Source organism: Falco cherrug, chromosome 13 (assembly GCF_023634085.1).
Source record: "Falco cherrug isolate bFalChe1 chromosome 13, bFalChe1.pri, whole genome shotgun sequence".
Taxonomy (NCBI): Eukaryota; Metazoa; Chordata; class Aves; order Falconiformes; family Falconidae; genus Falco; species Falco cherrug.
The window spans coordinates 31,464,695-31,527,533 of NC_073709.1; the positions used below are offsets into that span (position 1 = coordinate 31,464,695).

At 41.4% G+C, this 62,839-nt stretch overlaps 4 protein-coding genes and 4 non-coding genes across 8 annotated transcripts; 2 read left to right on the forward strand and 6 right to left on the reverse strand.

The window, feature by feature from the left end:
- Positions 1–1,062: 1,062 nt before the first annotated feature.
- On the reverse strand, positions 1,063–25,509 carry WDR43 (WD repeat domain 43). Its single transcript, XM_055725801.1, has 18 exons — positions 25,259–25,509; positions 20,619–20,753; positions 18,839–18,960; positions 13,613–13,733; positions 12,263–12,402; positions 11,649–11,751; positions 10,522–10,586; positions 9,980–10,151; positions 9,417–9,503; positions 7,494–7,625; positions 6,902–7,039; positions 5,996–6,082; positions 4,640–4,671; positions 3,771–3,834; positions 2,754–2,867; positions 2,235–2,304; positions 1,593–1,648; positions 1,063–1,500 (listed from the first exon to the last, which is right to left on the reverse strand). The coding sequence occupies exons 1-18, from the start codon at positions 25,463–25,465 to the stop codon at positions 1,381–1,383; spliced, it is 1,965 nt and encodes a 654-aa protein (XP_055581776.1). The 5' UTR covers positions 25,466–25,509; the 3' UTR covers positions 1,063–1,380.
- LOC114016148 (small nucleolar RNA SNORD53/SNORD92) lies at positions 8,557–8,635 on the reverse strand. Its single transcript, XR_003560458.1, has one exon. It is a non-coding gene; the product is annotated as a small nucleolar RNA SNORD53/SNORD92 (small nucleolar RNA).
- On the reverse strand, positions 12,060–12,143 carry LOC114016151 (small nucleolar RNA SNORD53/SNORD92). The gene has a single exon (XR_003560461.1). It is a non-coding gene; the product is annotated as a small nucleolar RNA SNORD53/SNORD92 (small nucleolar RNA).
- LOC114016150 (small nucleolar RNA SNORD53/SNORD92) lies at positions 13,390–13,473 on the reverse strand. The gene has a single exon (XR_003560460.1). It is a non-coding gene; the product is annotated as a small nucleolar RNA SNORD53/SNORD92 (small nucleolar RNA).
- LOC114016149 (small nucleolar RNA SNORD53/SNORD92) lies at positions 18,335–18,411 on the reverse strand. Its single transcript, XR_003560459.1, has one exon. It is a non-coding gene; the product is annotated as a small nucleolar RNA SNORD53/SNORD92 (small nucleolar RNA).
- Positions 25,510–25,578: 69 nt separating the features above from the next.
- Positions 25,579–32,263, forward strand: TRMT61B (tRNA methyltransferase 61B). The gene is made up of 7 exons (XM_014280781.3): positions 25,579–26,140; positions 26,235–26,337; positions 29,272–29,462; positions 30,501–30,592; positions 31,007–31,242; positions 31,881–31,961; positions 32,147–32,263. Exons 1-7 carry the CDS (start codon positions 25,628–25,630, stop codon positions 32,188–32,190), a joined length of 1,260 nt encoding a protein of 419 aa, XP_014136256.2. The 5' UTR covers positions 25,579–25,627; the 3' UTR covers positions 32,191–32,263.
- On the reverse strand, positions 31,970–39,427 carry SPDYA (speedy/RINGO cell cycle regulator family member A). Its single transcript, XM_005440277.4, has 6 exons — positions 38,565–39,427; positions 37,473–37,531; positions 37,133–37,218; positions 35,445–35,616; positions 34,042–34,339; positions 31,970–32,534 (listed from the first exon to the last, which is right to left on the reverse strand). The coding sequence occupies exons 1-6, from the start codon at positions 38,791–38,793 to the stop codon at positions 32,446–32,448; spliced, it is 933 nt and encodes a 310-aa protein (XP_005440334.1). The 5' UTR covers positions 38,794–39,427; the 3' UTR covers positions 31,970–32,445.
- A 10,864-nt stretch (positions 39,428–50,291) lies between these two features.
- On the forward strand, positions 50,292–56,461 carry EPCAM (epithelial cell adhesion molecule). The gene is made up of 9 exons (XM_055725648.1): positions 50,292–50,893; positions 51,319–51,423; positions 52,063–52,303; positions 52,602–52,667; positions 53,888–53,948; positions 54,331–54,432; positions 54,601–54,795; positions 55,202–55,243; positions 55,948–56,461. The coding sequence occupies exons 1-9, from the start codon at positions 50,827–50,829 to the stop codon at positions 55,987–55,989; spliced, it is 921 nt and encodes a 306-aa protein (XP_055581623.1). The 5' UTR covers positions 50,292–50,826; the 3' UTR covers positions 55,990–56,461.
- The last annotated feature ends 6,378 nt before the right edge of the window (positions 56,462–62,839 follow it).

Genomic DNA, 62,839 nt, shown 5'->3' on the forward strand with positions numbered 1-62,839 from the left:
ACTGATTTACTATCAGTTAAAAACCCTCCAACTAGAAGCCTCCAAGTGCTGCCCTTCTACCTCCAGCTCTCCAAAGACAGACCATGTCTACTCCAGCTTTGTCAATGATGCAGTTCAGTCCCCAGCATCTCCAGACAATACTGCAACCCCAACACAATGGATAGGACCAAAATGCAGGGAGCCAAGAAATGAGTAACAATAGGTGCTTTGCAGAGTATCTTAACCTTTTAGGTTGGCTTTTTCATCCACCAGAAATCTGCTTTCTACAAACAGCATTTCATCCTTAACCACCACCTGTAGCTACCTAAGGTCTCTCTCAACAAACACCACAGGACAGGTATTTGGTAAAGGAGATGTATATTTATTCACTTTACAAAGAGGGTGGTATTTAGTTGCAACAGGTCCATTTATAGACAAATAGATTATTGTACATTATAGTGGTGAATGGCTCAAATCTTTACCTTGTTTTGCTCTTAAAAATGTGTTTGCACCACTTCAGCTTCCATTAGCTGAGCAAATAGCTGTCCTTGTTCTGCCACTGAGAGATTAAAAAACCATAATAAAGGTATAGCTGTGCGCTACGTATTCACAAGCATTCACCTTCTCATTTCCCTGTGTTACTCCCCTCTCCCCAACCCAACACAGTCTATCCTCTGGGTTAGCATTAAACTTATATACAGCCTCCATTAAAACAGAATTAGGAGCCAGTGACAGTTCTAACGTCCTTTTGAAGCACAAGAAAAGTCATTGATTTTGTACATATAAAAGTCTTGAGTTCAAATTTGTTAAAAAAAAGAAAAAGCCATTTTTAAGTCAGGTTGGCATTTAGACATTGCCAAGGCATGGCGAAACCAATGGAGGAGGGGGGGGGAAGAACAGAATTTCAGTAGAGAATTTAAATATTACAAAAATATCTTTTTTTTTTTTCCTGTTTTCTGTTTCCTTTTTTTAAAATGCAGCAGGATGCCCACTTGCTATTGCTAACTGAAGCATGGAAAGAAGGTAGAGACCAGTTGTCTTTGATCCTTGGATATTTGAAACAAATTCAGTGTAAAGCTGAACCAAGTTTACCACACGAACAGCGGTGGCAGATTTATTTCACTTGAGATACAAATGCATGTCCACATGACAAGCATAATCTGACCATGAGGTGGAAGAAATGTTTGTATAAGTAAGCGCAGGGAAATAGGGAGAGAGAAGGCTGGCATGGTTAAACATTCTGGATTCAGAAATGCAGTGCCCCACATGTGCCTCTGCACACAGGCCGTGCATGAGTCTGCACTCCCCATATGCAAATATGGCACCTTTCAGCAAGATGATCCAGAATTAAGAGTTTGGTGGCCCACTTGTTTAAACTGTTAAGATTACTCTTTCGTGCTGTTATTCTTCTTCACTTTCATTTCCCAGTTCCAAATCAGAATCACCATTCATTTCCTTTTCAACAGTCATGTCTTGTTCATCAGATTGCTCCTCTTTTTCCTCATCTTCATCCCAGTTTTCCTGGGGAAAAAATAAACAGGAATGTTTCAACCTTTGACAGTCACACAATTTGTGTTACAAGCAAACAGAAGAACTGATCCATCTCCACTTACATCAGAGTCTTTATCTGCAATCATCTCATCATCTGAGCCTTCCTCCTCCGAGGACTCTGCAAAGAGAAAACCCCTCAGTTTGGAGAACTGACTTTAAAACATCACTGTACAAACAAAGCCCAACCCCACATGCTGCTAAGTCTCCAAATTGTGCTATTTCAATTCCAAAACTAATTATACCTGAAGATTAGGCTGATCAACATGAATTAGGAACAAATCACTTCCGTTATGATTATACAGTATGAAGCTGCAGTAGGAAAACAAGGTCAAATTGGAAGTGTACATGCGCATACACTGACACACGTAGGCTACCTTGATGTCCTGCTGACTCAAACACAAAACTGCCTCGGTTATATCTACCATAGCAAAGTAGCAAGAAAGGTGAGATTGCCAGTTAAGCAGTGTACTGAAATTCCAATTAACAGATTCCTTAATTTGGAAGCAGAGAAAGAAGGAAGGACCAACCAACTACAAGACATCTGCATCACTAACCACTGACTTTCCTGCCATGGACTTCCCACAAAAACTCCCTACTTGTGATTGTACACTAATAGGTAAGCACAGGAGTATGATGAACAGCCATCAAGTATCAACTGTCACGGGAATTCAGGAGCTGAGCTACACCCAACATATAACACTTACCATCTTCATATACCAACTTTGCAGTCTGATTAACCTCGGATACATCCTGAACTGTTTCTGATGCTGCAACCTGAATGGAATTTGCAGGTTAGCTTTAGATGCAATCACATATTCCAACCTTAAAAGGCAATAAAACTCATAACAATGTAAATGAAATCTACATCAAATTTAGCACACATTAATTCATTTATAGTAGTAGTTTAACAGCCAAAAAAAGTACAAAGCGAAATTTTAGAGGCATCTGTTCTGAAGTGGCCCAGTACTTCCTATTTTTTCCACTTTAAAACTCTATGAGTTAGTATACACATTTGGCAGGAAAAAACATGTCACGCTTCCAGTGAGCACAGACTGACTAGACAGACAGTTAAGTGTACCGCTCTGAGCATTATCAGCGTAGCTGTACAGCAGCTGCATTAAGTTCCCAATGATAGGTCCCATCAGATGTAATCACAACAGGAGGTTAAGTCTGCAACCCATACTTCTGCACATCCATGTTACTTGGTTGGAACTGGAACTCACCTGGGTGACAAGAATGAAGAGTCTTCCATGCAGACGGGAAAGCTTTTGCAAAGTTTTTACTCTGCTCTCCATTAACTGGTACAGCATCCCCAGCTGAGGAATAAGGTCTGGCAACTTGAGAGAAAAGAAGGATGAGGAAAAATGAAGCTGTTAATCAACACATCACAGATGTCTTATTTTTAAATTTTTAAACTATCTTTGTATGTCTGGGACAAAAAAACCCTTGTCACGTTACTCTGACAGAAGGCAGAGCTGAGGGCTCACAGAAACCACCCGCAGCCTGACCGGTTAACACTTAGCCATGTTTAGAAACACCTTCTACGTTCAAAACATGGCAATTCTTACACTACTTTTGCTTTCCACAGTCACTGCCAAAAGCAGGTGTCAAAAGCACTAGTCGGAAAGCAGTGTAAATGGGAACTGCACATACACCAGTGTACAGAGGCAGCTTCAGCAACATGTGCAAGTTCTGACACACGGCAATCCTATAATAAATGGGAGAAAGGACTAACAGTGCCAAAATGCTGGTTTCTTAACTGAGCAAGAGTGCTTTATCCATCACTTGTAAGGCAAGGCTAGACTTCAGTCCAGAAGCTATGACTTTGCTTACTACCCTGCCAGCTTTGGCACATCTTTACCCTATAAATCTGGCCATGCCCAAGACAGTCTCAAGATGAGCATTAAAACAGCAAGGCAAATTTAGTTCTGTAAGATTCAGCGACACAGGCTAGATTACTTTTGACAATAATTTTGTTCCCTAACTCTCACAGGTATGACATAACTTATCTTGGTTTGACTTTGGGATGACTATAATTATATCACAAATGACTAAAACAATTTATAACCAATATGCAGCTATTTGGCAAAAGTAGCAGAAATATAGCCCTCTATGCATTGATTTGGGCACTGCCATATGTGGAGAGCAGAAGACAGTTTCCTGAAGGCAGAACATACATATATTTAAACATTTAGATCTACATTTAGTTACGTGCGTTAGCAGTAATGCAAAATACTTACCGTGGAAAGGTAGGATGCATGTAGAGTAAAAACAGATTTCAGCCATCGAACCATTAGTGAGGCACTGGAAAAGAAAAATTAATTTTGTCAGAGATACTGGCTGAGAAGCACCCATTTTGCATTCTAGATGCTAAGTAGGTTCTATAGAAAATGCTCCTCTTTCATTACATAGAAAGATAAATGCAGATGGAAATACAACAGTCTGGCTATCCAGATGAGACACCTACATAAGATATTTGTTAGGAAACAGACGTCTAAGTGAGGGATTAAAGTAGGCATGTTCAGGGGTCTGTGTTTCTGACATCTTTTAGGGGAGGCTTCAGTGAATAAAAGATCAAAGCATGCTACTTTTTTCTCCACCCACCATGAGGGAAATTTTATTTAAAAACACACATCACGACTGAAGGACAGCTAGTCTCAGCAAAGCTATCCTTATAGCAATATACCGAGATGGGAGAGGGGGAGACAAGAGCTGTTTTTGTTATTAAACACAACATCAGGAGATCTCTAAATATATTTGATAATATATTTGATAATTAAACCACACAAGCTATATATCTGATAGTTATTTTACACATTGATCAGGTCCACAGTGTTGATATTCTGGGACCCAAGATACATTCTCAGGGTTATACACTTACTGCAAGTATCCTTTTCCCTTTGTAATTTCACTTCAGCCATCCTGGCAAAGTACTGCCTTGATAAAAGCTCCTTTTTGCACCCACAATCAGCTGAGATTTTTTACTTTAAGATACTGTAGTTTAATTACAGTTCCTATGGAGATCAATCACATAAGTGGAGGGAGGGACCATAATGCACAAGCTAGAAAAGTTTCAGGTGAATTAAACTGTAGTTGAGTTCTCTCTTACCTGTATGGGTTGCCCTGCAATCTCTTCGTTAGCTAAAAGGACAAAAATAGTCAGCAATGAATAGCAAACATAATGAACTTTAAAAAGCAACATAACATCCATGTGACAGTCCCAATACTGGGGCAGAAAGATCTCCAGACATTTGAAGTTTGAGAGGATTAACCATTGCCAGGCTCCAGAACATTACATTGCTGGCTCTATTCACAGGCTGATAACCTGCAGAGGCTGTTTCATTATTAAAATAAAACTGGAACTCTTAACAGGCAATGTATCTAGTGAAACTTAAAGCTGGCAGGAATAAATAGAAGGAAATCCCTTTATTTATGTCTCTGTGTATCTGCTTAGTAGAGCAGCCATTACAGGGTGAATGAGCTGGGGAACAAGGTAAAGGCTATTTCACAGAATAAATATCGAGCTCTGGAGAAGACAAGTTACATGTAGATCTGTCCATCCACTGAGATTACACAGTCAAACACTTGCACGTAGACCCTCTGAAAAATGTCCCAAAGAAACACTGCACCTCATTAACTAAGTCTAAGGAGGCGTCACAACACATGCTTCAGGGAAGTCAAAATATTCAAAACCAGACCATCTGCATAATTCAGTTAAGACTGGTACCACAAGTAAAAATTCAATCTTACTTGTGGCCAGCACATCAAAACACAAGTTAATAGTTAGATTCTTCTTATGTTACAGAATGTCATACACATAAGAGCAGCTAATCAAAGTTCAATTAATAAAAGTAATGTCTGATTAAAATATTTCTGCCCGAATACAGGTTTTATTTAATATCACTGAACAAGCAGTTCAGAAGCCAAATCTCTTTTAAAGTTATTACTAAGTGATGTCATACAGCTTAAATATAGTAACTGGGCTTCTGAGCTATCTTCAAAAGAGGAAAGAAATTGCCACTCAATTTCCAAGTGCTATCTAAAATCACTGCTCTAAGTGCATACTCTAATGTTCTTGCTCTCATGCGAGTATCTAGCATATTTATGCTCATATAACTTCTCTAGCTAGCACTGATATTTTTTAAAAAAAAGATGTAATTGGAATTGCCATGGACTAAACAAGCTTTAGCTTAACCTCTTTCAGTTCTTTTTCCCACATAATCACTTAAGAAAATATTACATGATCAAATGCTCTTCCTAGCTTTGAGAGTGGCGTTTTGTCCTTTGGCTAAGTTTCAGCCAGAGAAGATGTGAGTGTAGCAGAGATAAATTAAGAGCAACCTCTGTCCTGTAAAACTACCAAATTTCAATGGTAAAAATAAAGAGGCTACCCTGGATTTTCCCCAGCTAGAACAGAAACCAAACGTGGCTTGTATGACAGTAAAAGAAATACAGTCTCTCCTACCTCATGCAGCAGTGGAATGACAGCATGTATAGGCATTCTGGCTACTGTGTTCTTTATTACATTTTCTTTTCTTGTGTTAAGCACTCTCTGTTAAAATGAAAAAATATGATCAGAGAATCAATCAGTTTTAATATGTGTATGAACAATAAGCACAATCCAAAATTGCTGGCTTTAAAATCTTTTTTCTACTCCACTACTGTTGTACACTAAAAGATTTACCATGAAAAGGAGTTAGGAGTTTTCAAGTCAGCTACCATTAACAAAATAAGACACTTAATTAACCCACTTAAAACAATCTAGCATTGCCTCTAGTCCACCCAGGCCACGTTAGAAATGAAGCATCACAGGCACATTAAAACCTCCCTCACTATCTTGTGTGCTTGACTTCTGTGAATAAATGCTCTTCTCCACTATTTGTGACAAGTAATTTCTAATCAGCATCAAATTCTTAAGATTTCATTTCCCTGCCCCAGAAATATTATTTCCTCCTAGTCCAAGTGCAACAGTAAGCTTTTCAAGTGAAACTGTTGTCATCATGCATTTTTCAAGCAGTATTTCCAGGTTTTCCAAACCTGGAAATGGTACACTCAGGAGACCAAGCACAGATTATGCTCCTGCTCAAGCTAAAGGCAAGTTGGCTGCATTAGTAGCATCCCTTGTAAAACATCTGAACTGTGACATAACAAATTTATCGTAAGCAGAAGTGCCTCAAAGTTTATGGACTGACACAGAAAGCTAATACTGCTCCTATCATTTATAATACTGCTGCCTTGAGCAGCAAATCAGCAAAAAGCTGGGGAAGAAGCAACAGGTTCTTGATTGTTGAGCCTCCCCAGCTTTCAGGAAGGCTCCCCACAAGCCTCAGTGAACAGATTAAACAGCGTACAATGATCGTGTAACACTTACATTTAAGATTTCTGCATCGTTGCTTTCCAAGCCCTGAACCAAAAGTACTGCGAAGCTATCTGTTTGTGGAAGGCCACCTGGAGTTTTTACTTTGCTCACATCAATATCCAGTGCCTCTAGGCGCTCTTCAATGCTCTCCTGCAGACGGTAAACAAGGGCAGTGCTGTTTCAGTGCAGTTTCTCAGAAACATCAGCTGAAAGCCAAGTACCTAACCTACAGCATTCCCCCTTGATTCTGCTGGAAAACAACATAAATCTTGCATATTCTTTTAAATGCAATGAAAAAGAACGGCCTGAGCACAGAAGAGAAGTTTTGACTAAAAAGCAGTAATCCAGCTTATACAGAGAGACAGACATACGCTTGTGACAAAGTTCTGCAGGAACATGGCAAAACTACAGGTAAGGCACACAGAGCCTGAAAGAGGGGAAGGTTTTGAGCAGAGGGAAGCCTCTTTGATACAAAAAGATGGTATCATTAACCTTGCTTCCATGCCAAACAAAGCAAGTTCAAGTTCACCTAAAGAAGTTTTAACAATGATTTATGAGTCTAGTTTCTCCATTATTGATGTGTTTAAAAGAGGAAGAACTTTACCGCTGCCTCTCCCGGTTTCCTCTTCTTTTTCTTCTTCTCCTTTCCCGAGGATGGAGTTTTGACAGCTGTACTATGTCCTGGAATGCCAGGCACTAGAACTTTGGTGTCTGAGTTCACAACAGGTGTCTTTACCTAGTGAAAGAGATAACCACATTTGCCTGAATTAATAATATCTCAAGCTTTCTTCCAATTTAAAATACTGATTTTATTCCAAGACTCTCACGTACAAGGTAAAACAAGCCAGCCACAACCCATTTTCTAGACGTATGTATTAGGAAAGTCACACATTTTTAAAAGCAATTAATAACCTCAAGCAACAGTCAGCTAATTTTCATAATTAACTAAAGAAATGGTCTCTTTGGAATCACTTGTGATTAATTTTTCTTAGAAGTTTGTTCCATAGCACTCATCAAACTAAGTGATTGTATCCAGCAACAACTATTTGGATGTTTGCTAGCAATAGACATGACGTGTAGGAAGTCAGGCCCATAAACCGCATGCAGATTAATTCAGCTTCCACGGGCAGGTAAGGACTGATCGTGAACAGAGGCACAATGTTACAGTAAAAGGTAGTTACTATTCACTTTGATCCCACCAATTTTCTTCCAGAGATTGCTCAGACTCAGAATTCAGTAGTCTGAATTACGCTATGATCAGGACACCAACACAAGCTATGGTATCCATCCTCAATGAACACACGAAGGAGATAAAATTTTGAAGGGAATATAACTAAGCGCTCCCTTGCCCCACAGAGGATGTCAGGGAGTATGCCAGAATGCTACCTCCAGAACACTTCTTAAACAACAGTGCTTCTTTTTTAAAAAAAATGCAGGCCTTTTTTTAAAGTACCTTCCCAAACTTCCATACTTGTAGGAGCCCTGCTGGGTGCCCACTGAAGTGATACAATCTACTACAGTAAGCAAAGCAACTTCCATGTGCTGTGTGTAAAAGTAAAAAAACCCTTGCTTTTGTAGCTGAAAATTTTTACTGTCAAACAGCAGCAGTGTTAAAATGCTACCCCCTTTGCCCACAACACTAATCACTGACCTGCTCCCCACAAGGCATGCTCAGACAGCCAAGAGAAATGAGTCTTCACTGGAATTCAGCAAAAAGCGAAACCAAAATGGGTATCATCACTGCATGCCAGGGAGCTCCTACACCTCTCACTGCACTTCAGCTCTGTTGCCCACCAGCTCCAAGACTGAGGAATCAGCACAAAACCCCGCCTGGCTGATGAACAGCAGATCCAGTAGGTAACTTGAGGGTTAGAAAAACAACGCTGTCTGCTCACTTCACTGATACTGCATTTCAAATCTTCAAGGCCTTGAATATACACACTGATTAAGAACTTCACAGCCCATCTCTAAACGCCCAAAGGATCCTGCATGACAAAGTGGTGGCAAGTGGCCTCAGTGGACCCTGTTGCCATACAAGTCTCGGGCTCACATTCCCAGGTTCCCCTGTGAGTAGGAACGCATGAAGGCCACCTCAAGAAAGAACGCAAAGGATGCCCTCTAAGGCTCCATTACACCTTATTTAGACTCTAAAACAAAACCATCCCAACCTCACCCCAAACCATGAGGGCCAAAGAGGCTGTGCAAACTGAGAGACCCCCGGGGAAGGGCTGATCTCAAGCAGAAACACCATCCGCCAGCCCTGTCTACCAAGCAGACCTGCTGAGAACAGGACCTGCTATGAGCTACAGGAGGGTAACTCTGGGTGAGAGCATACCAGGACACGCAGCAGCCATGAAGCACACTTTACCCACACCTGCCCAAGTGCTGTGGACATTTGTAACTACCACTGCAGCTCTGAGCAGGTCCACCTAGCAAACCAACCTCATTTTAAACAGCAGCAGCAAATTCTACCATTTCCGAAGTAAAACAAGCGGAGCAACAAAATCGCATTCCATGCAAAGCTCACCTTTGTTAGAGCAACATCTGTTTTAAGTGACAACACTTTCTGGATGTCCCTTATCAAACATACATGAGATTCAGCGGTGTTCAAAGACTAGAAGGACAGGAACAAAACTAGTTAATACAATTGAGACTCACCCCTGTGATTCATTATGCTACTGAAGAGAACAAATTCCAAAGGTATAAAGTAGAAAGAACTTTCTTCCACTCTAGAACAGCAGCTGCTTTGCACATCTGCCTTTTGGTACCAGATCTGTACGCTCTCCAAAGATGCTCACAAAGCTAAACTGAAGTTGTATTAAAAAGTTTCAATGGCCTAACTCAGTAACAGCTGAAATGGCAAGAAACAGACAGCAATAATGTCAAGTCATATTTTAACTGAAAGAATGGAAGAACAGAAATTGCCTTTCAAAACAGCTCAGGGGCAATAGCTATAGCTCCCAGGAAAGGGGGAAGGGATAAGCTTTGTCTTGTTATACAAAAAAGAAAAAAAAAATAAATCCCTCCAGCTGAGTGCAGTATGCAGTCCTTATTACAAAATCCAAAACCTACTCATTAAGTTTTACATACCACTTTCTCTATGATGGGCTGTAAGATGTTTCCATACACGAGCAGCAGAGACTGTTTGTCTGTGCAAAATGCAGCTGCTAGAATAGGGACTGGTTTTGGTGTGGAGTCCCCATCATTTCCAGGCGTCGCTATCTGGATAGTACAGTTTGATGTTAAGGGTTTTTTGCAATAACTGAAAAAAAAAGGGAATGAAAAAATTCCAAGACATTTAGCTTAAACACGTCAATATCTTGCATATCCAAGCACCTTTCATTAGCAGCTCCCCAGCAAACTCAGCCAGTTTACACCTTTTACAGATGGCTAAGATGAGGTACTGACACACAAAATGTTGCTTAAAGCCACAAAATGCCAAATACAGCACAGTCCCCAACAATTAAGTTCTCCAAAAATATGTCCAGGAGCTCAAGACAAAGAATCAGCTAGAAGCTGGTCTGCGAACAGATACAAGAGCTTAAAAGGCAACAGCATGACAAGACTGCGTTTTGCCTTACAGTAATCCCAGACCTTTCCCAAAGACAGCCTCAAGATGAATACTAACTTACCCATTTAAGATATGTTCAAATAAATGCAACTGCCCATCTCTGCACACAACTGCTAACTTCACAGGCTGAAAGAAGGCACAATAAAAGATTTTAATTAGATCAAAGGACAAATATCCCGTAAGTACAGGATATCAAGAGACAGTTGGCAAGGCTATGATTTGACTTTTTTCAGTAACTAAACACATTAAAGATGTGTCTTTGATCTTCCTTACAGATTTACTTACATCTCAGGAACATTTAGTACAACTATCAAGAGACAAAAAAACAACTCTTAACTGTACTTCACTGTATCTCTACTGATATATCCAAATTCGAACATTTTGCACAGCAGCAGACATATGTCACTACAAACAGCAAAGCTCCAGAAATATGGTACCCAACATGTCTAGAAGCACAGGTCTACAAAGGCGCTGACATAGTAAATATGCTTAGAGGAAAAAACTGAGATGAGTCCTTTGAGCAATGAAATGCCAGATGTACATTACAGAATACTCTTATCTCCAGTACACACAGTAAGAGGGAATAACTGGAAACACTAGAAAATATAGCATGAAACACTGTTTGTAGAAAAGGCATGGAAACAGTTTCTGAGCATGTTTTACATGCAGACATTTTCCACAAGACTACTTTGAAAGACTCTTACTTGTACTTGCGGAAACTGAGAGACCTGGGGAATGCTCACTGCTACTCTGAATTAACTAGCCTTCAATGAATTAAAAATGCAGTTACATCACCAAAGCCACTCAAGATCAGAAGAAAAAGGACCATACCCAAACTGGACTTTTAGAAAGAATTTTTTTTGTGCTTTTTGCTGCCAAGTTCTAACAACTATTTTGATTACTAACTTGTTCTAAATAGGGCACAACTGACATTTCCATTATCACAAGCAAAATTTCTGAAGAAAACACTGAATTTGCACTTAGCTTTGAAAATTACTATTTCAAATTATCAGCTTGAAAAATGCACCTGTAATAAATATCCTTACAGCCATGAACTGGCATTCAGATCTCATCTCTGCGTAACAGAACCCAAATGCAAACGAAGCTTTTTTCCTTACACCCTTAAAAGGAAACTGATGTGACAACTGAGAAGTGTTAATGTATTTCATAACAGACTCTTGCTCCTACCTCCTCTTTGACTTCTGATACAGACAGGTCAATAAAAGTTGGTTCTTCTGTTACTGTGAAAGACATCACAGCATTATTTTCTTTCCTAACTGATCTGATCTGCCTGGAAGACACAAACAGTGCACATTATTTACCATAGTACAAGCGGCACCCTTTGAAGCTGAAAAGCATTATAAAGCCTAGAAATGACCAGCAACTGTGGTAGTATCTACCCTACCCAACATTACTCATGCTGTAATTTCATCTTTCGGCTTAGAAAGTACTCTAAATTCCAAATGCAAAGTAAATCCCAAGTGAAATTCAGCAAGAAAGAAAACTTAGCATAAACCTTACATTAAGTACAAAGAACAAGGAAGCCTATTACACAGTGTGTTCTTGGCGTACATTAGTGATTCAAATGGCAACTGGAAGCAGCTCAGACACAGCCAAGGAAATTCAAGTCTTCATTCAACAATCAGCGAGTTGAAACCACCATTTAAGAGATCACCACTGCATTCCTCCAGAGTGCCCCCTGTGCTTAACCTTCTGTTTAATCAGAGCTCAGAAAACACTTGTTGAATCTATCTTCCACACTGATCATAATTAAAGGTACAAATGAGGAAAAGCTTACATACCATACACTCAGTAATCGGTCATGTATAGCTCCAGACAAGAAATAAAGCCCTGTAATTCCATCAAAGGGCTTATTGTCATTCGTAGGTTTCACTGCGGTAAACATTAATGATGACACTGATGTAGCATGGCCTGTGAAATGCTAAGAGGAAAAAGAAGAATCTTCCAGTGATTGCCATAAACAGTCATAGGGTAAAAAATTAAAACATTCGTTAACAAAGTACACTTCAGTCTTTCCTAATATTATCAACTCAACAAGGACATTTCAGTGATTATTTTCTTTTTTTAACTAGTGATCAGCTTCCTTGCATTTCTGTATTTCAAGGAAACAGATCTTTTCTAACAAGTTCTTCTAACTCTCTAGATATTTATCAGAATTTTAAAAATTAAACAGGGAATCAAAGGCAAATTCACTGGAACTAAGCTCATGCAAAACAAATCACATCCACCTGTACTGCTGTTATTGTCAGAAAGCATTTCTACACATACACAATTTTACACTTCAACTTCTACAATGAAACTAGATTCCCAGTTTTATTCTCAACTGTAAGATGAACGCACAGGTCTGCTGATACACAAAGGCTGTTCAATACCCTCCCCACCCCCAGAAAAACCAGTTTTTCAATCTACTTTCATAAATAATGGTTTTGGTCAGCATAGGATGCAGACATACATGGTAGCTGACACATGCCAGCAGCACGTCCACAGTAACAGCACAGTGTACACACTTACCTGATAGTCATTACTAGAGGATTCAGAGGCTAGCTGTGTCCTATCTGCTAGCAGACAAGAGAACACCGCTGCACTCACGGAACCGCTAAAACATGGTAATTAGCTCGGGTCTGAGCCCTGCTCAGTGAACACCAAGGGGTTTACTCCTATGCCTTCCAACTGTTCCAACAGCAAAATGGATAATGCCACCAGGCACATGAAGTTTAGCAAAGAAACCTGAAGGCTTGAAGGAGGGACTCATGCTGAAAGTCAGGGAGCTCACACACAAACCTGTGCCAGCAGTAACTAAGACTGCGGTGAATGGAGTTGTCCTGCTAGAAGGGTATGAGAAAAAGACCCAATGAAAAAGATCAGCAGCCAGCTTTCTGCTACAGGTTTGAGAAAAGGTGCTGGTAGCATGCTCAGACACAGCCAAGGAATTTAACGTCTTCATTCAACTCTCAGCAAGTTGAAACCACAGTTGAGGGTATCATCACAGCAACAGCTTCCAGCAATCCCAAAACTGCCAATTGTCTCAAGCCCAGTGAAATTTCCAGATGTCCTGTCAGGACACACAAGGTACCTACTGTCACCAACCAAGAAGGGTATTTTTTGGCATCTAATTTAACGAAGTTACTTACTCTGTAGACTTCTTTGGTCTCCAGGTCCCACAGTTTTATAGTTCTACCGGCTGACAGCAGCATTTTCCCATCTGGACTGATGCATAGAGAGGTGACACTCCTATTGTCACCTTTCCACTTGCTAGAATTCAGGTGGAGAGGGTTTGTACAAAGGGAGAAAGATGGAGAAATAGAAAAACCAGTATTAATTAGCATAATCAGGACACACATCAATATGCTGGAAAATTTAAGGTAAAAATTATTTTTAAAAAGAGAATTTAAGTAGTCAAAGATGACACCGAAGCTATTCTGCTTCTGCTCCTCTCCTTCAAATTAGTTTACACAAAATACAGCAACTCAGAAACATAAAGCTATTGAACACTGAACTGTTTACTTTTTTTTTTTAAATATTTGCTTATTCTGTTCTGAATTCCTCTCTCAAAGTTCTCCACTACTCAAAACAGGGTAAGAGAAGCCATACCATTTGAAGATTTCTCTTTGTACCACAATCCAAAAAGCTGACACCAACCCATTCAGAAAGGCCTTCTCAACACTAAAATTCAGAGTTTCAAGGCCCATTCAGTTCCTGGCCCATCTCTCAGGTCTGTCAATGACACTGATAATAATCAACTTCACCTTAAAGGTCTATGGTTCAAAGCAGTATTAAAAAAAAAAAAAAAATAAAAAAAATGCTGTCATGAAAAGCTTGCATCCCTCACAGACAAAACTGCAAGGTAAGCATTAACACAAACCCTTTACATTAGGAAGTGGGCCGCAAGCCACCACATTCTGATTGTAAACAGCTGCTCTGGAAATAGTTCCAAGTCACTTTCACAAGTCCAAGCAGTTCCTCTCCCATCTCCCAAAACAGAGCTCATTTACTGTATCACTTCTGATTACATTTCATAGAAGCAGGAAGTTTTACTGCCTACAAACTTGACAAACAATATTACACCTTATGGACAGTGTGACAAGGTTTTATATTCTCTTCCAGAGAAAAGGTCAGGACTAAGAATTTCAAACCATTTCATAACGTAAGCCAAGAAGGTATTATTAAAAGTACTAAAAAGACTAGTCTAAACTATACTGCAGAATATAAAAAAAGGCAAAAAATTCATTAGTTTTTACTTTGGATACTCTTATTACAGTAAAGTTTTAAACAGGGTATCACAAAACAAGAAGCTGCATAAGAAGATGTACAGAATGCCTCTGAGTATTCAGAGTATTTAAGACATGAAAAAGCTACAACCAGAGAAACAAGAAGTCACCCTGACTGTTTTAAACTACCTCTCTCCAACACCTCATCTTGCTTCTTCAGAAACTCTTCCCCAGCAGCCTGTCCCTCTTCCAGAGGTTTCAATGTGTGCTGCACACACCTCCTGAAGTGGTTCTATGGACTTCCACGTCATTAAGAAATTCAAGCCTAAAGCCATGTGGTTTCAGTTCCCTATCTAGCAGTCCATACCTCTATACTAACATGTCCAGAAGCCTGCAAATCAAACCCAGGAGCAACCATTCTGAACTCTGTGGGGTATGTAAGGATTCATTTCCAGGTCCTGTCAAGTGTTAAAGACTGCAGGCAATTTCACATGTACGTATCGGGCACGAGCAATTATTTAGGATGATTTTTTCCATCTAGTCTCATTGATTTAGGTAAAATTTTAGAGAACTGTTTTCCTTGACTCTTTCCAATTTAATTTACCTTGGGTATGACTTGTAATAGCACCAGAGACAAATTTCAGGTAAAAAGCATATTATATTCCTGGTGTACTTTTAATGTATACACTCCAGGAATGATTTTTTTTGTTGCCATCTTTAAAGAATACAACGCCTCTAACTAACTTTTATAACCAGAGCCCCCTAAAAAACAGCAGTATGGGATGGGGGGCAGAGGGAAACACCCAAGATGAAGCTTGACAGGAAAAGTTCCCACATTTCCTGAGGAAGCAGCATGACTGGGACCTATCTCAAGTATTTGTACATGAACATATGTGCTATGGGATACAAACAGGATGAATTAGATGCACACAGGCAGCTTCAGAGCTTTGATCATGCTGGGATCACAGAAAAACAGTGGGTAACTTGCAAGACAGGAATGCTGCAATAAATGGACCTTTAGGAAGGCAAAAAGGAGAGAGGTTTCTCCACACAAAAGGGTAGCTTGAATGCATGGAATTTTCCTTTCACACAGGCAAAGGGCCAGTGGAGAACTTACAGTTAAGTATGAGAGGAGACCAACAAGGGCGATGTGGTGGGCATCTGCTACAGATTGTCCAGTTAAAATAAATAAATAGGTAAGTTTTCATAATTCCATGCCCTGGTTCTTCTAAGGGGCCTTAACCACCCCAGTAACTGCTGGAAAAGCAGCATAGAAGGGCACAAGCAGTCCCAGAGATTCCTGGCAAGTGCTGAAGACCTTTTCTTGATGCACGTGTTTTACAATCATACTATGAAAAGTGGTTTACTGGATCAGGTACTCAAAGAAAAAAAAAAAAAAAGAAGGAAAAAAAAGAAGAAACAAAAGGGAAGAATTAATCAGGAATGTGATGGTTGCTGACAATCTCCAGCTATAGCAACCACACGACAATGGAATTTAAGACCCTAAGAAAAACAATAGCAGTATAAACAGCAGAATTACAACCCTGGCCTTTTAAAAGGGCAGACTGCAACTTGTTCAGAGAACTGATTGGCAGAATCTCACCGGAGGCTGCCCTCCAGGAAAGCTGCTTGCTCTCCTAGGATAACTTCCTCAAAGCAAAAAATGGTCCATTCCAAAGGCCAGAAAATCACCAGCTATTGCAGAAGGCTAAGTGGGTAACTCCAGGCTCAACTCAAAAACACAAAAAAGAAACACAGAGAAGGTGAAAGTGGAGATAGGTTACACAGAGGAATATAAAAATATTGTCCAGGTATGCAGGGACAGAATAAGCCAAAGCTTAGCTGGTGTTCCAAGCCAGCAGGGCATATGAAGGCCAACGAAAGGACATCTGGATACAGCACATCAGGAACAGTAAGATGATGACCAAGTAAAGTGTGGGCCTGCTGCTGGTTGTTGTAGGGACCCATTCAGTACACAGAAAAGGCTAAAGCACTAAAGAGCAATACCTCTGAGGCCTCCCATGATCCAGAACCTAATGCCAGAGTCAGAGGGAGCACAGCACTCCCCATAGCAAATGGAGATCAAATTAGGGATCACAACAGCAAATCCAAGATATGCAGCTCCTTCAGACTGAATGGGATGTATCCAGAACTGCTAAGGCCAGTGTTATTACAAGATCACACTATCATTGTAGGCAGCTACATAGCTCAGAAAAAAATTCTGATGACACGAGGTGGGGGGGTGGAAGACAGAGACAAAATATATCCACAAGGAGAATCCAGGAAACAGGGAAGATTATACAACAAATCCACCTGGAAGCCACCTCCAAGCACACAAAGATCAAAAAAGTGACTGGGAACATCCAGCATAGATGTACAAACGGCAAATCGTGCCTAACCAACCTTCTTGATGAGAGAAGTCTCTCAGCAGATGAAAGGAGAGCCACATATGCCACTTAACTTTACTTTGGCAACACTTGTGACAATGTCTCACATAGTATCCTTGCAGCCAAACTGAAGATATACAGACTGAACCGACGGACTCTAGGGAGGGATAAGATCTGGCTGCATCACTGAATTCAAACAGTTGTGATCACTGGTATGATCCAGGTGGTGGCCAGTTACTGGCATCACTCCCAAAGGACATCCCAGTATTGTTTAATATCCCCAGTAATTGCCCAGGTCTTCATTAATGACCTCAAAACAGGACAGAATGCACACATAACAAGTTCACATTCATACCAAATTAAGGAGAGCAGTTGACATGCTGGAGGGCAGGGCTGCTACTCAGGGGCATCTCAGCAGACTTGAGAAGCAGGCTGTCAGAATTCCAAAGCTAAAAGAAAAATGTAAAGTCCTGCACATGGGATGGAAAAATCCCAATACAGACTGGGGACAAACGGCTAGAAAGTAGCTCCACAGAAAGCAGCTTGCAGTCCTCATGGTCAAGTTGAACATGAGTAAGCAGGGAGTCCTTGTGGCAAGGAGGTCAACTGCCTAGTGATCTGCATTAGCTACAGCGCAGTCAGCAAGCCAAGGAAAAGTGATTCCTGTCCTCTGTGCAACACTTTTGAAACTGCATCTGAGCACTGTGTCCAGTTTGGGACAGTACAAGTCAGTCATGGACATAAGCAGAGTAAACCCAGTGGAGGGCCACGAAGGCAGCTTAGGGACTAGAGCACGTAATTTAAGTGGAACAGGTGAGGGTAGATGCGTTCAATCCGAAGAAGAGAAGGCTAGAGGGAGATTTTACAGCCATCTTCTGCTACTTGGCATCAGGGTCTCAATGTAATACAACCTAAGGATGCACCTCTTTTCTAGGGAAATCAAAGAGGCTATTTGACAATGGGCTGTCTGCAGTGCCCATGCCAACTTTAACAAAACCAACAGAGTTGCAGGAAGGATAACACAGCAGTGGGAAATGTTACGAAAACCAAACAACAGCATAAGAGGAAGGTGAAGGTGCCATCACACGTTAGGCTTTTACTGAAGTAATATAACCGCGGTCATTAATAGAAATCTCTGTTTCTTGAAGTTTAAAAACAGTTTGACTTTATTATGAAAGAAAATAAATGCCTACACCAGGTATCTTGTTACTCTGCACTCGGCTCTATTTTGCACAACAGTACTTTAAATAGTAGTAGCCTGCTCAGACAGCCAAGTGGAATGTCCGCACTGCACATCAGCAGTTAGCGAAACCAAGTGGGTTACCATCACAGCAAGGCCCTTTGAGCAAAGTCAGGAACCGATTTAATTGGGATGAGGTGTTCCAGTACCTGCTCCCCATATTTTCAAGGACATTTTCTAGAATTTAGATTTTTCAGTGTCACAAAAGGGACTGGAAGCCCAAGTCCCACTAAGTGTTAGCATGGAGGGACCCAAATCCCTCTCAGTGCAGTCACTACTTTCATCCAATCTTTTCAATACACTGAGGAAGAAACCAAACTATGAGAATTACTCTCTTACCCCTTAATAAAACCACTTCCAATCTCAGAAAAGTAATACCCAACAGTCAGCTTTGTACAGTGGGCATGTAAGCCTGGATAGCAGAGTGCAGCATTTCCAACAAGGCCTCACTAAAACCTGTGAGGGATGAAAATACACAAAAGCAAGCGCAAACAAATTTGGCTGAAAACAGACGTCACTTACCACTTTACTTTGCAGGTCTGTGTGTTCCATTCCACGATGTGTTTGTCCTCTGAACAGCTATATAAGCAGCAGTTGTCCTGATGCCATTTCACACAGTTTACTCTATTGTCATGACCACCATCCTACAAAAGGTAAGAGAGGGTCAACTCATTAATAAATGAAGTCTTGACTACTGAGTCTTCCCCACACCAACGAGAACAAGCTACTCTCTTGAGAGTTTAATTCAACACTGGTAACTTGAAGAGAGTGTGGTTTTAAAGCTCAGTGTAGATACACAATTACATAAGCAAAAGATATTTCCTATTTTGATAGGTACACATAAGTATTTTAATTAATTCTTGTTCCAGCACTTCAGAGTAAACAAAAAAAATGGTCTTGCCCGCTATGTTTATACACACAGCCAAACAAGGCTGTGTAACAGCATGAAATTTGCTCACAGGAAAGCCTAGCACAGATGTCTTGCTGACAGCCACCCAAGTGCCTGCTTGCTCAAGTACATTCAGAGATGAGTTGCCTTCCTTTTACGCTCAGTATTCAAGGGCGTGCTATCAGTAGACCAGAAGACCCTACCAAAGGGGCATCATTCACCCCTCAACAACCAAAATTTCGGCAGCTCAAATACACCCTCTTTAACTGTTTATGAAAATATTTCCTGAGGTTTATAAAATGTCACTATTTGAATCAGCACCAGCCAGTTCAGACTACTCTGTAAAGTGTCACTGCAAATCAGCTTTGAGCAAAACAAAATACATCACAGCAAGACATTCTGTTCAATAAGAACAGCTAAAAGTGACAGCTCTTACTCTAGCAGGAATATCTTTTCATTCAACCTGTCTGTAAAAGCAAAGTGCTCACCAAATAACATCTGCTACCCCACTCATAAAGAAGAGCGGCCAGTGTTTTCAAACTGACTGAAACTGTAAATTTTAACCTTAAAGTCCTTTATTTTGTTCAGTTTTCAAGCATAAATACAGCTTTTCCATAAAACAGAGGTGAGATTTGTTAGCTAGTGTGACTTGCATGTATCATGATTATAAGAAGTCACTGCTTTCTCTAAATTCATGTACATTTATCATCCTACATACAATTAACATTTTAGAAGCAAAAGTATGCCCAAGTATCTCAAAGCAATGCAGTCATTCATACAGATTTATTTTGCCTGTTATGTAACTCAAGACTAAAACCAAAGTCAGGAGTAACAGGCAAGTTACAAATAAGAAAGGCAAAACGAAAATCAGCATCTCTTATTCGATAAAGACCATGTGCTGAAAGAGCTCAAAAGCTTCCACAAGGGAGGTAAGTTTACAGAAGAGTCCACCAACACAACACCTTCCCAAGAGTCAATGACTACTTCAGTCCTGTCCTCCCCTCCCACAATACTGTGCAGGCACCAAGGCTGCAACACTCCCACAGAGGACTTAACTCTCCAGTTAGGCACTTCATCATTACTGTTATTTTTCATGTAAAACAACAAACCCATGCATAATGTTAAGGTATTGCATTAACTCTGAAACCAAGATTTCTTAGTGTATACATACCGCCCCCAATACAAAAACTATATATAAAATATATATAAAACTATATAAAATACATATAACATATATATAACAATACAAAGATTCCCAAGCACCTGAATTATTGCACCTCTATCCATATACACAGCTATTAAGAAAAAAATATATCTGAATAATTAGTTTATTTGTCAGCAGCAGAAAGAACAGCATAAACTGACTGAAACCACCAGTGTTTAGTAGCATGTGATGAAGAGTGCGTTACTTACTAGCTTGCTCTGTAACTCTCCCTTTACTGTGCTGTACAACAAAATGCTACCAACTGCTGTACCAATGGCCAGGATATCTAACTGCTTGTCCACTTCTGCAACTTCCGACTTCCGTTTTTTCCTCTGCGGGCCATCCTGGAAAATTGAAAAAGAGAAAACATCAAATAAATCATTCTCACCAGATAATCTCAGCGTTAAAGAAGAGGGGGAAAAAACTTCTGTAAGTTTGAGACCCAGTCAGCCAGCACAGACTCTGCTAAGATGTAAGATGAAGACACTGAAGTGCACAGCAAGCTAGAAATTCATCTTGTACCTCCATGTACGAGGTAACTAAGTTGCTATGAGTCACCTGGAAACATTTGGTGGAGGCCATTTTGCTAGCCTAATGACCACATACAAGAGGGGAAAAAAATGACGTTTTCATTCACGGTTTTTGTCCCAGAGGCACAGGTAAAGATTAACACGATCAGAATACTTCACAAAATAGAACAGATTGTCCAAGAACTGACATGTATTTTCTTCTCAAAAGCTGTTCAGAAGAGTCTTGCAAATATGAAGTATTCATAATGTCTCTTAAAAAGAAAGTGCTACCCCACTTTGCAGAGGGTAACAACCAGGACTGGAAGCTGAGTGCTCCGTCCAAGCCCTGTTGGCAGTACCAGAGGTCCTCGTAGGATCAGGCAATTCTTAAGTCTTCGCTCTCTTGCTTTGCAAGTGCTATCAACCACTTCAAGGAGGGATTTCACTTCATCTCTCAACCAAAAACAGGTGAGTGTGGCACATCACTGGGAAGGGGAGAAGGAATAAAACTGGCTCTTGAGCATGTCAAACTAAAATAAAAGAGGGCAAAACAGCCACTACATTTATTCTCATTGGGTTAATCCCACATAACTCATTACACATACACAAAAGGAAAAAAAAAAAACTTTTCAAGGACTTTCAAAGGAAAAAAGTACCCATACCTAATGATACTGATTAGTTTTTAAATTGGACTTTGGTAAGGCTCTTTACATTGTTATGTCGCAGCAAAGCATTCTCTCCAATTCAAAAAAGACCAAAATTATACAAAAGCTAATGCTTCCTCTACCTAACAGATATATCTGCACTGACGAGCAGCCAGAAGCCAAAGGAGACTCTGATAAAATGTGAGCAATAAGCTCTGTGCAAGCTCCATGTGGTGAAGCTAATCTCTCATACAATCGACACCACCCAGCAGATGTAAATAATTTTTAATCAGGTCCAGAGATACAATGACAATCAGAATTTGATAGTTTTCATCACAACTAAGATTTAAAGGTTTAACAGTGCAGGATAAGTACTTTGGTTCTTTGTGTGTATTAACAAAGACAACACCTTCCACAAGAAAAAGGGTTTAGGTTTAGGCTAGTAAATACCAAAATGCTATATAGATACTTTTACATATTTTAACAAAAGAGATCACATTGGGTTTTTTGCAAGCATTCATTTAGACTTCATCTCTCCTCGTAAAGAAAAGTGCTTACAAAATATTATGAAAACATAGGTGCTGAGAAACCATCACAGTGACAACGCACTATCAAGTAAATCAAGCAGGTTTTAAGACAATATATGAGAAAATACTCAAATGGTTAAATTTGTGGCAGCTATGCCAACTAAGCCATCTTGAAACTGCTGTCTGACATGCAAAGACAAGGACCACATAGCCAGTGGAGATGCAAGTACAGTTGATGTGTTTTCTGGTACGTTCTGATCTCTCTGTAGTTTTACAAATTACCCCCCCCACTCCCATGGCAAAGCAAAACTACAATTAAGAACAGATTTTATTCTCTTTCCTTGCATAAATCTTCTAACTAAAATTTGTTCACCCTCCATTTCAGTTTGTTATGGGAGATTTCCTGTGAAACAACCCAACAGCACAACAAAATCCCCCACCAACGTCCACAGTTACTTCCAGAGTCAAGAAGAAAGCTAAAGGCAGTGAAGGTTTTTCCAATTACTTTTTCACATTTATTTCTTTAGGGACCACTCTTTATCAGCATTATCATTGGGGTATTTTGTCTGAATTTTTTGCAAGAAATACCAATGGAAAATTCAGACACCAGTTAATGTTGGAGATTATTTGAGAGAACATTCCAAGAGCTAAAAAAAAGTTTTTAAAAAAAATAATCAAACCTCTCTAGCCTGCATTAGATTAATGCATATTATTAGGGCATATTGTACGCATTAGTGCATACAGACTGTCAACTGCAGTAGAGATCCATGTGGGATTCACTTGTGGATCAGGGTCTTAAATATAAGAGCAGCCAGTTTTCATGGATAAGACAGGACAGGGCAGGGCAGCTGAACTACACCAAACACCAGTTTCTTTCCCCCCGCGCAGGTTTATGGAAACTCAATCCTATTTAGAAATCCTCCAACTCTGCCTGAAAAAGCACAATGGCTTAATTGGCAGAAACAGTTAAAAGAACTTATCTGAAAAGCAACTGCATACCTATTTTCCCATAACACTCTTACTTGAGTCAGCCACCACCTTTTTTTTTTTCTTAATAAGAAAACCAAAACAAAACAGAAATCCAATTTCTGCTGCTCATGTGTGAACTAAGGCACTTCAAACACTGAAATGAGGGGAAGCCTGAAGAGTCTTGAGAGCTGAAGATGACAGAGTAGTTGCAGCTTATTAGGAAGAAAGTGGAAGAAAGTATTTTAGAAGTCGGTGGCCCACATACTCTTGCACAAGGCACCGCTTCACGGTGGAGGAGGAGATCAACACCACAAGCAGGAAGCACTAACACTGTAAAAGCACGTGTGCAGGCGACATCCCAATAAGCCACCACTGCATCAGCAGTTCCAGGGCCTGCATTTCCAAACTTCATTTCTAATATTCCCCTGTAACACATGGCCTTCATTAACATGGCAGGAGTCCAAAATATACTTAGTTTAGGCGTAACTTGGCCAAACACGATTTATAGATACCTGCTGGCACAGTTTTACTCCTGAACCTCAGATACTAGCACTACCTACAGAGATGTCAACTCTTCAGGAATTAAAAGACTAAATAATGTCAGAAACCCCACATTCAGTAAAATATATTTGGCAGAACCTTCACAGCTTTAGTTCTTCAGTTCAGTCTAAGGACAAACCAATGAATTACAAAAGTTTATGGCATAACTATTCTGAGAAACAGCATGTTTTCCAGCTCCACTTGAAAACATACCAACTTTCAAGCAGGGGAAAGCATTTGAACTACTGCAATAATTAGAAAGCGCTGAGAGGTAACCAAATGCTGTCTGATTAAGTCCATTTTCCATACAACCCTAAACCAGGTTAAACTGAGGCATCTGTGGGTTTTAGAGTCTCTAGAAAAGGGCTAATTTTAAAAGCCACTCAAAAACCTCCTGTGCTTAGATTTATTTCACACAGGTTAGAGTAAACCCGTTTTCACATGCCAGTTTCAATTTATTTAAGAGTGAAGAAGGACCTACACAGCTCTGCAATTGTAACAAATGAACAGGTTAAGGACAACCTAAACTAACCCTTTCTGCCGCATTCCTCAGATGTTCTGGGAGTTTTCATAGTTCACACACTAAGCCGCTCAACTGAAAAAATGTGACAGTATCATCTTCCTTTGGATTGATAATGCATGTATTAAGTGTTTTGAAACACCTCTTAAGGCATTTCAAACATGTTAAATTATTTATGTACTAAAACGCATTTTAAAATGCCCCCTCCCTACTTCTTATAATAAAGGGGGTGGATTTCACATACTTTATCGAAGGGATACATTTTTTTCCTCACAAAATGCTATGTTCTAGCTAAAGAAAATAGGATTACTTCAACATGAAGAGGCTGAATAGGTACCTTACTGTATATACTCCAGATATTTTCAGATCGAGTGTTCACCATGGTGAAGTTAAATAAAACAAATTCAAGATGGAGAACATCCGAGCCCTCAGATCTACGCTCTGGATAAAACTAGTGAACACCTTCTTTCAGGATTGCCGAGAAGACATGTCACAGCACAGCAGCTTGCACGGCATGGAACTGCTTCCAAGCCAAGGGGAAGGAAGTGTGGAGAGATACGGCCTTTACCGGGATGTGAACCGTACGCAAGCTATGTGGGTGCACAGCAGCCAACCTGCGCTGTAGCATCACTTTTTCCCTACGGTGAGATGTGCCATCAAGTAACGTACCTTGCTCCTTCACGAAAAGCTTCTTCCATGCAGGTTATAAGAAAGACAAATGATTTTATACGATCAGCGCTTCTCTTGATAGCCCCCCGTTGCTTTTTTTTTTTAATAAAACCCAACGATAAAAGCTCCAGCGCCGCTTCCACCACCACCACGTTAAAGCTTGCCTGGCGATGCTCCTCTGAGAGGCGCGGATCCCCCCACCCCGCGGCAGGGGCACGGCCCGAATACCGCGGGGAGGACGGTAGCTAAAGCCGGCGACGCTGCGGGCCCCCCCCGCCCGCGGCTGCTCCCGCTCCCCGGCCCGCCCGGCCACGCCGACCCCCGCCACATGGCGCCGGGAGGGCGGGGTGAAGCCAAGCGGGCCGCGGCCACGCGTCGGAGCTGCTGGGGGCGCCGGGGCCGCCATCCCACCCCTTCCACCCTTCCGGTGCCCCCCTCCCCCCGGCCCCTTCCCTCACACACCGCCTGTACCTTGCTGGGGGGCGGCCTACCCCCCGGCGGGGCCCAGGCCAGGCAAGTACAGGCAGCGCTGAGGTGAGCTGAGGGCACGTACTCGTGCTGCAAGCGGCTATTCGCCGTCTCCCACACCCGCAGGCGCCCATCGGAACCGGAGATGGCGAAATAACGCCGGTCGCAGGGGGAGAAAGCGCACAGGGCCCCCGCCGCTGCCGCCGCCATGGCGCTGCCTGCCCGGCCCTCCGCGCCGGCGCATGCACGGGCCGCGTGCTCACCCCGCGCGCCTGCGCCGCGCGGCCCGAGCACGCCACAGGGTGCGTCATTGAGGCGCGCGGCGCAGGCGCGCGGGGCGACGGCTGATCTCGTTTTCCCGCCTTGTCCCTCATGAGGGCCTGGCGCGGGATGAGGCGGGCCGCCTCCTCCGCCTTCTCCTCCGGGAATGGGGCGGTCCCCGGCGGCAGGCCTCGGAGGCGGGCGTGGGAGACGTCGCTGTCGCCGCTGGAGCGGGTGAGGCGGCTGCTGCCGCCAGAGGAAGCGGCGTCTGTGGGGCGGTGTGCGGCCGCCCCTCAGGAGATGAGGACGGACGGCCCTCAGGAGATGATGGAGGCGGCCGGCCCCGAAGCGGCAGGAGCGCGTCCCAGCCCTTTCCGCGCTGGGGAGCTGGCGCTGGCGGAGATGTGGAGGAAGCACAACACGACGGTGAAGCTGATGTGCCGGCTGGCGGCGGGGGCGGTGTTGGCTAGCTCCGGTGGCCTCCTGCCCCATCGCCACATCATCGGGCAGCTCCCCGGGCAGCTGCTGCGCACGTCGGCTGGCCGGCAGCTGCTGCTGAGGCGGCCCTCGCTGGAGGAGTACGTGCTGCTGATGCCGCGGGGGCCCACCATCGCTTACCCCAAGGTGCTACTTGTTTGACTGTGGCCGGGAGGTGGCAGGTCAAATCTGACTCTTAGTTTCCGAGGCTGATAAAGGGCCATGGTTTTGTCACCCACAGGATATCAGCGCTATGTTGATGATGATGGATATCCACCCGGGAGACACTGTTTTGGAAAGTGGCAGCGGGTCTGGCGCTATGAGCTTGTTTCTGTCAAGAGCAGGTGAGAACCTGGTTTTGGGAAATGTCAAGGCAGTGCAATTCCCTTGTCACACGTTGCCTTTCTTTTGACCAAATACTTATGACCGGTTCTTAAAAGTGTTGCTGTATTTCAGATGTTCACATATATATATAGTTTGTTGACTTAAAGGAATGTTACATCAGTGCCAAAGCCAGTGCAGGGGCTGCAAACTGTTTTAGCTGTATTTCAAGGGCTGTAGCACCAAGGTTTACCAAAGGCCCTGCAGAAAGCTGAGTTTCAGTCATTGTTACTGGCTTTGCCTTAACTGTACTAGACTCTTTCTCCAATCTCTTGTCTTTCTCAGTTTCCTTTTCCTCATTTTGATGGATCGCATGAGTAATCAGATTGCTGGGTACCAGTGAAAAAGCTTATGTGAACACATGCTGTTATTTTTTTCATGTTACAGCTAGCCTGGTTTGATCTAGGTCTCCATGCTCAGAAAGGTAGAGAGCCTTTGCACTCAGCAGCGTAAGTGAGACCAAAACCTCACCCATAAACTTAATGTTATCTGTAGGCATCCTGTTAGCGGACCCCATTTCAGAGTAATTTGATTTATGGGCTCCTGATAGAACAACTTCCTTGAGGAAAGCAAACAAAAAGAAACAAAACCCCCATAGTTTGCTGTAATTGCTTCACACACCTGAAAAACAAAGGGCCATTTCAATTTGCTTTCCAAATTTTTAAGTGTGTTTCTGCTATTGCAGAATACTTCCCTTCTCTGCAATGTTAAAAGACTTTTGAGGGTAAAGACAGGAACTTCATCATGGATCACCTTGACCTGATACAGCAGAAAAATACGAGTTCGTATCCTGAAGGCTTATGTTCTAAGTCAGCATTTTTAACTGCGTACCTGAGGGTGCCAGCAGCGGTCACTAAACCTGAGAAACACCCATGTATCCTGAGCTGCTGTGAAACCCCAGCATTTCTTTTTCACTATTTCCCAATGGTGGTTAAAGAGCAGTATTATAGACTTTGTTGTCTTTGTAAAATGTTTACAGTTTGAGCTGCCTTTGCAGTTATGTTCCATATCATTCAACAGTTGAAGACACAAAACATTTCAATCCTGCTTAGAGGCAGCCCATATCAGTGGTAGGTGATGTGAGGGAGGCAAACTGAACAAATCTGCTGCTCTCTTGTTTCAAGACCATTAAATAACCTCAGAACTAGCAAATCTGTTTTCTTTTTCTCTCCACATAACTGCACTGTCTTATCTGCTGTCCCTTGGCATCTATGTCAGGGTAACAGGGCTTTTTAGAAGCATGAGTTTTTCTGAGGAGCTTTAGTATTCCGCAAGTATGTTACCAGTGCCATCGATCCAGCCCTGTGCTGGGATGCGAGGTCACACTGCTGAGATCACGAGGACCTAAGAGTGGTTACGCAGGGAATGGTACAGACTGGAGTGCATCAGGAGCTTAAAACAGGCAAAGGCATGTAAGCAGCACCAAAGGGAATCTGGAGGGTCCCCTACTGAGACAAACAGAGCAGTTTGTTCTTCTTAGTTCTTTGTTTAGCCACAGTAGTCTCCATCTGACACACTAGTTCAGTTGAAAATGCTCAATTTAATGATCAGCCATTAAATGCTGCCCTAAGACCCCTCAGCTGCAGATGGTCTTGATACACAGTGGGCTCAGGTTTTGAGGTCAGTGGTTGTATCTCTGCTCCCCCCCTTTCTGCCTCCTGCTGCTATTCTTTAGTTCCTTCCGATCATTCTACAATCAACCAGGTTTCTTTGTAGTGCCATGACAGGATTTTGAAGACAGTATGCAAAATCAAAGCAACCATTGCTGCTGCGGAAGCTGACAAAAGAGATGAAACTCTGAGCTTCCCATTCCAGAGATGCATTTGGAGAGAGGGAAAGTAAGGGTCCCTAGCTTTCCTCATCCCCCTGCGCAAGCAGACCTTCAACCTGAAGAAAGGTTGAATACCTGATGTTGGCTAAGGCAAAAGTTAGCTTTTGCTAAATACAGCAAATTATTTTCTGCCTTGGGTATTTAGTCCACTGTGGCAGTTTCATACAAACGCACCTGAACTTACTGATCATTCCTATTCTCTTTCAATCTTGTCCAATGGTTTCTTTCTGATTAATTTAGCTGTAACTACCAAGTCAGCAAAATCCTTGGCATGGCCTGAGTATCCTGGTAGCACTTCTGTTATGAAGAACACTGTGTATTGGACTCATGGTAAATTTCAGGATAGTAAATTTATACTTAAAACAAGTAATACAATTATTTATTAGTTACAAACAAGAACAGGAGACTAACACAAGCCTGTGTCAATCGAAGAGTACACTTTAAAACTTGTCTGTGGGGCTGAGATCAGTGAGCATGTCTGGGGATTTCCTAAGCCCAACCCCAAGAAGAATTTGGATTTCCCCAACCCCAAGAAGAACAAGTGAAGAAAGAACTACACAAGGAAAACAACAAACTCTTGTAAAAAACCAGTACTGTCAAAAACACTCAAACCCAACAGTTTCAAATCTTACAACAGAAGCAGTCACAGTCTGTCAGCTTTATAGCACCTGTGAGTAGTGACCAGTGTTGCAGCTTTCTCAGCTGGTAGCTTTAGCAGGAGAATCGTAGGTGGACAGGGCCACGGATGCTCAGGTCCTCCCTTGCTGCAGGAGTTACTTCAGGAGGATGCTAGGAACAGTTTGTACTACTATAAACATGCTTAGTTTCATCTGTGGATTGATGAATTTCAGTCTGTAAAAGAACTAACTCTGCCCTTTTATCTGAATATGTTTATTTTAAAGGTAAAAGGAAAAAAAATGGCAATTGATTAGATCATATGGGATTATATCCTGAAGTGAAGTTGAGACTTAAAGGTGTACTTCTGTTATTTACTACACCACTTTTTTAAAAATTGTTTATTGCAGGGGGAAAAGCGGTAAGTCTAGTGTCTTTTGTTTGTTTTCAGTTGGGCCCAAAGGACATGTTATAAGTTATGAAATCAGAGATGATCATCATAATTTAGCTAAGAAGAATTATAACCACTGGCGTGCTGCATGGAAAATAGGGCATATGGAAGAGTGGCCAGATAATGTAGAATTCATTCTTAAAGACATTTCAACAGCTGCTGCGGATATGAAATCTGTAACACTTGATGCAGTAAGTCAAAAAAATCATCCCATTTGACATTTACCTTTTCGGCATATATTAAAGCCTCTAGCGCTCACACACACAATAGGATTCCCATATCTAGTTTAACATGAAAAAAAAAGTTAGACCTTCATCAATGAAAAACATTGTGATTTTTTTGGTCAGATTACAAGTATTTTCAAGGTTTTCATTACAGGTTCCCAAATGAAAGGTGATACACTGTAGTACAGAAACATTACACTTAAGCACTGCTGTCTTGCAGGAAAGGCAAACTTACTTTCTTGTATTTTGGAAAAAGGGATATATTTGCATCTAAGGCATGTACTTCAAACATTAAACTTAAGAAAAATACGTAAGCTTATTGAAAATACAAATAGATAAACACTTTGCTATCAGCTATACAGAATGCACCATGTAACTAAGGCCTAAGTCAGAGTAAGGAATGCTATTGCTTGCTCTCCTGGCCTGCTTTTTGTAGCCAGATTTTTGTAAAGGGAGCTGTGCTGGGGAAGAGAGCTAGATGGTAATCACTCTTCCACGTAAAGCAAACTACTTGCATTAACACTTTAAACAGTTTTCTAAATCTTGTAACAAACAGCAAGCTAAGACATTGAGACTGTAGTAGGATCTTTTCATGATAAAGATGCACTTCAACGTTTGTGGGTTTTTTTACATTTGAAAACTAGATACCCAAAGGTGTTAGTAAAAGTAGTTGTCTAAAAGTTTTTATTAACATCAACATTATGGAATATAATTAGTAGGAGGTTTAATGTTAATACAAGACTACTTTATTTGTGAAACGCTACTCGCTGTTTTAATAGAAATTCATCTAGAAGTAGCAAGGACTGGGTTTTGTAAATGTAAAAACCTTGGGTTTCTCTAAGACTTTGAGAGGCAGTAACAAAACTGGCTTGTGATTACAAAATGCTGTTGTATGCATTTGTTTTCCATAGATAAACCTTGTTTTTTCAAGCATTGTTGCTATAGGAAACAAATCATATATATTAATATTTACTGGGAGAACATATATATATCTTTGTCTTGCAGGTAGTTCTGGATATGCTTAACCCTCAGTCTGCTCTGCCTGTTGTACACCCAAGACTGAAACAGGGTGGGGTGTGTGCTGTCTATTTAGCAAAGTAAGTATTTACTTCTGGTACTCAGGCATTCACACAGGTATCATCAACATCATTACGAAACCAAACATCTTTTAAAATACACATCCACCATTAATGAAATGTTTAATGAAATTATTTTTTTTCCCTCATGTAATTTTTTGGGGGGAGTTGCATGCAGTATAAATTAAAGTTGGCCAAATACCTTCGCCTTTAGTTTGGGAATGTTCTCATTATGCACAGCAGAAGTTTCTACTTAATGACATCCTCAGAATAACTGTACTGTTTCCCAATTCAGTAGTCAGGCTGTTAGCTCATTTACCCTAAACCTGAAGGACCTCAAAGGTAAAGAATGTGACAAAGGCAGTAGAATTGAGACTAACAGTGTAGGATTTGAGTTTTCAAAATACTACTTTATCCTTTGCATTTCTTCAAAAGCATCACACAGGTTATTGACCTTTTAGACAGAATACGGACCTGCAAAATCCCTTTTTTGTGTGAAAGGATCATTGAGGTAACTCATAGAAATTGGTTGGTACTCCCTGCTAAAATCAAGAATTGCAAATCAAGCCAAACAGTTGAAATGCAGGAAAATTCTGAAGAACCACCTCAAAAGGAATATGAAGAAATCCACACTCAGGATCAAGTAGTTCTTAAAGAACGTGAAGACTATGGTAAGAATTATTGCTGATGAGATATCCTGTTACTGCAATTTGATAATCCAAGGATATAATGAAGGCAAAGTTTGTAGGAAGAGGCACTTTTTTTTTTTTTTCTTAGATCAGCTGAGATAGTTATGAAGAACAGACAAGCTGTTAGGACAGCCTAGACCTTGGCAGGTTTGAAAAAGGATATATTAAAGATTTAAGTTTAAGTATCTTTTTGGAAATCTAGACTAACTAGAAAATAAATTGCAGTCTTCAAACGTAAAGAATGACTGCCCTTGTACTACTGCTTTCAAATTTTTACTTTTTAATAAAATTCAGTCCTTTATACTAGTCCTGTAGCTGCTTTAAAGGACCCTCATGGGCTTAAGGATTCTGTAGAAGAAACGTTACCAGTGTGCTCTGTTTTTCAGTCATGCTGTTCTGGCAAATCCAAAAAAGATGCCTCATGCTGGTATAGATTTGCAAAATCCATAGTAAAGCAAAGAGGTCTGAATATACTGATAGGTGACAGCAGAGCACTTTAACAGAACCAAAAAGAAAGTAAAAATATGTCAAGGAAAAATAATCAATGTGCATTGGCAACTCTGGTCTGTGTGTATGTCTTAAAATTGTGGGAAAGAATTAAAAGAAATTATTTCTCACAGAATCACTTTCTGACAATGCTGAAACATACTGCTCTGTGCCTTATGTTGCTAGACCATCTTATTGGCAGGATGCTCACTCAGGTAAGACACCTGGAAAATGTTCTTTTACCTTAAATGTTTAGTAGTGTTTTATTTTCAAAAATACCATTTTTTTTACTAGCATTTGGCATGTTACTATATCATGAAATCATACAACTTGTAATAATAAAATAACTATTGCATATTGAAATACTAAAGTAATACCTTGTTTTGTTTTTTTTAATTAGCATTCCTTACCAAGCTGAGAAAGATTCAACCACTGCTTTCTTGATGCTACTGAGATGTTAGCTGCTAATTTGAGTATGGGTATCACAATAAAATAAAATGTTACAAAGTAGCTGCCACATTTTGCAAGTTGTGTAACTTTTAAGTAAGGACTGCTTTGATTTCTTCTGCATATAAAATTTGAAATCCCACCTACTATTTGAAGGGAAAATCCTTAACAGAATCATTGGGTGTGGTGGTGTGATGCATCACAGACTGGTCCGCAAAGCACAGTATCTGCTTCTGTCTCATGGGGTGTATTTCATTCTTCATTGCTGGTAAACCAGTCCATGGATTTGTCTTGGTTCAAGGTGCCATCTGGTCTCCTATTGCTGGACAGGGTCTGACAGTCTACCAGAAATAAAGAGGAAAAAAATATAGTAAGAAAATAATGGATTGATGTCTGCCCTTCCAAATGCAAGTGCAGCAGCTTCTGACTTCACTGACTACCAACAGGTGGCTATCGCTTTATCTTACAGTTGTGCTTTAAGAATACTGTTCTTAAAGAAACTGAAATTCACTGAATTTGTTCTCTTGATAAAGAAAAAGACCAGTTGCTGACATGTATAGCTTAGGTTCATTTTTAGCACCCATGCTGAAAGTTGCCTGTGGAGTTTGCTGTATATAAAGTGTTCTCAAAAGGTCAGAATAACCAGAGTTTTTTCTGACCTGTCCGATCTGACAGTCAGATATGAAAAGGAAGACCTCTCAAGTAAAAATAGATTTAGAATTAAGTCTTTTTGGGTCTCATTTAAGGTTTACACATAAGCATGTGGTGATGTTTAACACATTCAATTTTAATAAATGACATATTGTAGACACCTGATTTGTTCTGTATCTCAAGGAAGATTCAATTGCCAAATTTTTCAAAGTTATGGGATCCTTTGAGAATCACAGTTGTTCTGAAGTTGTCAAAAGGAGTAATATAATCCTGCTATAATAGTGAAATTTTGGATATTAGTGAGAACATATGCAAATAAAAAACAGAGCTATAATAACTCTAAATTTAAAGTATACTAAAAACTGCAGTGGTTGAGCACATGAAGGTGTCTTTGTGGAACAGGCCTTACACAGTTCCCCCAGGCAGTCTGCATCTCAAGTGTGTTCCACTCGGTACATTAAATGATAAGCCTTTGCCCCTTAACTGCTGTAATGCAGGCTTCTCATACAAAGGCTCAGGACACTGTTTTGAGTAGATTATCGTGCAAAGGTTCAATTACATAAAACAATTTTCACAGCAGACTCATGTATTGTTTTCTACTTGTATCCCAAAGGAAATTTTTTATAAATTCTGTCAACAATTGAGATACACTTAAAGGAAAATGTGAATTGTGCTTTAATGTATGTCCAAACTGATGACAGCAGCTGAGCAGTCTGTCCTTTCTAAAAACAGTGCTCTCAACAGGAACACTTTTAACTCTTAAACGCTTTTAGTGTAACACACACTCTTTTTAACTGACATGACACACACCAGTGTTTTTAATTGTTTCTTCTAACCAATCCCAAGTGTTTAAAATTGGATTCTCAATTTAATTTATAATGCCAGAATAGTAATAAATGCCTAAGTAGACTGAAACACAGCCCAAAATCTACTGTAGTAGCAATCTGAAGAGACTCCAAATAAAGCAGTTGGTCGTTCCAGGAAGTCAAGAGACAAGATGGGAAAACGAAAATGAAACCATGGTTCATTTTCACACTGGAAGCAGAGTGCTGCCAAGTTCTGTATTTGTAATGGGGATGTCTGCCCACACAGAGGAAGTCGTCTCTTGCCAGACCAAGAAGGACACAGTAGTCCCCACAGCAGTCCAAAGGGCAAATATGGCCCTAACTGAAAATTATTTGCAATATTGAACCATACCTTGAGCATCATAAAAAGGAGAGTCAACAAGCATTTCTTCATTTGGAAAGCTGTCCTTTGAACTCTGCGATGAATGTAATTCCATCATCTCCAAAGTGCTGGTAGATGAGGAAGAAGATGATGACAATCCTAGTCGTACAGATCTTCCTTTCTTACCACAAAGCAGGCAGTCTGTAGGAGTAGCATTAGGTCCTCGGGGGAGCTGTACTTCGTCATCATTGTAGCTTCTCAAAGCTCCGCTGTGGTGCGGCGAACGTTCTCGCTGCCATATGTAATGTGTTGGAGCAATAGCCATCACCTGTCAAACAGCCATTAGATCAGAAACTGTAAAAATAACGGGAAGACATGCAGCTGAAAACAAGGGATCCAATTCATGTACAGCAGAAAATTAATACTACGTAGGTGGAACGGGCATCACCTGTGATTCATCTGCTGCTCACTAGGAAGTTTGCTGCCTTAGGAATGAGTAAGTAAATCAGTTATGAATCAGATGTGGAAACAACAGTTTAAGCTTAGTATATTCACGTCAATCATCACAAATACCAGCTTATGCTTCGTATGTTGGACATTTACCAACTACTGAAGATCAAGTAGATGGATAGTCTTGGTTCACACCATGACTGAACTAATGATCGTTGGAAGCTGGGAAAACCAGTATACATTTGCCTTGCTTCTTGTACTTTTCCCGTAAGTATCTAATCCCATCCTCAGAGATGGGATTCTAGAATAAATGAGATTTTCTTTTCCACCAGCTGTAGTAAACATGTTCTTAGAAGATGACAGGGCTTTTTCCAGATACATTCCACCTGAAAAGTGAGGAATGTCTGTTTTCCCTCTTAGTATATGTTTGAAAAATGTAGGTTGTAACACTGCATTAATAGTAGAGAATGTTAAAAGTGTGTCCTTTGGAGATTTTTTTTTTAAATGCAGTGAAAAACCGTTAACTGAAAAAGTCAACTGAAGTTATATTATTAATTTTGAAGGGATTAAAATTTCACCTGAGGTGCTCAATTTTATTTAAAGGTTTTTCTTGTGTAGAAACTTATAATCTGTAAAGCAAACACAAAAAAATATTTCTAAGGTAAATGAAGTGCACAACCAATGTGGTAAATTTTAAAGAAAAGTATCTGCATAAAGCAGAAAGATTTGTGTCAATAAAAACTTCACTTTTAACAGTAGTGCAGTGTAAAATATTCTAGTCTACCTTAAAAGCATAGTTTCAAAGAATGTATTTAGAATGCAGAAGAAAAAAATAATCACGGAGGGCAAATGAACCATTACATTTTAGCTGCATCTTTTCTTTGCTATGGCTTGCCTATGTACTTCAGGGAAGAAATCGCTAGCTGGTATTAATTGCCGTTTTCAGCTAGTTTCAGCATCTACAATAATAAAACCCTCCCTACCTCTTCACAGCAGCGTCTGCTTACAATAGCCCTGTAGTCAATTCTGCTCCACAGTTGATCTCTTAATTTTAAGAAATCAGGGAAGAGCTTTCTCCAGGCTTTTCCCAAAGCCCATGGGAAAATGTCATACTTTGATTCTTCATCGTCTTCTTCCACTGTATTTGCCAGATACCTTCAAACATACATATGCTCGTGTTCGTAAGTATTATTCAAACTTAAATCACTGTATTAGTATTATTTCTAATGTTAAAAGGCATAATACTGAAGTAGGGTTTTTTCCTAGTATTGTGAGAAAAATTAGCCAAATACAGCCTGGAGCACAGCATTTTCTTAATCAGAAATTTCCATATGCATCATTTGGGTAAATAAAAATTTAACTTCAGCTCTTATAAAAACTGCTTTAACCTAGAGTCTCCTAAATGAGTTGATAACGCAAGACGTAACATATCCTGATAGCCTTCTCCAAACTGGCAAGATAGCCTTGCACTAAAATGAACAGTTTCTGAGTGGCATCTCTAAATAAAGGTTAAAACCTATCTTACGAAATCTTAAACTTCACATTTTCTACTTTATGGATTTTAGCTATTCTTGGAAAATTATGTTGCTCACATTAAATTAGTAGCAAACAACTAAATACAGGTCTACTTTCATATATAAATGAAAACCTTAATTTTTCATGTCCATATTTCTCCCTTCCCTCACCATGTGCTACTTTGGCTTCTGGGTTGTCTTTTCACACAGCAGGAAAATACTTCCTCTGGATCCACCTAAACTCCTGTAAATCATACCTGAAAATGCTATGACTTTTAAGTCTCCTCCCCAGTTTTCTCACTTGCTCCTAACTCACCAGTATTCCCTCTAGTCCCAGTCACACCAGACCCTTTGTCCCCTTCTAATCCTCTCACTCTTCTGGCCTGGCTTCCTCCTCTGTGCTCTTATGGATGCTACCCAGAATACCATTTAGAGCAGAACAGCCATCTTTCTCCCCGCACTAATGGGTAAATCAGAGTATCTGAGAAGCGCTATTACGGAGAACGGTGACCTGGGCACCGTAACACTATGAAAGAAAACACTCTGTTGTTATAGCCAAATACTGAGAAAGTATACAGGCTTGGTAAAAACAGACTACCGATTGCACCTCTGTTTCAAGGTACAGAAATCTCAGAACTGCTCAAAAAAGTTCTCAAAAATTCTCTAGCTACATTTTTACTGTTGACTTAAATCATCATAAAAACTTACTCCTGAGGTGCGTATCATGATGAAACATTTCAGTACAAATTACTTAAATGCTGACAAAGATATAAAATAGGGTCTTAAAACAAGGAGTGTAAGCCACGTATATGTTGCCATGTATTGTCCTGCACATATTTCTTGTAACACTAAAAAAAGTTCACAGATTTAGTTGGGTAGGCAGAATGCCACACTATGGATCACTACACCAATACAAACGTACCCTCACTGCTGCTCAAGCTTGTTCCGCACAAGCGGTCATCAGGGGAGGAATGCCAAATTTGCACTATTTGTACATAGTATGTAGATTATGTTTCTATACTTCAGATAGAACCCAAACCACTACACAGAGAGTAAAAGAAGTCTCATCATATATCATAATTATCAGTGGCATGAACCAAGGAATAAAATAATACAATGTTTATGCTAATAAAACCAGATGATTTAAAAGTACTTACAAAGCGACAAAGAAATTGATTCTGGTATGCTCATTTATCGTGAGGTTAGCCCTCTTGAAATAAACGAAAGTCATTGCCAAGAGATACTGTTTTAAAACATAAAATGAAGTATCAATGTATTGTCTCAGTATATAATTTCAAAAAATGCACATTAATCTTGTATCAAGATATTTGGATCACTTTTATCAATGAAGAAAGCATGAATTGGGTTTCTCGAAGCTTCTAATATAAACACATTAGAAAGAAATTATGGTCTGTATTTGCATTACAGTATCAAGTGATTATGAGCAGACTTTCCACTCAACTGATACGCCGTTAACTAAGATGGAAATACTCTTACCTTGTCTGCGATTTTGCAACAACTGTCCATCCAAAGGAAGTCTTGGATTAGATCATCATCTGCAACAAAAGCAAGCTATAGCATTTCAAAGGCCAAAATTGGTTTTGTTAGAAACTATTTGTAAATAAATAACAAGTAGTCCTTTTATTAAACCAAACAGAAGGAAAGAAACAAGACCCACCAGCAGAGAACAGAAAAACTGAGGGGAGAAAGAGATTAGGTGTGAAAAGTGACAAAAGAAGACAAACTACCAGAAAGGCAAGGTGGAAAATCTGGTGACTGCATTTCACTCTCAGGAATAACAACTGAAGATGAAAAATCACCACTATTTTTTCTATTTATGTAACTTCTTCCTGCGTTAAGTTGTTCCATCTAATAGCACACTATTACTTCTAGTGAACTGCAGAACGTTAAGATCTCTGCACCTTGATTACCTGACAGCCTTTATAAGGCAATACTTTATTTTGTGGTTGGTATTTCAGTCTCTGTGAACATGTACTACAATAGGACTACTGCAGACTCTGATTCACTTCTGTATTCAAGGTTCAAATAAAAACAATGTGTAATCTTCTACTATTACTTACTCTCTTCACTAAAATAAATACAAAACCTTATACAAAAGAGACGCAGATGCAAAAGATACGCTACAACTCCTCTGATTCTCTTCACATTCCACTTCTCACCCTAAATGTTTATTCCCATAGTAAGTAACATGTTTATAAGACTGGGATTCCAGCCTTTTTTAAGCTTTATGTAAAAAGAAGTACATTGTTTTACAAGTATTTGTTGAAATATAAGAGCAAATAGAAAGGAAAGAGAAATAATCATAAAAGGAAGTATCATACCACCTTGGTTTCATTTGTAATTTAAAAATACACTTTTCATCAGTTTGGTAGCCCTTCTTGTATTTTTAGTTTATCCATTAAACATTTATACACTAAAACATAACACCAAAATACATTTAGACAAAGACATGGCCATCAGTATCAATATAAAAAGCACTCCCAAAATTACAGAGTTTAGAAAATATACTTGCTTAAATAGTTTTCTGTTGTTCGGTCAATACATTGATATCTGTCATTATTAACCTACCAAATAATTTAAAGAAAGCTGTCATTTCCTGACGCTGAATAACTAGACATGGTCCCTTTGGACATTTATATTTATGTCTAGAAGTCTTGTTTTCACAGTTTTCTTCATGGTCTTTAAAAGTAGGCCGCTTTAGTCTAATTAGCTTTTTTTGCTGATATGATCTGGATGCACTGGATTTTACATGAACAGTGACAGTGGCAGGTGTCTGACACACCGGATTATGTCTCATTTTGGTAAGTAAAGATTCCTGTTAAAAAAGAAGAAATCAATTACAAAAATAGTCAATTTCAGCAGCAGCCCTCTGTATTTCTTTTGTTTAAATGAAGCATTTCAGTAGAGCTTGTATGTCAGGTGGTAAAAAAAATTCTCTCAGTACCAGTGTCCTAAGCCTTGTGCCCTAAGATAGCTATGTAAACTTAATTTAGTTCTAATTTGATAATTTGATCAATCTCTTGTTTTCAGTGGAAGGAGCCTTCAGCCCTCCTTTTTCCATTCAGAATTTTGAAAAATGGGGGAAAAATCCTCTCCGGAAAAAGCCATTTGTCAGATCCTCATAGTCCTACATACTTTACTTAGATTTACCAAAAAATCTTCATTCCTCCCCTCCAATTTGTGATTGTGTATTTTTAAAAAGATCATTAAGAAGCACAGAACCATAATTAAGGCACATAAGATGAAAATTAAAATCATCAAGCTCTTAATTTTTCTAACGCTTGATTATAGCCATTGGGAATAAAACTTATCCCTCAAGTAGGACATACCCTGAAGGTATAACCAAGGAAACAAACCTGAGGTGTTTGTAACTGTAAAAATCAAGAGATACCAAATGGAGCACGAGGAAAGGTATTTTTAGACAGGAGCAAATGCACTTACTTCACCAGTAGGTCCCTCCACAGAGCACGGGGCTGCCGGAGACCAGCTCACCGCAGCCTCCCTAACTCTCCAGCTTTTAGCCTGCTGCCATACAAACAACAAAACAGCCCTTCCCTGGTGGGTACGGTTCCGCTGTGTTGGCCCCCCGCAGGTAAGCCGGCAGGGCCGCGGTGGCCCGCCGCGGTGACCCAGCACGGCGCAGCACCGCCCCGCACTCTCCTCAGCAGCCTCTCCCTCACGCCTCAGCCCTTGCCGCGCAGGGCGACATGGCGCCCCTCGCAGCCAATCAGAGCGCGAGGTAGCCACCCCAGCCAATCAGGCGGCAGGACCCTCTTACCTCCCCTACCCTCCCGACGGGCGGCCAATCAGAGGCGGGCGGGGCTGCGGAGGAAGGGCCTGTGGCCTAGTCCGCCTGTCCCAGCGCCCCCCTCTCCCGCGCTAGGCGACGCGCGGCGAGCCCCGCAGCCGGCACTGAGGGCGGCGCTTCCCCGCGCGGCCCGGCCCTCCTGCCGCCGCTTGGCTGGAACCTCTCTGCTGCCCGACCAGCAGCTTCCTTAGGCGGCTAAGCGGCTCCCCAGAGCCCCAGGATGTGAGGGAGAAGGCATACCTTTCAAAAGCCGTTACAAACACAGGCACGCCATACCCTGCTACTGCTTCCCACAGAAGCAATTAATACGTGCAGGATTATGCAGTTACTCTAAGGCTACTGGAATGTAAAAAGAATGAGAACCTCCCTTCACTAGCGAGATTTGGTATAAAATCTTACTGTCTCTTGTTACAAGAGCTAAAGAAGTATCCTAGGAAGATGGCAAGAAATGCTCCAATTTCGTTGTTCCTCCTGTACAGGTCAATTAAAGTGTAACTGCCCTCATTTGCTATGAGAGCAGAGGCCTTTTTACTCCTTCCTCATCTTTCATTAATAATTTGCTAGATGTTTTTATTTAGGCGCACAGGGTTAGCGAGCATGTTCAGGGAAAGGTCATACCCAGTTTCTGGCTGCATGCTCCAGAGAGAGGAAAAACCTATCAGACAGTAAATGTGCTAACTAACAACATCTGTGTGGGATGGGCCGAAATTGGGAAACAGCAGAGCAGAGATAATAGCAAGCACATCAGAGGGGCAAAAGTCTGTTTTTTGAAGGTCCTTCTCCATATACACATATGCAAGGTAATTCCACCTGAACTAAATTGGTATTTAATTTTGCATAATACTTTTTGTCTAAGGAACTCAAAGCACTCTTCAATTAGTTACCATTCATTTGAAAACTGTGGAAAACAAAGTAAGGGCAAGTTACAGAAACTTCCCCATAACCACCTCAACCGCTCAGACTAGGGAATAAGCTTCTGTCATTTTTTTGCCCTACTGTAAAACATAAAACTGCAATGATAATTGTGAAGCACATGCTTTCTTGCTCTTCACACCTTCACATTTTTATTCCTTGGCTCATTAATAAAAAGTGGCTTACAATGCAGATCTTCACCCACACAGAGCTTTTCAGGGTTTGTATGGGTTTTTTTCCTGTAGCTCTCCCCTTTCTAAAATACTTAATTTTTGAGCTGGTGGTTCGGCAACAAAATACTAGAAGATTTTTATTTTTCATTCATTTTCACTCCCAAAAATCTGTTACAATCAAGTTATTCAACAGGTACTGTGACTGTTAACCCCTGCGGTACTGTCCCTCACCTCACAGAACCCAGGGCTCTGCTCTGATATGGACAAGCTGCCTCACCTTGACTCAGGCTGAGGAAACTGCAGCCGGGAGGAAAAGCTGCAAGGAAGTTTGCAACTTCACCTTTCCTTCCTTGCAGGACTCTGCAGCCTGAGGTAGGATGGTTGAGATAGGAGTGACTCAAGGATTCAACTTGGAAACGTCATGGAAAAACATCAGCATGGAAAGGTTGCTGCCTGAACCCAGTGACAATAAGGAAATAGATGTTTACCTGACTCTAAATTGTCTGCATGATATAGCAGACTTAATTGGCTCTCAACTTTGCATATTATTAACTATAGTTTATGGAAGGTTGTTGATCAGTTCATCCCAGAATATGGAATGTAGCTTTCTGATTTCCAAGTCAGCTTGCCGGACATCAGGGGGCACTGTTTCACCACCAGCAATTCAAACTGGCCTAACGCAGCATTTGTCTAGTGTAGTACAATGGATTTCACCTTTTATTTACTTCCTAGTTCTTCCTACAGGTGAACATTTGTCCTGGTTTCGGCTGGGATAGAGTTAATTTTCTTCCTAGTAGCTGGTATAGTGTTGTGTTTTGGATTTATTGGGCACCAAAGCCAGCTCAGTTCAGGTTACTACCACAACAACAACATAAAATCCATTTAGCTACTTTTCATCTTTGTAAGTTACCACAGTTTGAACAGATTTTCTCTTAGAGAGAGATAATGAATACAACCTGGGTCTGAAAGACCTGGGATTCTTACAAAATCTTATTTTTTGTGGAAAAAAAAATATTTCCATAAATGCACTGGCACTCAATTACACGAGACACATAGTTACATAGCTATCCAGTAGCTGGTCCAAAGAGGCAGCTGCAGAGCAGTCTGCTTCGTTTAAATGAAAAACAAACTTTACAATTTTTCAGTGACTGAGTTCTTCACGGATAGATTAAGAAGCATCACTGAAGAAAAACACAGGGTTAGTATTTTAATAAATTACATTTAGGATATACATTTTGTAAAAATCGTTTTAAGATTTGTGAGGTAGCAAAGCACATCTCTTTGGCCTCTGATATCCTTTCCAGTGAACATTTTTTTTGTTAAAGACTACAAAGTACCATAGGAAGAACACCTGGTATTTCTTTTCAAACAAAGTCATGAAGAAGAACCACTGGTGCTTTTAAATACAGATCATTGTTCATAATAAAGGATCTGTTTTTCAATTATAGACTTCTACTTATTGCAGAGTGTGAAACAGAAGGGGGGGGAGGTAAGTCTCTCTTCCCTGTAGAGATGACTCATGACCTTGTTGGGGGGAACCCAGCCTCTCAATCAAGTATGTTCTAGATGAAACGCACACAGGCTGAGCTCGATTACTAAAGACCATAATGAAACTAAACATTCACCTAAAAAGCAAACTCTGGACATGTGGTTAACTCTTTCAGAGTAAAGGGTGTAAAAAGTCACACAAGTTTCAGTAAATTAAAAAGGAACAGATAAACCACCTCAACCCACATCTATCACCACAAACCTGTTTTTTTACGTGGGAAGAGAGTAAGGATTTAGATGAGTTGTGTGAAACAAATCATTACGGCATCCTGGTGCCTGGGCTAGGACTAAGCATAACAGACTGAATATGGCTTACCTGTTTGCTACTTGAGATAGCAAGTAAGTACTGGAAAGGGGCCTTACAGCTAAATCCTTGCTTTTGACAAATGTTACAGTATGATTAGAACTATAAATGGTCCAGTGCCACTCAAGCGTATGTCACTGATGGATGAATGGACAGGAAAACTGGTTTTGGCTTTGTTTACTTGAAAAGAACTTCTAAGCATACAGCAGGGTTTTCTAATGCTTTAGTCCAAGAGCAGCTGTAGTTATGCTCAGGTACTGAGAAATTCAGGAACTGGAAGAAAAAAACCCACCAGGAAATTACACAGTGAATGAGAAATGTACTGACTAGACTAACACAGCAAATGGTAAAAGAATGTGAAGGCTGCCAGAAAAGACAGTGCATGTTTAAACTTGTTTAAACTTCTGCATACTTCAAAACAGCCAAGTACTCTGCAGCAGCAAATCTAAGTACTGGGGACATAAGTTTGAACTTGCTGTTCATTTCTGCTGTAAATAGACTGATATATCCTGTATGAACTTAAATAATTCAAAGCAGACAGTGGAAGCCTTTAGGATTTATTTTTAAGGATTGGTACTTCTGTGCTGGTTGTAAATGAAATGAAGTAGCCTTATCTGAAGAGTTCAAATTACTTTGTCAAAATAAATAGATGAAATAGACTACACTAGGTTTTCCACCATTGTGTCACAGAATGGCAAGTGATGAATTATGTATCTCTCAACATCAGTAACTCAAAACTCTGAGTGCATTATTTTACATTAAAGGGAAAGGAGATGAACTGTACAGAACTCCTTTATAAGGTTTTTTTGAACCTTCAGACATCATCCACCATATTCTAACTTTTTAAAGCCACTAGAAATTGTATTTTGCATTAGCAAGTATTTAATAACCATGGTTATTTGTTACCCAGTTGTGCCCAGGCTCTTTCTTCATGCTGCATTGTGCAAAGAGCACTAATAAACAGGACTCCTCTACACCACCACAATCCTGGAGCCATTTGTTCCAGCTGCCAAGAGCACCAGGCTTCCTGAGACACAGGTGCAGAGCAAGGAGCAGGTGTGCATCAGCCATGCCCAGGGCACTGCTGGTGTACTTGCGCATGTGCAGTCACTGGGTTGCCTACATTCGCATGGAAAAATGCAAACTCTTCAGCTTCTGTTTTTCTCCTCTTTCCCCTCAGAATGACCTAGCAACCCCGAGACTTCAAAAACCTTCTTGATGAAAATGTAGCTAAACCAATAAAACATCAAGAATTTTGCTTAAACATTCTTATAAAAATCACATTAGCTCAAAATATTCCATTCACATCTAGTGAAAACACAAATACATAGCCTCACTGGCATGTCTGTGTACACATTAGTACGCAAAACCACAAAAGATCTAAGTAACTGACTATCCAGGAAATACAGCTATCTCTTCATCTAGGGACATCAAAAGTAAGAAAACTTTGGTGCTTTCAAAATAATGTCCTAATCCTTTTCCTGAAGGCAAGTTCAGCATTTCTTAAATAATAGCTGTTTGAGTGTATTAAGAACAGCTGGGAGCCTTCAAACTCTAGCTGGCTTACAATCCTGTAAGTGGGCAAAATGCATAAATTGCAACAAATCTTCCTCATCTCATTTTCCAATTCCAAACTTTACTCCTCAAGTAATTCAGATCACAGACCCTTTCAAACACAGGGTATCTATTGATTCTCTGTTTTTACACTGTTGAACACAATTGAACCTTTGTCCCTGACCACAGCCCCTATAATACAAAACAACAGTAGTAATTTAAGACAGGACAATTTCTCTATTGTCAAGAGCCTTATTTTCATGGCGTGGCATTCAGAAGACCTGCCCCAGGAAAGGATTAATCAAAAGTAATGTAGCTATAATTTCTGAAATAAGGGGAAATTATTTTCATATGCAAATGGCTTGGCTCAAATCCCCTCATGCTGCTAAGGAAGGAACAGCTCCAAGTTCAGTAGTGGGAAGGCAGGACTTCAAGAACAGCCCTTTGGAGACTAAAACAGCCAAGTTAAAATGAGAGCTAGAAAGATTCTGGAGTCTTTTTTTTTTTTTTCCCCACTCCCATCCAATGGTCCAGGTTCCACATGGTTAAATTAGAGTTGACACAGTTTGTTAAACATTGAAAGCCCCTCCCAAGAAGCAACGGGGTCTGTAATTACTCCCAGGCAGGTCAAAAAGCTTTCTTGTTTCTCCGAGTTCAGTAATCACAAGTTGTAAAAGTTCTCTCACTCAGAGATTGAAGCAATAAAATGACTAGTACAAAAGCTATAAATTAAAGTGCAAAAAGAAACAGATGAACTTTGGTAACAGCTATTGCTAACCGAAAAAATAAGGGAAATTCACGAACTAGGAAAGTAGTCGAAACACAAGCAATTCATTTCAGCAAGAAAAAAAAAACTTTCTGTGAGCTATGGAACACCTAGCTCTCTTAACCTCACTCTTTGCTGGCCATTGCGTTACACTACATGGTGTTTGTGGGATGAGATTTTTCTGCTCAGCTCATGGGTGTATTTATTCACTTTTGCTTGGGGTATGGCTACACACACAAGTTAGTGAGGCAAGAATGGGTGGGGATTTAGAGCACGTTAGCTACTCTGCGGAAACTGCCTGTGTGCATGCTATGACCCTGTTTTTGTTGAGGAGTAAATGTCTTCTGCTTAGTGCTAGGTACAGCTGTGTCCATAGGTTGCTACTGTGGGTCATCTGACATACTGTAAATCCACATCCTAGCTAGTCTTGTAGGGACCTGTACATATACATAAGGCTGACACAAGCAAATTTAATGGCAGACACCTTCAGGTTGTGAGAAAAGTACTTAATGTGCCTTCTGATAACAGCATACTGAGAGACGGGACAACTATCTGTCTGTAAAACCATCTGCTTTGGTTCTGCCTACAGCACAGAGATGTTGTCATGCAATAAAACATGTTAAAAACTACTTAAGACTCTCTCAAACAGTTTTTAACAAGTGTTTTGACAAAATTCCATCTGTATCTTCTTTCACAGAGAATGGCTAAAAGGGGGGAAAGAAAGAAAAAAAAAAGTATCTTGGATGCCAGAACTGAAACAATTTTAGTGTAAATGGAGCTTCTCTTACTACAGCTTGTGATCTCGTGTTTTCCTCCAAGCCCTTTCCAAACCCTACTAAACCAGTGAGTGTTCTGAGGGGTTGGGCACAGCGTGACATTAATAGGCTTGCCTCTCTACTATGAAGTAGTCTGCATTAAGAGTTATTAAGGTGTTTTTTTATATCTAATGCTGCACATTTTAATCAGGTTTGAATGCTGACAATAAATGTTCTGAAGATGCTGTCAGTACAAGAGCTATGGAGATGTATTTTCAGGTAAGTAAAGACAAGGATGACAAGCCTGTTACTGACCCCACCCACTGGGGTTAAGACTAAGCCCTGGCAAAGAGGTGAGGATGCCACAACGTGTATCAGACAGGTTGGTTTCTATAATCCTCAAAGACGTAAATAGAACATACATTAATTGCATGAGCATTTCTCTCCTGTGGCTACACCCTGTCTAGTTTTATGAACCTCTGAACCAACAGCCCTTTACCTCCTAGCAGATACTCTTACTTTCAGTCCAAGGTCTCCAGCTTGATAGAGAATCAAGCTGTGGGCTTCTGGTGCTGAGGACAGCTTTGTGAGTGTTGCCACTACCTCTGAAGCAATTTCCATCTCCAGTGTGCATGACAATTTTGGCAAAATACATAGTTAAGTTTATAAACTGTGTTATTATTCAAAGGAAAAAAGTCCTGATCTAGAAACAGGCCAAAACCAAACAACATGTGTAAGCTAGCTTTCCCCCCCCCCCCCCCCCCAGCGTTCAGAAGTATTTAACCAGCTCCATATGGCCAAAACATTTAAGTTCTCCATGGCTCTAAATGTTCTCATTATTCAAATCAATGTAACAATACTTACCTCTTATAAGGTGGTTTTCAAACCTGCAGGAAAATAAATATGCAGAAGCACTGGTTTTATTACACTTCTTTGAGCAGCGGCATATACCAATTTGTGAAGGCATGGAATCTTCAGAAACACACAATGGACAAAATATAGTATATAGTTTCTTAATATTGTCCTCTTCCTACATTCCTTTCAAGGCTTCATTCTATGCAGATAGTGCAGTCTGGAAAAAAAAGTTGAACACAAACATTCTAAAATTGTCCTAATAAAAAGTTCCTGAGCAAGTCTATAGTACAGATAATATATATAGAAACATCTACAGTCCAAAAAAACTGTTCGCGCTTTTGAGCATAACATTGTTTCTGGTAGTTTCTAACTTTGTAAGCCTTAACCAGTTACAAGTCATGATGAATTTTCAAAAGTCATTAATTTTGTTGGGAAAAGATTAGTAAGACTATGTTTTGCAATTTAATATAATACATGGCCTATTTTCTAGGGACAAGACTTTGGTTATCTTTAGAAGGGTACACCCAAACCCGATCAGGTTTGCAGCTTCTGAAGAATCTCAGCCAGAGCTAGATTGCCACACACTCCAATGGCACTGATCATGCTCTCTCCACTCATCTCTCCGATCTGCTGACCCACAGTGCATGTCACAGCCCCACCTTGCATCGTTTCCTGATACTTCAGGAGTGATTCATACACCCCTGCAACTTTCCCTGAAAGCAGATTTTGTCTCTTTCCTGTGCCTGGGGAGTATCACAAAACCCACTTACCCAATTTCTAGGGAAGACCCAAAAATGACCTCATAAAGACCCAGGCCAGATCCCAGAATTGCACTGATTCTTATTCACTTCAGAAAGAGCTGGATTTACCTCCTTGGATCTGATTCACACGTCACCGAAGTGAATAGAACATCTCCCACTGGCGTCAGCAGCTCTTGAGTGCTTCAGTGAAATGAACTTTATTCTCCAAACAGATCTGGCACAGATGAAAGTTACAGAGCAAAAGCTGAAAAACACAGGTCATGTAAGTTTTCCTCATGTAAGTTTACATACTCTCTAGGGCCTGGTGATCAAAACAAAATATTTTCTTTTTGCTCTATGATACAGTCATGTGCTTGTAACATTTAAATTATAATTTGTCTGAGCTGTAATTATGCTTTAGTAAGTGTAAACCACAACTAGCCTACACTGCACTGCCTAATCAGCAATCAGCTATTTGATAAGGAGGTACCTCCAACAGTTGATAAAATTATCCTGTTTATAAGCAATACGCAAGGCCTTACCTTTAGAACTATACACTGAGGAAAAATAATACAGAACAGCCACTGAATAAGGTCACGTATTCCAGCACAAAGAGTTACATATTGCCACAAAAAGCACAAAAATGACACTACCTTCCAACCCTCTGGACACCAAGCTATCTGTGTAATGAAGCTACTTTGTTCTTAACTTTTTAACCACATGCCTGCTCTGTTGGCTTTGATTCTACAGAGAAGCTTCCCTCACAATAACCTGGAAATCGGGTAAGATTAATGCCATTGTGAATGGTCCTTCCATTGCTTTGCTGGGGAATTACATCATGTGGAACAACTCCCTCTACTTCTAAAATACTGAGCAATGTTTAAACAATAACTTCTTCAGATTTGGAAACCTAGGGAAATTATAAGTAACTAGCTCTTCATTAGCCCCTGCAAATTAAAACCAAATTAAATGCTGTATTACAAAAAGCAACACAACGCACCTATCTTTGCACCACAGTTATGGTATGGCTTTCTATACCTGAATTAACAGTTCAGGGAAAAAACATGATGTGCCACACCAAAGAGCCAAAACACACTGTAAGAGGCTTCTTTGGTCCAAACAAACACCTAAGACCATTCAACCCTTAGGCACTAAAGGTTATGGCAATTTTTTCCATACACTGACAACAAAGATCTGTCTGGTATTTGAAAGTGATTGAAAAAGCAGCACACTTTCTGTAGCAGTCACTGTCTCAAGACTGCAGACTCAGGCTGGGATTTTCAATACTAGGCACAGAGCTTTACCCACACTGACCAAGGGCCAGGAGAACAACGAGGATTAACATGTACCCAGCCTATTCTGTGCTTCTATATTTACATATAAAAAAAAAAAAAGGCTGCCTATCATAAAATGTATTGTTCTTCATTATGAAGGGTCATAGTTCAGCTTGGCAATTCGATAATAACAGGGTAACTCTTCCCATCTTGAGCAAACCAGTACATTTACATAGAAAATTAGTTTTACAGTAAAGCAGGCATTTCTGAGCCTATTGTTCCCTCTCACCTTTCCGATGAATGCCATCATTTGACAGCAGCAATGCGAGAAGTTCATATCCTAGACTTCATAGTCTTCCAAAATTTTCACATTGTTCTTATATGAATCCTTGACAAGTGTAACAGAAGAGTATTAAGAAGCCACACAAAACTACAAGGATAATCAAGAATCAATTAAACCCCGCAAAACTCTAATTGGGGCTATACCAGGAGCAGACGCAAAGCACAGCCATTTAACTCGGACCCAGGCGAGTCAGCACCCACCCGATTTCAGCAGGACACTGCAGACAACAGTAAATGCAAAACCAGAGATACAATACAAATACAGCTGCACACAGAGACAAAACCTCAAAGATAGTTAACCTTCACTTACATATCTGCATGTGCAAAAGTTTAACACAGTTTCATTAACTGAGGTCTGCGTGTACAAAAGCAGCAATGTTATAGTGAATGTGAACACTAGTGAGAGGAAAGTTCAAGTCTTTGTAAAAGTTGGTCTCTCATAAATGCGGGAAGAGACTTAAGAGGGGTGTCATTCTGGTTTTCTCCTCTACTAAAATAACTTGTTTTCCTATGACACTAACACATCTTCCAGAAAGATCTACGTATATGCTTTAACTGAACTAATAAACTCAAAAAAAAAAAAAAGCTTCAGAAAATACGTGTTCAATGTACCATACCCATCTTCCACCTTCCGTTCTGGCATTGCTTCGACACTCTGGAAAGCCATTTTAAAACCCGCAGCAGGCCTTCCTGCGTCCCTCCCGCGCAGCCTCGCAGGGCTGTGCCACTACCACCATTCTGTCAGCTCCCAGCGCGCCATGCCGCTGCCAAAACGCCCAGGGCTGCGCTGCTGAACAGAGACGGCAGCACCAGGAGCCACTCTGCAGAGCAGTCCGAAAACACACACCCATACAAAAAACCCCCACTCTACACCAAAAAAATTCCACAACCCCCCCCCCCCCCCAGACAACCCACAACCAGCCAGAAGATCCTCAAGAAACGGTTTATTCTACACGAATAGGCATTCTAGTTTTTTGTAACTGAGGGATCATCAGGATTTAAACAGCAAGTCCTCACGGTATAGTTCAAAAGGCACCACTGGACACGAACAAAGCCAGCCGTCGAGGGCGGGTATCTATTACCGGCTCAGCGGGCCCGGCGCAGGCTGCGGGAGCGGCCCGTGGCCGCCTGCCCACGGAGGGGAGCCCTGAGCCCGCCGCTCCCCTCAGGAGAGGGAGGCGCGGGGCCCGGCGCCGGGGCAGAGCCCTCACGCTCGACTGCCGCCGGGGGCCTTCTCGCACCCCAGGCCCGCCAAAGGTCAGTAGCAGAGGCGGGGAGCCCCGAGCCGGGAGCGGAACCGGCTTGGCCCGTGTGTCATCGTGTGGGGCAGAGAAGCAAACACGCCCGGGAGCTTCCCCCTATGACTTAACAGTTTCTCCTCGACGGTGGAGGCGACCGGGCCCCCGCTCCATTAACGACGCCCCCTCATCCTCCACGACAGTAGGGCGGCTTCACAGACCCTTCACCAGGGCCGACCAACACCTCAGGCTACCCCCCTCCCCAGACCAGCCCTACGGAAACGGCAGGGAGCAGGGACCAGCCCTACCCCAGCCAGTTTCGCCCAGGTGTGGGGGGAGAGGCTTAACAGCGCGCCCGGAGGAGGAGCCGCCGCCGCCGCCCCCTGCGCGTCCCAGGTGTAACCGGAGCCGGGAGGGCGCGGCGCAGCCACCACCACCTGCAGAACCTGTCGGACCGCTCACATCGCCTCGCCGCTGCGCACGCTGCGCTCCTTCTCCTTCGCCCGCGTCTCGCAGGATTTTTTTCCCCCAGTCTCTGCGCCCCGCCGCCGGCCTTGAGCCATGAAGCCGCTCTGTGGGGCTGCGCTCCTGCTGCTGCTTTGCGCCGCTACCTGTGCCCAGCAGGACTGTAAGTACCCGCGTCCCTCTGCTCGCCCCGCACTCCCGCTGTTAACTGGGCTCCGCCGCTCTGGGACCCCCCTCCTGCGGCCCCTCCGCGACCCCTAGGGCCACCGCACCGGGCGCCCTGCGCTGTGCGGCACCACAAAATGGCGCCCCCTCTGCGCTGGGGCGGCGGGCGGGCGGGGAGGGGCCGCCCCGCGGCCGGGAAGGTGAGGAGGGGCAGGGACGGCCGGCCTCGGCGCCCCTTTGTCGGCGGCCGGAGGGGCCCGGCAGCCCGCGGGGGCGCTGCGGGGGAAGCTCTCGCCTCTCTCTCTCTAGGGGAGGGCGGGAAGCGGGGGGCGCGGGTAGCTCACCCCCGGCCGCTGAGGGGCGGGGGCGGTGGCCGGCTGCCTCCCCGCGGGACCCGCGCTCACAGCCCCGCTTCTCTTCCAGCCTGCATTTGCGAGAAGAACAAGCGTGTCACCAACTGCAAGTTGTCCAGCGGCGTCTGCTGGTGCGAGTCGGTGGGCTCCGGCACGCCTGTGAACTGCGACACGCGTGAGTGAGGCACGCGTGTCGGCTGTGGGACGGGGCGGCGGGGGAGGGTGCCAGCTGGACTCGAGGGAATGCGTGAAAATGGCCTTTGAGTTCCCGGCAAATAGTGGTAGCAAGGAAAGAAAGCTGCTTCCTGGTCTTCCAGCTCTACTGGTGATGGAAGATAAGTGTTTAGGATTCCTGCCGTGTAACTTGTGTGGATGTGGGTACACCTATGCTACGGCAGGCTCCCCCCGTCCTCCTTTGCATTTGGGCTCTAGTGGCAAGGGTTTCTCAAAGATTAATTTTTAGCTTTCTTGGGAGCACGTATCATGACTTTCCCTCCAACCCTAGAGGTGAAAGAGCTTTGTCTCAGGACCCTACTCTTGGTTTGAGCTCAGCTAGGTTGTAAACGAGCCTCTTGCTGTAAGAAATGAAAGGTGGCTGGGCTTTCTGTGCCTTTGCTTTGAGAGGGTGACCTGCCCCAGTGGCGTCGACTTTATGCACCACCTACACATGCAGGGGTGTTTTAACCCACTCTTCCTTCTAATGGCTTCAGACCTGGTTGTGTCTGACGCAACCTTGTGTTTTTACAGGCTAAGAGCTCTGTTTCGAACGTGCATGGTCTGATGCTGCATAACACGACTTTCTGGTTATTTTTAGTGACTTCAAAATGCCTGTTGATGAAAGCGGAAATGACGGGCTCAAAATCAGGTCGTCGTGAGAAACCAAAAGATGCGTTTGAAGATACTGATGGTCTTTATGATCCCGAGTGTGAAAGTGGTGGTGGTTTCAAGGCGAAGCAGTGCAGTGGAAACACCTGTTGGTGTGTGAATACAGCCGGTGTTAGAAGAACTGACAAACATGATGCCGATTTGAAGTGCAATAAATTAGTCAGAACAACGTAAGTCTTTCAACGTGGTGTGCTGTGACATGAAGATATTCCTGTCTTAGGTTACCTATTGGAAAGGGTTTGACTGTATGAATGATGTGCTGGGGCTGAATGAAGATGGAGCACTAAATACTTAATAACTGTTAGGGTTTTTTTTCTTCAGAAACAAGGAGACATTGAAGTGTTCTGGAGGGGGCTTGCTTTGTTTTTTCTCTCATTGCTCTGTTTTTTTCCCTGGGGTTAGTTTTTTAGTATGTGCACATATGCATGTGCTCGTAAGTATTTTCATTGTACTTGCCTATTACTTCAGGTGGATCATCGTTGAAATGAAACATGCTGAGAGAAATGCTCCTCTGAACACTGAATCTTTAAAGAAGTAAGTGATGCTAGTAGTGCATGCAGACATTGCCTAGATACCTAGTGTATTTCTAAACAATTGTTTAGAAGCATTTTCAAACCTGTGAACTCATTTGTAAAAACATCTTAGAAGTAACCTACAGATCCCTCATAGAATTGCTTCAGTTTTCATTGGAAGTAAATTAACTAATGAGCTAATGAGATTTAGTTCTGTTTAAAACTGATAACTACTTTTTTTTATCAAGTCAATATACTGAGGGAAACTGCAGGTAGTACAGTGAAACTGCCCAAAAAATAAACTGACAGGTGGTGGAGGGACTGCATAGAAGCAGCAGGAGAAATACAACAGTTTGGCTATTTTTTGGCTAAAATAAAGTCCTACTTCTCTCTGTCAGAGGTTATATAATAAGAAAAGTGTGCATTTAGCTATTAGATTTGACCCCCCACCCTGTCACTGAAACAAAAGCTGCTACTACAGCTCCTCTTCTGAGCTCTCGGAACCATTCAAACTCTTCTCTCTGACGTGCATCTTCCCTGTTAGGATTTAACAGCGCTGTAGTATAATTTAGTAATGAGAGTGTATGGGTTTTGGTTGGGATGGAGCTGATTTTCTTGGTAGTAGTTGCGACAGTGCTGTGTTTTAGACTGGTGATCGAAACGGGGTTGATAATGACCATTGTTCAAGCTGTTGGTGAGCAGTGCTTACATAGTGTTGAGGCTGCCTTAGATGCTCGCTCTGCTGCCCCAGTGAGTAGGTTGTAGTAGGGCAAGAAGAGTTTGGGAAGAGGGACACAGTAGAGACAGCTGACCCAAACTGACCAAAGACACATCCCATATTGTACAATGTCATGCTCAGCAATAAATCTAGGGTGGAGTTTTTCCCAAGTAGCCATTGCTTAGGGATTGCCTGGGTATCGATGTGCTAATGGCAAGTGATTGCTTTTGCATTATTTAGAGATTTGTATTTCTGCCACCCAGCCCTTTCACTTACTAGGCTGTCTTTATGTTGACCCATGAGGGGTTTTTTCTTGCTTTTGGTATTCTGATTCTCTTCCCAACCCTGCTGGGGGAAGTGAGTGAGAGACTAGGTGAGGATTTACCTGCCAGCTGGGGTCAGCCTACCACAGAGAGACTGCAGGGAAAAAAACCAGAGCAATTATACTAGTCTTCCATGCTTCTGAAAATAGACGTGTAAAATAGTACTGTCTTTTACAGCTATGGCTTTTAATATCCTTACAGGTTCTTCAAGGAAACAATTACCAATCGTTACCTGCTGGATGGGCGCTATATAAGTGTTCTGGTAAGAGACACATCATTTTTACTAAAATAATCAGAATTTTATTTTGCTGTAAATAACTTTGAAAACTCTTTTTGACTAATGCAGTACAGCATGATTTACTGTAAGCTCTCAAAATAGTGCCACTGAGCAGCTAGCTAATAGCTGTAGCTAAACTGAAATAGAGAGAAATTACATATTGCTCTCCTTGGTCTGTAGATGAATTCTTACTTTGCTTCATTAAAAAGTGGGATTTGAATTGTACTCTAAACAGTTGGCTCAAGAACAAGTGCCACAAACTTGGTTCAGGTTGTGTGTTCACAAGTCGTAGCGTAATATTTTGCTGTGTATTTGATAGTTGGATTTAAATTAGCCCATTGTTAATATCATACAATATTTTTTACAGTATGAAAAACCTTACATAACTATTGATTTGAAGCAAAATGCCTCGGACAAATCTTCTAGAGATGTGGATATAGCCGATGTGGCCTACTACTTGGAAAAAGATGTAAGTGTGTCATGGATAATAAGTCTGCCAAAGACTGGGTGTGTATATTGTATTTCATTCACTAGTCTTACTATGTATTGGCTAAAGAAAGATGAGTTGTTGGAGTGCCTAGATGAATGCCTATTACAATGTGAACTAGTCAGTCTCTTTTTTCCTATACGTCCTTAGGTAAAAGGTGACTCCATCTTTCATAGCAACAGAGTAAACTTCAACATTGATAACGAAACGCTGCATTTTGAGGAGACCGCGGTCTACTACGTTGATGAAGTGGCACCAGAGTTTTCCATGAAGTCTCTGACTGCTGGCCTCATTGCTGTCATTGTAGTAGTAATAATAGCAATAGTTGCTGGAATTGTTGTTCTGGTAAGTTCTAGCAAAGCTGCCAAGCAGAACAGGTAACAGTGAATAACATACCATGATAATTGGACTGTTGAGAGAAACTTTCTCTGTAAACTGGCTTCTTCTTTTTGGGATTTGTGAGGTGGGAAAGAGGCGATAGACGTACCATTACTGTTTCAGGTTACGACTGAAGGGTGTTGCATGGAAAATAAAAGTATTAGGGAAAATCTGAGGTGAAGAAGGTACTTGTTCTGCCTCCTGGTTTAAAGTAGTTGAAAGTGACAGCCAGCCTCTCACATACCTCAGTTTGGAAGAATGGGAAAGGGAAGCTTCAAGTTTGGAGTTATAAAGTCACAACCAGATAGATCAAGTTACATGCATGTAAGTCAAGACTTAAAGAAAACTTCAAAATTCTTCTGTCCTCTTACAGGTCTTCACAAGGAGGAGGAAAGGGAAGTACGTGAAAGCAGAGGTAATTATTTTCTGTTTATGGTGTATGTGCAGGGAGGAGGTTGGCCAGAATCCAGAAACTCTTAAGTTTGCTGTAGGTTAAAAGCTTGCTTTGAGTGCTTCAGATGCTTTCAAGGAGACTGAAAGTATTCAAATTCTGTAACAAGTTTTTGTATCTATATTGTTTGTTCTGCACTAGTTTAAAAGGCAACTGGTGATCTGCTGCCCTTCTGAGGGGTGGGGGGTAGTGCTGACAAGTACTATTTTTACATATCTATAGCAAGGGTATATACAATCCACAGGAAATACTGATAGTCTTGTTCTGTCTGGAAGACCTTCACTTGAGGTGTTTGCATTGAGCTTGCGGCTTCTATTGAAGAGCTGCTTGTCAATGGGCTACTAACAAAAGGTACCAGTGCCTGGTGCTTCAGGCCAGGTGTAGGGCCTTTTGTAAAGGAATCCAAAGGATATAGCTAAATAGGCAAGTCTGCATCCTGCACACACCTTAAAGTGCTGGTTTTATTTAAAAAAACAAACAAACAAAAAAAAACCAACAACCCCCCCCCCAAACTTGTGTTACAGTGGTCTTGGCACTTTTGATTCTTTTAGCGTTACCTCAAATCCCTTTGCTCATGAAAATCTGGGCTGTTAAGTCCCATTGACGACTTGGGTCGTAGATTGAGACGTAGCACAAATGTTGATCTCCCTCTGCCTCCTCCCCTCCAGATAAAGGAAATGAATGAAATGCATAGAGGACTGAACGCGTAACTAAATCAGCTGAAGATGGAGTAAGATTCAAACAGAAGACAACAGAAAAATTGGAGGCACGGATCTTAACTCTTAAAAGATTCCTCCTGAAAAAGAGCCAATTGTGCTCACTTAATGATTGTTTTAACAGCCAAGACTGGTAACCACACTACTGCTTTTACTGTTTGTTGAGAGTTAAATCTTAAACGCCCCATCTTACTCAAGTGAAACTAAACTTTTGCTCCCTGATTTTATTTTTTTTTATGATGTTGAAATGAGTTGACAACTGCTGTTACTAGGGTTTTGGAGCATACATGCTTAAATGGTTATTTTACCCTTGTGGGAGATTTGTTGAGAAAGGTGGGTTTTGTAGACACATTTTAGCAAGACTTATCTCCTGTATAACTGAACATGATGTTTTTATGGCTGTGTGTACATATTTGAAGTTGCTGTAACTTTTTTATGACTTGAATTAATAAAACTTTGAAACAGGCTTCTAATTCTTACATGTTGAAATGATGATCATCTGTGAAGTTACCATGCTTACAAATTCAGCAGTGTAATATTTCCTTAAAGCAAGTAACCTCAGCATAGGTCAAAATACTCTAAACTCCAATTAACAAAGTTTGTATTAATAGTCATTAGCATTATTTTTTTCTTAAAGCTGTGAAAAGTGTGCTTTATTTTCCACTCAATGTGCAACAGGAGTAAAATGATAAGACATGGATTGTTCATATAAAAAAATAAATGCTGTGAATGTAGCAATTTCAGGAATGCATAGACTGCTCTTTCAAATGCCATGTAAGTATTTATAATAAAACAAGCGTCTGATCTAGAAGATCTCTGGTGTAGGGTTGGGGGTGGGTAGCCTTGGCGGCTGCCAGTGGAGCTGGGGAAGAGCTATTACACCATTAATACGGTTTGCATAGCTATCCCTTGCACAGCTAGAATCTGTTTCTACTCTTACTACTGTTCACTGTCATGGAGACTGAGCAGACTTAACACAGGCTACCTACCTCTCAGCTTTGGGTAAAAGCTTGCTTTGGCAGTCGGTAATCTAGGTGATGTATGTTGGCTAGCAAGTAAGCACCTATAGTCTATCCAGCATATCTGATTTATAAAGGAAATGCTGCAACTCCTGTTGCCAAAGAAATAATGAGATACAAGATAAGGAACTGAATGACAAATCTTATTACTAATGCGATGTTTGTTTTGACACACACACACACACTGCCTAAACCAGGAAAATTAGGGTAAGCTACAGAGAGTGTGCTCTATGGGTTCATAACATGAAATGTGAAACACCCCATTAGAGAGCTGGTGTGTGTCTGCAAAATACAGGGGGGAGTTACTGGGCTGCATTGAATGTACTTCTGATGGAACAGGTCACCAGTATACATTCTGCCGTTGAACAAGGTAGTAGCTGACAGGAATGAGTTGCTGTGTTGGATGTTGAAATGGTGGCAGTGACCCTTCCTGGGGTCTTCCGCCACCTGGTGCTGTGAGCTTGGGTATGTGCGCTGAGCTGCTCCAGCCCTCAGGTGGTACCAGATTTCTCTTGAGTCTACAGTGTGTTCTGGGAAGAGGAGAACACATGCTCATTTGCTCTGTCACATTGTTGCTCCTGCTAAGTACAAAAATTCTCATAGAAGGAATTAACCGGAGTGCTTCGCAGCCTTCTCGGGCAGCCTTGTCCCTTACCACTTCTGTAAGGCAGTCTCTCCCTCTGCCAATGCATGCCACTCCCTTTCTCCCCAGGTATGCTGAGGGATGGTGGATTTCATACAATTCTGTAAGCTGTTAAATGAAGCCTAGTTTGCAGTAAGCATGTCCTTTGCTGAGTCGTGTATTATTGCCTTCCCCAATTCTTCACTCTCCATATCCTGTACTTTTTAAAATGCCTACTGGTATCCTTGCCATTCCTTTCTTTTCCCCGAGACTGTAATGCTATCGTATGCTCCTCTTCCTCCCCTCCTCATCCCCATTTCGTACCTTATTTTTGGCCTGTGGGATGGAAAGAGGTGATGTATGCTGCGGCAGGGCTGCAGCTACACACGTACTGACTTGACTGGTGGTATGTGCCTGCTGTGTGGCCTGGACCTTTTCCCAATCGGTTTGTTTGAGCATAGTTTTCTCCCTACTTTTCCCACAGTAAAGGAGCCATTTAGATACTTTCCAATTTTTTTTTTACCTAATGGAGCTCTTCACGTTAGATACATGCACAAGCTCACTGTCTCTAGTATGGTCTTTTTCCTTGTCATGTTTGACTGAAACTAGCCAAGGGGTTGGAAAACCACAAAGTGTACAGAAACCAATTTAAAAATAGAAGACAGTTTAACTGAATCCACAAACGAAGGGATTATACTATATCTTTCTAAACTCGGTGACTACGGTAGAAACATGCTGCTGCTCAGCCCTCAGAATGGTGGTCAGTAATAGGTTTTCCCTTTCTAAAGGTTTTACGGACCTTTCTATTGGCTTTTGTCTTGTTCTGTTTGGTTTACTAAATGCTGCACTTGTGCAACAGTCCAGCTGCATAAAAGTGTGTTTCTATAGGGGAATGGAAAAGAATGAGGGGAAAAGAGAAACTAATATATCGGCATCCTGCAGCTTTATTGTGTTTTATAGTTTTTTATAGCTAGACGAGACTAATGTGCTGAAATAAATAATAAAAAAAAAGCAAGCCGCTAACAGATAGTGTCAACTCTCCACACATGCATGCGATGTTTCTTCTCATATATAGAGAAGTTTTGAACTGCTGGCAAAAATGATTGATTGCTGTTGAAATATAATAAGGTATTAAATAGCAAAATACTACGTGTTCTCCATTTTAATACTTGGAAAGTACTCAGCTAAGATAAAATGCAAGTTTCCTGTAAAGAAACAAACCAGTAGAACTTAATAAAAGTGTATTAGTCACTGCATAAATTTTTGACAAGGTAAATATTTTGATGCTTCATTTGCCTAATTCATTAACTTCCATGAAGGAGCATGTTTTTTAAATCTAAAGTTCTATGCAAAGTTGTGATACCATGTTCCCTCTCTTTTAATGTAATGTCATTTGTGATAAAGGTTGTGAAGGGCAGACTAAAGAGCTATTAAATAATTTGAAACTGAATAAATGAGATCTTTTGTTACACAAGGGGATGACACAAACTGTACAAGAAATCCTGGTAATAATATTCATCTTAGTGCCTATGTACAGTGTGGGAAAGGAGCATTTGTATAGGCAAGTGCAAATCTAATACTTACGAATTGTTACACTTGTACATATATTTTATTCTTACTGCTGAGCAAAATAAAAGAAATGTTTATGCAAAGACAATGAGAGACTTTTTAGAAGAGGGCATGAAAATAATGTGTTTGAGAAAGCATGACCAATAAAGGCTACACAACTTTCTTCCAAAGACCTAAGTAATCCCTAAGCTTATTTTCCACAACTACAAAATGAAAGGTCAGTGTTGCGTGTGTAGGTCTGTTGACAGTAGCATGTTCATTACCCTTCTGAACAATCACAGTAAACTTGGTAAGGGAAATAACATTGTTTGTGAACGATGTTTATTTATATCCTTACCTGCTGGACTTTGATTGCTATAATATGCAGTGACTTGGGACTACAGATGGCTGAAAATATTATAGGAAACTAAAAATGCTAGCAGCTCTGCTGCCCCAACTTTGTAACTGCTAGTTACTGAATTCTAGCAGCTCCCGGGAGAGGCTGCAGTCTGGTGTTACAAAGGTCCATTGCTGGGCATACAGGCAAGCAGGCGCACTGTAGGGGTGCCTCCTATGTTGGGAGTTTTATGAACTTTGCTAAAATCTGTCCTTTTTGTCTTAGTGGTGACATGCAACAGCAGATATATGCAAGGGAGAGGGTGGTAGATAAAAAGGAGTGGCGTGTAACATTAGAGGCAACACTTAACAGGTTACAACATGTAAAAACTTCATACATGTGAGAAATAGTTTTTTCTTTCTATTAACCCCTAAATGCACTGCAGAACTCTTACACGTTCAGGTGCCTGGGAAGCAGAGCATGGCTGTGCCAAATGGGTCTGAGTGAGAAAAGTGCATACAAGAAAGTTAAAAGGTTCTTTAAAAGGCAACAGCCACATTTTCTGTTTTCAAACTTACATTAACTTACTATCATCATCTTGTTAATATTATCTTAAAAGTCTCTGCTACATTATACGTGTGCACACATAAATACACATGGGTCTAATACAAAATTTTCTGGTGATGTTCCCACCAGCTTGAAAGCATTAGAGCTGCCACTGATCACACTCTTGTATAGTGTTATCGGTTGTATAGAAGAAAGTTGTATAGACTTTATTGGTTTGCTTTCCCAAATATGTTATTTGCATATCCTCTTCTAAGAAGTCTCTCCTTGTCTTTGCATAAATATTTAATTTTGCTCAGCAGTAATAATAATGAATATACCTTTGGTGAAATAACCATTGGTGAAAAAGATTTTTTTTTTCTGTACAGTGGTTAAATGACATCCATTTTCCTAACTGAAAAGCATTGCAACTTTTCTATGCTAGTTACACATAAGAAGGCAATAAAATTAAGGTCTGGATTAGCATCCATTTTCCATCTGCTGTGTGCTAACAATTACAGCCATCTTCTTGTTCCTGTTGCTGCTGGTAGCAAGGGAGAACACAGGAAGAGCTCTGTTAGCAACAGCACAGTGAAGCAACCAAGCCTGGCAAGAGGGAGGTGTCTGCCGTTCAGTTACACCTGTCCAGATCTGCTGGGGCACCGAGCCGCCCTGGAAGAACAGACAGGGCAAAGAAAATGGCAGAAGCTCAGAGAAAAGGTGATCAATCTGGTGATGTTTTAGGCAGAAGATATCACAACGCAAACGTTTTTCACAGACCATGGTCTGTGAAAATGCAGGAAGAGCGTTAGCAGCCCATTTGGGTGGTGGCTTTCTGTACATGGGAGCCTGTAGCTCAGCAGAGGTGCCTTGAGGAAACTGCTGTATGAAAAGGTGTAACCAGCCCAGGGGAGAGAAGGAAGCACTGCAACACGCAGCAATTACAGCTTAGCAGACATTATTCTATCTCTTCTGAAGATGGTAATGAGGTCCCTGGAGCCCACCTCCTGTCCAGATGTTTGTACAGAACACTTTTTTCCTTCTTGTTATATATTCTGCCTTATCTGTAGCCATCGGTATGTACAAAGACAAGCACTCCCAGATATTCATAACATATATTTTGGGCTGACCTGGTATTATCACCTCTTGGCAAAGTTGCCTGACGTTATGAGTACCTTCAGAAGGTTATGTATTTGCTAAATGACAATTATTTAGACTGAATTTTCCTACGTGAGTACTGCTGCAAGCAAATACTTTTGCTGGAGGGAAGTGTCAGTTTAGCTAAATAGTTTAGCTGCTTCTGAAAATAGGGTTAGGAAAAGTACACTTATTTGTACTGAAAACAAATTCAACTGCCCTGGCTAGAGCAATGTTGTTTTTACAACTGTTATGGAGATAAGAGGAAGATTTTGGACAACTACAAAGCTGTCAAAGCTCTAGTGACCTTGTGCTTTGCTTCTTCCTTCCTATGTCAAATGAAGACAGATTGGACTTGCTCTTCTCCACAAGAACCGCCTGTGGTCCTTCAGCAAGTGTGTGTGCAAAAGGGCTTTGAATGCCTTTTCTGGAAGAGCTGTGTTACCTCAGGGGTACGGGGCTGGAGTTGGAAGGCTGAGGCAGGGACAGGCAGCCCAGGGTGACACAGGGCAGGAACAGGGCAGAGGTGGAGACACCAAAGTGTTCCCTGTGGAGGGTCAGCTAGCATACGGCAACACCTTCAGACTGATGTATGAGGGTGGCCACAGTGGTAAAAGGATAGTTTAGTGTGAAAACCTGTAGTCCTTGTGTGAGCATCTGAGGGCCTTTTGGAAAGCACCTATTGACACCAAGAAATATGAAAGATGAGCACATTAATTCACCATGTGGAAAGAGAAGTCAGGGGAGAAATCTAGAGAAAGAAGTCCCCAAAGCATTCCGTAGCTGGGACCAGGAGTGGGCTGGGATGAAGAAAGGAAGGGTGGGAGATGAGGTTGGAGAAGTTGAGGCAACATGCAGTAGAAAGGAGAAAGCAATGGGACACAGATAAGGGGACGTTCTGAAGCAGCAAGGTGCACAGAGCAGAAGAAGGGGTAAGCATTTATGCAATAAATGTGGAGGCATGTAAAATCTAAGGTGTTTTGTCTGTAGGTAATAGTATGCAGGCAGCTGAATTAGGGTACAAGAATCATGATTTAGAACTGACTGGAAAAAAGAAAAGCAGCGTGAGACAAGAGAAGTGTCCAAGACGACTTGATTTAGCTGATGAAACCTGGGATTTTTCATTACTCTTAATCCCTAAACCAAAGATTGTCAGCTATACTGTTTCTATTTCTTTGTGTCTTTACAGCAGAAGGAAAACAAAAAGCCTGAAAAATGCTTAGGACAGTGCAAGGAAAAGATCACAAAAAATAGTAAAACTGAAGCACTCTGGGCTCTGGATCCCTCTGAACACCACAGGGCAGCCAGTGCCCTTTCTATGCCAGAGCTGGGTGACTCGTGTGTAAGTGAGGCCAGGTCTTGGTTTTTTTGGCCATTTGCCACGTTGTTCCCTGTGCTGCCTGGGAGGAGTGAGCCCTGCTCTGTAGGATGGGTGAGAGTTGCTTTCTCTTTGCCTGAGGGTGGACGCGGGGCCTCTGGCCACCATTCCCCCGGCACACAGATGAGGGCCCAGTCTTCTGCCTCCTGGCAGCCTGAGCAAGGCCTGTATGCTGGCTGTTAACAGCATCTGCCTCCTGGCAGCCTATGAAGCTCCACGTCACGCTGAGCCCTGCGGGCCTCCATGCTCCCTGTCCACAA

What these genes read in the sequence shown, in the direction of transcription:
- WDR43 (XM_055725801.1), bottom strand. Translation starts at nt 25,465, where the DNA reads ATGGCGGCGGCAGCGGCGGGGGCCCTGTGCGCTTTCTCCCCCTGCGAC. An exon ending in GTAGGCCGCCCCCCAGCAAG is followed by an intron (nt 20,754 to 25,258) that starts GTACAGGCGGTG and finishes TCAATTTTCCAG; the next exon opens with GATGGCCCGCAGAGGAAAAA. An exon ending in TTGCAGATAAAGACTCTGAT is followed by an intron (nt 1,501 to 1,592) that starts GTAAGTGGAGAT and finishes TTTTTTCCCCAG; the next exon opens with GAAAACTGGGATGAAGATGA.
- TRMT61B (XM_014280781.3), top strand. Translation starts at nt 25,628, where the DNA reads ATGAGGGCCTGGCGCGGGATGAGGCGGGCCGCCTCCTCCGCCTTCTCC. An exon ending in CCACCATCGCTTACCCCAAG is followed by an intron (nt 26,141 to 26,234) that starts GTGCTACTTGTT and finishes TGTCACCCACAG; the next exon opens with GATATCAGCGCTATGTTGAT. An exon ending in TAAAGAACGTGAAGACTATG is followed by an intron (nt 31,243 to 31,880) that starts GTAAGAATTATT and finishes TATTTCTCACAG; the next exon opens with AATCACTTTCTGACAATGCT.
- SPDYA (XM_005440277.4), bottom strand. Translation starts at nt 38,793, where the DNA reads ATGAGACATAATCCGGTGTGTCAGACACCTGCCACTGTCACTGTTCAT. An exon ending in ATCAATTTCTTTGTCGCTTT is followed by an intron (nt 35,617 to 37,132) that starts GTAAGTACTTTT and finishes GTATGTTTGAAG; the next exon opens with GTATCTGGCAAATACAGTGG. An exon ending in GCAGACGCTGCTGTGAAGAG is followed by an intron (nt 34,340 to 35,444) that starts GTAGGGAGGGTT and finishes GCTGTTTGACAG; the next exon opens with GTGATGGCTATTGCTCCAAC.
- EPCAM (XM_055725648.1), top strand. Translation starts at nt 50,827, where the DNA reads ATGAAGCCGCTCTGTGGGGCTGCGCTCCTGCTGCTGCTTTGCGCCGCT. An exon ending in GCCTGTGAACTGCGACACGC is followed by an intron (nt 51,424 to 52,062) that starts GTGAGTGAGGCA and finishes GGTTATTTTTAG; the next exon opens with TGACTTCAAAATGCCTGTTG. An exon ending in GGCGCTATATAAGTGTTCTG is followed by an intron (nt 53,949 to 54,330) that starts GTAAGAGACACA and finishes TATTTTTTACAG; the next exon opens with TATGAAAAACCTTACATAAC.